We start from the raw sequence: 72,089 nt of genomic DNA on the forward strand, positions 1-72,089 counted from the left end.
GCCAGCTTCAACGACACTGCATTACAACCCTACCACGTCCAAGAGAGAGACACTCAAGGGGCGCACTTGGTGAACACCAAAGCCCCACGGAAGTAAATCCTGCTTCATAGGGGTGTCTCTAGCACAGCAGCTCTTTGGCTGTAGTTGCAGCTGGTCCTCACAGCCAATTAGCCTCGGGGTCAATTCCTCCCAGTGATACCAGTTGCAACCAAGGCTCAACTACAACAGGCAGTGCATACAGCACACACAGGGGAGCGCCTAGAAGGCCCAGCTCAGGTGACTGGGGAAACAGCCACTGGGCCCTACAGAATACCTACTACACAAAGCCACTCTACAAAAATCCAGGAGACATAGTAGCTCTACCTAATATATAGAAACAAACACCAGGAAGCAGGCAAAATGTGGAGGCAAAGAAATATGTCACAAATGAAAGAACAGAAGAAATCTCTAAAAGTAGAACTAAATGAAATGGAACCAAGCAAACTACTAGATACAGAGTTCAAAACAATGGTTATAAGGATGCTCAAGGAACTTAATGAAAATGTCAAAGATTTTAGTAAGAATTTTAAGGAGACTAGTGAGATCATCAATGACATAAAAAAGAACCAGTCAAAAATGAAGGCTACAGTAACTGGAATGAAGAATAATTTACAGGGAATCAAAAGTAGATAGAGAATACCGAGAATCAAATCAGCAATTTGGAACACGAGGAAGCAAAAAACACCCAATCAGAAAAGAAAAAATAATCCAGAAATATGAAGATAGTGTAAGGAATCTCTGGGACAACTTCAAATGGCCCGACATTCATATTATGGGGGTGCCAGAAGGAGAAGAAAGACAGCAAGAAATTGAAAACCTATTTGAAAAAAATAATGTCAGAAAAATTCCCCTACATGGGGAAAGAAATAGACTTACAAGTCCAGGAAGCAGAGAATCCCAAACAAGAGGAACCCAAAGAGGCCCACAGCAAGACACATCATAATTAAAATGCCAAAGGTTAAAGACAAAGAATCTTAAAAGCAGCAAGAGAAAAGTAGTTAAGTTACTTACAAGGGAGCTCCCACATGACTGTCAGCTGATTTCTGAACAGAAACTTTGCAGGCCAGAAGGGAGTGGGAAGAAATATTCGAAGTGATGAAACACATGGAACTGCAATCAAGATTACTCTACCCAGCAAAGCTATCATTAAGAATTGAAGGTCAGATAAAGAGCTTCACAGATAAGAAAAAGCTAAAGGAGTTCATCACCACCAAACCAGTATTACATGAAATGTTGAAAGGTCTTCAACATTTGAAGAAGCCAATAAACAACAGAAACTGACAAAAAAAAAGTAGACCCAGAGACACTGAAGCATGCAACAGACTGTTGTATCTCTGAAGGAGGAGGAAAGGGGTGGGGGTGGGAAGAGATTAACCAAAGAACTTATACACATATATGCATAACCCATACACACAGACAATAATGGGGTGAAGTCCTGGGGAAGGGGTGGGAGATGGGTGGAGGGAGTTGATGGGGGAAAAATAGGACACTTATATTTTCAACAATAAAGATAAATTTTTTAAAAAATGGTGTAGATCAACGCATACAGTGGACTTTCCACATCCCTGGGCTCCCAACCATGGATCGGCAACAGGAGGGGTAATTGCTGACAAAAACCCATGTATAAGTGGACCTGCACAGTTCACACCAATGTTGTTCAAGTCAACTGTATACTGATGTTGCTTCTGAACATTTCACCCTATGCTTTTGATTTTTACATAGTTGTAATTATAAGTGCAATTTAGTATTAAGCTTTTTATTATTCAAATTTAGGTATATTTAGGTACATACTTTTTTCCTGTTGCTAGAATCTTCAAGCCATAGTATATAATAAACTTTTAAAATATATATATATCTTTATTGATTTCAGAGAGAGGAAGGGAGAGGGAGAGAGACAGGTAGAAACATCAATGATGAGAGTCATTGATCAGCTGCCTCCTGCACACCGCCAACTGGGGATCAAGCCTGCAACCTGGGCATGTGCCCTGACTGGGAATCAAATCGCGATCTCCTGGATTCTAGGCCGAGGCTCAACTGCTGAGCCACGCCCAGCCCGGCTAAACTGCATACTTTACTTTTAGATTAATTAAATTTAAATTAGTTAAATTTATTATTTCCCTATTATAGGATATTTAGGTTGAATCCAGATCCAGAGTGTTCACTCTAACACTGTCATAAGTGGCTTTAACCAGGGGAAGCAGTGGGGATGATGAGAAATGGTAGGATTCTGATATATTTAAAGGGAGAGTCAATAGGACTTGCTGATGAACTGGGTGCAAGATATAAGAGGAAGTGGAGTCAAAGATGCCATGAAGGTTTTTGGCCTGAGCAGCTGGTAAGATGTAGTTATCAACTGAGAAGGGGAAGAATATGGAGAGGTCTGGGAGTAAGATTGGGAGTTCAGCTTTGGACATCTTAAGTGTGAGTTATCTCTCTGACAGTCACAGTTGGGTGAGTCTGGAGTTAATGAAAGATCTAATGAGAGCTGTAAGTTTGGGAGTCATCAAGAATACAGGTGATATTTAAAGTCATGAGAGGTGAGATCACCAAGGAAATGAGTACAGATACATAACAGGAATAAGAATGGAGCCCTGGGGCTCTCTAATGGTAAAGAGAGAAAAAGGAACAAAAGAAACTGAGGGGCAGCCAATGAGGTAAAAAAAAAAAATGTCCCTTCAAATTTCAATTAGAAATTATTCTTCTCTGACAGCCAAAAAAGATAGTGGTCACCAAAAATTAAGTTCTGGACTTATCATATTCCATTCATCACTGAGGCAGTTTAGAAGTACAAAATTTGGGAAGTCACCTTGTTATTAAACATTAAAGAATATCAATTTGATCAGAAAACATTTTATCTTTGAGGTTGTATATAATTGGTTTTTTAGAGGTGCATTCCCTACATAAGATAAAAAAAAAATGCAGTGGGTAGATGATAGATGTATTTGTTTCCTAGGGCTGCTGTAATTATCATAGGCTGGGTAGCTTAACAAACATTCTCTCACAGGTCTGAAAATCAAGGCCAGAAGTCTGGAATCAATCAGCCTCCCTTCTGGAGGCTCTGAGGGGGAATTCACCCCATGCCTCTCTCCTAGCTTCTGGTGGCACCTCATAATCCCTAGAGTTCCTTGGCTTACCTAACTCTCTGCATGTCTTCACATGGCTTTCTCCTTGTGTCCCTCTCTGTGTTTCAAATCTCCTCTCTTATAAGGACATCAGTCATTGTATTTAAGGCCCATCCTAAACCCAGGATGATCTAATCCTGAGATCCTTAAATTTGCAAAGACTATTTGCGAATATGGTTACATTTATAGCTACAGTAGGTTAGAACCTCGATATACCTTGGGGGTGGAGGGACACTCTTAAACCCACTACAGAAGATACAAAGGTTTGCAGGATCAACAATAACGTGCTCGCCAATTCCTAAAATATATAGATATATGTTGTTGCTAAGTACTAGTTTTGTGGTAAGAAGAGATAAAAAGCCCTAAAAATAGATATAAGTAAGAATTATTTTCAAGTTAACTTGGAGAGCACACCAATTTTAATCACTCATCTTTATTGATAAAATAGGTTCCTATGCACTACATACCTTCTGACATAGAGTTAAGGTTCTGCTTAACAAATAAGTATGGGATGGAAAACTGTTTTTATATAACAAAGTAAATGTTTTTAAACACCAATATCTTAAAATTATATCCAAGTAAGAAGACTAAGAATAAATTAACTCAACGTATTTGTTTACAAAAATAATTATTTATCAAATAATGTTTTATGATAGAGCTGCCTCAATGAACTGCCTCAGTCTTAATTTCAACTGTGTAGCTTATTTTCTTTAATTCTAACTTGGGATAAAAACTGTATGAATGAATGACTGTGCCATCAAATTAAGGGATACTTTCCCAAAAATGAATAGAAAAGTTAAAAAAAACGGTCACTTATTATAAAACATTAAGGCCACTGAATGAGAACAAAAATCAATTTAATGTCTGGGTCAATAGCCCTTTTCTATTCAATCAGCCCCATCGACCCTACTTACCCCAAACTTAATAGAAAAATTCTGAAAAGTAGTTTTTAATTTTACCAATATATGAAATTATACATAAAAATTACCATGTAAATATTTAACAAATTTATACTCAAAAGTAAATTTTCTATTGTGCTAATGTTAATATTTAATATAAATGAGCATAATATATTTAATCATATCTGACACTCTTCTTTTATCCTTTTATTCTATAATCACCACAAAATAAGAAAAATTTAGATTTCAATTGATGTTAAAGCATATTTCTATTTCTGGTGGCTTTTAAAAACTTACATAACTGGATATATATTTTATAAAAAAATAAAACAAATACTTCTAACTCCATTGATATTTTTTGTCCCTGTTTAACTGAAAGGTTATAAGAAAAATCTTATCGGTTATGAGGACCACATGGTACTTAAGAACAGATCCAAAAAATACTTTTTTAATTTTAATTTACTTTCTCTCTCTCTCTTAATACTTTTAAAAAAGGGCTCTATGAGGCAGAGGATTTCCCAGTTTACTTTGAAATAACCATACCTGGCTTCCTTTATCAAACATTTAACTTTGTTAGCTAAATGAGCTACAAAATATCCTTAAAAATCAACGAGAGAAGAGAAAAAATCTCATCTTTATTACTGATTTAAAACCAAAACTTATTCTTTCAAGGGAGTAGTTTAACCTACTAAATATGTGTCTTATAAGATCTTTCTTAGAAAGTAGTATTCCTTCTTTTTCATTCCTGAAACGCTATTTCATATGCTTAGAATTATTAACAATTGTTTGCTGAGTAGTAATTATGGTAAGTTAGCTAAAATTAAATTACCTCTTTTGTTTATGGTTTATCTAAAACATTCCTACAGCCTTTCAGACTGAATTTTCTTTGACAAAAATTTAAATTAATGGGAAGGTAGATAGGCAATCATTAAAGCTGAAGTCTCATGGTACACAAGCTATTTGTTAACTCTGACACCAAACAGGGAAGATAAAATATAGTATGATGATCTTCCATTCACCAAACTGGCAAAATCTGCATTTTAAAATTGGGATAACTTCATGAATTCCCAAACATTAAATGGGAATATTCCTGTTTATCCAAGTATCACCCAGAAAGCCAACGGCATGACTGAAAGCTCTTGATATGTTCAGCAGTCATTGGGAAAATCTTCAATTTGTTCAGCAATTAACAAAGTCTTAGTTTCTACTTTTCAATTATTTTTTGGAATAAAGTCTCTGACCATGAACTATGCATTTTTCTTTCGTTCTCTCTTAAAAATGTCATTGCCAGTGCACTGTACATATCATAGAGGAAAAAAAAATGTAGCTTGAGATTGATTTTCCTGTTAATTCATTTACTTCAGTAGGCCAGTCCCAGGGATCATTTGGAGCCTTATAAGAAGCTCAGACTCTTCAGCTCTTCCTCAGACTCAGGTCACTATTGGTCACTAATGCTGACAAAGATGTGCTTTCTGATAAGTCATCTTTTCTAAGGTTCAAAAATGATTCTCGGGTTATTTGAAGGATCTCTCTCAATCCTTTGTTTTCTTGCTAAAAGGAGACAAACAAAAAGAAAGATGCAGTCACCAAATTAGCTAGCCACAAGAGCATAAACATATGGCAAATAAGAACCAAGTTCTGTAGATTACAGAAATGCACTAAATGATATGTGCAGTTGAAGATGACAACTTGAATCCAGAACACTTTTTTAAGAGGTCGGAATCATGTGGTAAACGTCTTCGACCCCTGAAAAGTCTTCTTATTTATGCAGCTGTAATTGTAGATGGAACCTTAGAAATAGCCTTATTTACAATCACAGTATAGATGAAGAAAGTAACATCTAGATTTATATTTGTGTACACTCAGAAAGTTTGTGACTAACACCCTGCGACTAGAACCACTTAGTACTTTAGTACTTCTATTACCTCCCCCAATAGCATGGAATACAAGACAAGCCATCTGCTTTGCTTTCCTTACTGGAATTTGACAGAGTCAATTGTGATGTTTTTCAAGAAGGAAAGTGACCAAATCTAACACTGGTAAACAACTTTGCCTTTTTGTCTGGTTACTGTAAGAAATGTGCAGGCATTTAAAAATAACTTTCACAATTTATTCTCTACCACTTTGTCTTTGGTTTTACTTTCTAAGTTCAATGGTATAAGGCAGGGATCAGCAAACTATAGCCTGGCTTGAGGCCTGAATTGTACATTAATTTTTTTGTAAATTTTGCATCACAATGGCAGAGCTAAGTGGCTCCAACAGAGACTGGTTTGTAAAACCTACAGATTTACTATCTGGCCCTTGACAGAAAAAGTTTGCTTACCTCTGTTATGAAGAATGAGAGAAACTTGTATGCTTAGGGAGAGGAGAAACTGTGGCCCTCTAGAACCAATTCTCCACCATGACTTCAAAATGAAGCTTTTAAAATATGAAATCCCATTCTACTGATTTTAATTGTTCAACAATGATTTATGCTCTCACGACATAAAATAAAGGACAGTAACTCATGGGGTATATTTTCTAGCATAAATGTTTGAATGAGCAATTTCACCCACATTTACAATTTAAAACTTACTTCAAGCTGAAATATTCTTTCCTGCTCCTTACATCCCTGTTGCTCATCAATTTCAATGGCTCTCCTCATTACTGCTGCCATTTCAGTTATCTGGTCAACATGTGCTTGTAATTCCTGAAAAAAGAGATGGGCGTTGCAAATTAGTGAAATACTGTATTATTTTTATTTTTGGATCCTCTCCTTTTTATAAAATCAGCATTGCCATTTAATATGAATATAATATTCATACACTGCCATTTAACATGAATGTAATATATCAGACAGATATTTACAAGACAGCTGACTGACCATGATCGTGCTTAAAAAGGGACATCTGTAATACTTTAAACAAAAATAAAAATTATTAAAAAAATAATAATAATAAAAGTAAATAAATAAAGAGAATTTCAACTTTACTACTAATCAAAGAAATATGAAGTATAGTAAAATGTCATTGATTACCAGAAAAAAATAAAATAAAATAAAATCAGATTTCTTTTATGACTAAAATTAAGAATAAGCGGCATAATTTAACTAAACCCACTCGTAAGAAGGGGACTCATATTCTGCATTCCTCTCACTACAAATGATCAGCAATTTTTCCTTTTTTGCACCTACCTATACTATAGATCAAAGTAATAGAAAACATAAAAATTTCTGACACATTCAATCTCTTTTCCCCAGTTTTCATGATTTATAAATCTTTTCTGTATTACCCATGCCTAAAAATTGATCTCAATCTAATATAGAACCTTTCTAGATTACAATCTTTGACAGCAGACATTGTATCTTGTTTATATTTGCCAATTAGTGTTCAGTATATAATAGAGAATAAATACTAAGAAGAATATAGTTCTGCTCCTAAGTATTAAAATATCAAATGGCCTTCTTTGCAAACTGTTCAAAATAAAATTTCAGTATGAAATAGACATCTACATATTTTTGGTGCAACAAGTAAAAGTTTCTTCCAATTGCTTTTTTTCTTTTTTGCATACCTACAATGTGCCAGGCACTATACTGGGTAACAGAAATACAAGTTCTGTTAAGACATGTTCCCTTATTTCAAGGAGCTTACAGTCAAGTGAAAGATACAGACAAAACATTTAAAATCAGCATAAACTTGAGAAATGAAAAGCTTTTACCATTGTTCACTGGCAATGGAGGGTTATTTTACTATATTAATGCCAAAAGTTAAATATAAAAGTTAATAACTCCCCAAATAAACATTAAGTCTCTTAAATAGTTGTGTATTTCCTATTTGTAGAAAGGATTTGAACAGGACCCCCCCAAACCTACAGAACTACTAAACTATGGAAAAAATAAGATGGACAATAGGTATATCTTTAGCAACATACAGTTAATACATTCTTAACCAACAAAAATGCAGGTCCTTAGGTTACTTTAATGGGGAAACCTATACAATGCTAGTACACAGAAAAGGCAAAATAAAGATTTGACACAGTCCAATATGGTGCTATTTAAATTTACATTAATTAAAATCAAATACATTTTAAAAAATTAGCAATTCAGTCCCTCAGTTGCACTAGTGACACTTAAGTGCTCAAAAGCCACAAGTGGCAGGAAGCTCCCATATTGAACAGTGCAGATAAAGAACATTTCCATCATTTCAGAAAGTTCTGTTGGACAACCCTGAATTAGATTATGGTAGCAAGTACGATATCAAGACAAACATCAGTCATATTCTGAAAAATGACTAAAATCCTTCCTAATATAAAGGGAGCAAATGTTTACAACTAAGTTAGGTACAGATATCTGCAGCAGCAAGTTGAAGAAGGGTAATGAGTAAAAATTTTGAATACGAACAGCTTTCTCAGTTTATAACTTGGTATCCTATGGGACTGACCTAGGTTAAAAAGCTACAAGTGAAACAAATAATTCTTTGCCTTTAAAGTGGAAGAAAACAAGATACCACCATTTTTTTCAGGACAGGGTCTATTCTAGTAAAATCATGAGGAAAAAAACCCCAATTTTTCAATCAGAACAGTATTTTTATAGGCCCAGTTCATGGATGATTCACTTATTTCAATAAAATCTTTGGAGAAGTACCATAGATCTTTTACTGGGCACAAGAGGCTAAGACTTGTGCTTTCAAAACTGTCTTAAAGCCCTGGCCGGGTGCCTTGGGTCACTGGAGCGCCGTCCCATACACCAAAAGATTGCGGGTTCGATTCCTAGTCAGGGCACATACCTAGGTTGTGGGTTTGACCCCCAGTTGGAGTGAGTATGGAGACAACCAATCAATGTTTCCCTCTCATATCCATGTTTCCCTCCCCCACCCCCGCTCTCTAAAATCAATAAAAACATATCCCCAGGTGAGGATTTAAAAATAAATAAATAAATAAACTGTCTAAAAAGGCAAGAAGTGTCAGCAAAGTGATCCTTGAACTGTCTTGACATGCCTTTCACTTGTAATTTTTGTTTAGGTTTATTTCAACTTTGCTCAATAAAGACCAGCCACAAGTAAGGTTAAAAAAAAAAAAAGAAAATTAAGACACAATGGAGAGTATACTACTACACTTAAGAATACCTAAACAGAGGCATTTTAATTTTATTATAAACTCAAACTAAAGGGCTACAAACTGTCAAAAATCTGAATTAAAACAGTTCATTTAATAACTTGACTGAACAAAATTTTTATGAAATCAGTTTCAAATTACTGCCAAGAACACACCTTTGATGTCCAGAAAGAGAATAACTGTTAAGTTTACTAAATCTGCAGCAACAGCTAAGAAGAACCACAAAGTGAAAAGCAGGCCTGAACAACCTTTAAGGCCTGCCATTATCTAACAGGGTGTGTATGACACAATATACAGAGAATGAATGACAGATTTAAAGTTTCTACACTGAATATTTTTGCATGGCTATCAAAAGCACAGGATTTTAAAACTTAATTTATTTGCTGATTTAATCTGGCAGGAAAATTCAATGTAAAGGAACTCTTTAAATGGACCCCCCTTCCACCCGCACCCCCAAAATTGACTGCTTTATTTAGTGTACATTGTGATTTGCTTCCAAGTGCCTCCTCTCCAGTCCATGTTGAGGTGCTTCAAGGATGTGACGAGATGCATCAAGGAAGAATCCTTCGGAGTTGTTACGATGTACCATGTCAATCTGTAGTACAGAGTCATTATAATGTTAATACGGATATTATCCGTAATTTAAAAACTGAATGAGTGTTAGTTCATGCGTGTTAGCCAACTGTTTGAAATGTTTGCTTTTTTAAGATTTCCAAAAAGGCATCTGTTCAAAAATGATGAAAAAAAAATGAGTATGTGGATGAAAATGAGTTCTCATTTTGATTTTTAAGTGTGTGCTCAAAAACTTTTAGGTTAAGGGCAAAATTCTATATTACAGTAGTCCCCAAAGGGTCTCTTACTCCACAATGCTGTTATGTGTAACTGTTTGTTACCCCTAAATGTGTTATAAAGTTATTTTTGTGTTTAGGCATGTCAGAGCACTAGTACCTAAACACATCCTAGAATCTCCTATTTCTGCACCTTTATCACACCAGTTTCTCTGCTCACCCACTTACTTCTGCTTGCTGACACCCAACCCCCACTAATTAATTCAAAACTGAATTTAGGTATATTTCTTCCTTTCCTTATACCTTCCCAGATGTTCTTCATGAGAACTTAATCTTGCTTCCTCTAGTATTCCAGCAATAATTCATATCTCTGTTTTAGGATTCATCACATCCTATCTTAGATCAGGCAATTATGTTTGTATCTGTACCTCCCACTACACTGTAAGCTCCTATGATAGAATAATGTAACTTGTTTATTCATTCATCTTATCATTAATAATAACTAAACGAGTACAAGTGTTAATAGATGTATGTTTAATTGAGTCAAAGTGTCTCCTTTTTGGGAAAAATCAAAATCACAAACATTAATGTATATTAGTTAGAATTAATAACAAGTAACCGAATAGTCATTTTATGGAAGGCAAGGATTGGTACATATGATGATAAATTTAATTTACATAATGAAAAAAGATAGCTTACAGCTATCTTAAGAAATGTTTCACTTTGCTAATTAATAAAACAGCTCTGGTGAATGGTAAAATCTGTGTTTTAGAAAACATTCGCTTCTGTCATAGCTACTACCAGACGGGACTAGCAAGCTGCAGTATCTTATTTTAAACTCTTTTTTGGTCAGAGGATTCTTCTCGTTAGATCTTAAAAAATTTATTTCTGGAATTTCTCAAGATTAAATTTTTTTTACCAATAAATTTACATCAATTCATTTTTGTACCTTTAAAAAAACTCTCAAGTTACACATTTAAATATAAACATTTTTATAATAATCTCAACAATAGATACATTTTATATTCAAAAAATTGCTACTTAAATAACCAATGTTTTCCTTTTGGTTAGGAGATGAATATAGCATAATTAGCTAACATTAAACCCAAATTAATTAATTTACTACTTTACTATTTGACACAAGAGGTATCTATTACTAAGTTCCTCAATATGTAAAGTCACACAAAGATCTATTTGCCAGGTATTTAATTTTAATAGAATTAATAATTAATAACTTAAAAATACTTACAAGCCCCAAGATGGAAGAAACATTTTAAAGAATCTAAAATGTGTTTCAATAATTGAGAAAGATAAAAATATCTTATAACAATATTTCTTAAATAATATTAGTTATAACTACTGAGAGTTAGCTCACCATTATCCATTATAGATAATGGTCTCATAATCACAATCTATTCTAATATTTTTATTTCATATCTGCAGTTAAAATTCAGTTTACAATAAGAGGTAAGTAGTAAAGATTATTCTACTTGTTTTCATAGCAGTTGTTAGCAAACACAGCAACATACACAAAGGGAACAGACACAGGGATGACAAATACAATGAACAGAAGGAAAAACACTAATTTTTACCAACTGAGCAGTCTGTAAAAATGATATTCCTGATATGTGATTTGGGGGGAGGGGAGCAAAATTTTAGTATGTTGGTTCTTTTCCTCTCCCTGACCCCATGTATTTTTTCGCATTATAATCAAGATTAGAGTTTGGATGAATCAGCCTTATTCAGAAAATAGTTTTAAGAAAAAGAAATCAACCTTTATCAGTATTCAAAGTTTTAAAAAAGTTTTCAGCATTTCAATTTTTGTTCTGCAACAGATATCAATACAAATCTATTAAAAGGCATATTTCTTAAAAGCAGATAACCTTATAAAAATAAATTTGAATTGAATACTTACCTTTATTTCCCAAATAAAGTTTACTTTTTAATATATATTAAAGCTACTAGGAACAATGGGAGAAGAGTAAATCAAACAAAATGATATATAACAAGAAATGAAAAAAATAAGGAAAAGTACAAAATGTCAAAAAGATGAAGTATTCAACAGCATGTTCCATATTTATCAAGTGATTAAAAAAAAATTCTGATCACAAGTTAACCAACTGTCCTTCTTTTCTATTTCCAATTATATTTCTAGAATGGATTACCTTGGAGTGCTGCTCTTTTAACTTCATTATTATACCCGGATCATCTTTTTTGCTAGCCATTAGCAATCTAAACATTTGCTCACGATACTTGCTCATTATAAGTTCCAAGGCAGACTGATGCTCTTCCAGGGATGTACGTAATTCTATCAAGAATAATAGGATATTTATTTGAACTTGAGTTAAAGATGTACAAAATATTCTCTTCCATATTACATTTATTTAAAAAACAACTTAACCACTATGGAAAGCAGTCTGGCGATTCCTCAAAAAATTAAGAATAGAGCTACCATATGACTCACCCAGCGATCCCTCTCCTGGGTATATACTCGGAAAACCTGAAAACGTGTATTCACAAAGATATATGCACCCCTATGTTCACTGCAGCATTATTCACGGTAGCCAAGACATGGAGACAACCAAAGTGTCCTGTGATAGAGGACTGGATAAGGAAGATGTGATACATGTACACTATGGAATACTCCTCAGCCATAAGAAAAGATGAAATACTGACATTTGCGACAACATGGATGGACCTTGAGAATATTATGCTAAGTGAAATAAATCAGGCAGAAAAAGCCAAGAACCATATGATTTCACTCATGTGTAGGATATAAAACTGAAACTCGTGGACACAAACAGCAGTTTGGTGGTTGCCAGAGGGAAGGGGGTGGGAGGTGAAGGGGGCCTAATATATGGTGACAGGAGAAGATATGACTTTGGGTGGTGGGCACACAGAGCAATATACAGATCTTGTAACACAGAAACCCACACCTGAAACCTATATGTTTGTATTAACCACTGTCACCCCAATAAATTTAATAAAAAATATATATATATAAAACAACTTATAAAGAGGGTATTAAAAAAACAAAAAACCATGATGGATAAAAATCTAGCTGTATACAAATAAAAAATACCAAATGGAGTCCTTCATCAGTTCTTTAAATCACCACTTAAAACTCATTTTTTGAGAATCATTTCAACAAACATTTACTGAGTAACAATTAGGTATCAGAATGATGCTCTATATTATTAATACCAAAGGCCATGGAGCCCAGAGTGTAGTGGAGAAAACAAATACATAAATAATTATAATACAATGTGGTAAGTGCAGAGAGAAGCTCTATTCAAATATACAGGAGAAGTCTGTGAGGAGAAACTGGGGAAAGCTTCACAGAAGTATAGTACTGATATGAACTTGCACACCTTGAACTGAAAAATAAAGGAAAGGACATTATAAGTAGGGAGGCATGAAAGTTTGGGATGGCAAAAGCAAAGGTTTTGTGGAGAAGAGAGGTACAGGAAGAAGACAGAAAAGACGGCTTGGAGTTGACTTTGAAGGTCACTGGATAAGGGAATAAGTACCCCGGACCCTGGGACCCTGATAGGTTCTGTGGCTTTAAGCAGAACAATGTATAACAAAATCACTTTGACCAAAGTCTAATTGATATAAACAAGAGTTAAGTTCCTATGACATCTCATCAACATTATAATGAAACAACACTGGACAAAATGACATTGAGGACCTGCTGTACAACGAGGGTTCTTAAGCAAAAGAATAATATGATAAGATATATATATCTATATATATCTATATATCTATATATCTATATCTATATATATATTAATCCTCACCCGAGGATATTTTTTTCCATTGCTTTTTCAGAGGGAGTGGAAGGGAGGAAGGGAGGCAGGGAGGGAGGGAGGGAGGAAAAGGGAGAGAGAGAGACAGAGAGAGAGAAACATCAACGTGAGAGAGACACATTGAGTGGTTGCCTCCTACTCGCACCCTGACAGGGGCTGAGCCTGCAGCTGAGGTGCGTGCCCTTGGCCAGAATCTAAACCGGGGACCCTTCAGTCGTGGGCCGCTGCCCTAACCACTGAGCCAAACTGGCTAGGGCGACAGATACATTTTTGAAAAACCAGTCTGATGTCTGTTTTGAAGTCGTATTGCTGGGGAAAAGAGAATGTAATCAGGGAGACTGATTAGGACAGTTCAGGAAGAGACTATAAGCACCTAAGCTGGGGAACAAAGCGTGAGACTGCAAAGAATGAAAATGAGCTATTTCATAGGTAACAACAATGGCACAACTGGGTATTAACGGTGAGAATCTAAGGTAGACATTCAAATGTAGGACAGGATAAACGGCAACAAATATGATTTAGACATACGAAGTAGAGATGAGATTAATGTCAAAAAGTAAATTTAGTTGACTGTTTTCACATTTTTGACAATATTAATTGATCCCAAGTTGATAGTACAACTGCAGATTAAAGTTCTCTTGATTTGCTATATATAGTAATAATGCATCTTGCCTTTGTTCTCTTGCTGCAGTTCTCTGATCTGCCTGTTTTCTTGCTGGATTCCCATAACTAATGTGGACCGTGGCCGATGTCTTGCAACTTCATTAAGTTCTTGAATTTCTTCCTGATACTAATGAAAATATTAAAAAAGAATATGTGGGAAGAAAATATTTGAAAATATAAATCTGAGTCATATATCTGATAAGGGCCTGGTATCCAGAATATATAAAGAACTCTCACAGCTGAGTGATAAGAAAAATAACCAAGTTAGAAAATGGGCAAGTAAGACGAATAAGTTCTGGGGGTGTGATGTACAGCACGGTGACTACAGTTAACAATACTGTACTGTAAACTTGAAATTGCTAAGAGAGTACATCTTAAATGTTCTCATCACACACATACAAAAGGTAATTATGTGAGGTGAGGGAAATGTTAACTAATCTTATTGTGGTAATCACTTCACAATATATGTGTATCAAATCATCACAACATACATCTTGAACTTACACAATGTTTTATGTCAATTATATCTCAATAAAGCTCGAGGAAAAACTGGCGAAGGATTTGAAGAGACATTGCTCTAAAGAAAATATACAAGTGGTCAATAGCACATGAAAAGATGTTTAACATCCATCATTAGTCATTAGGGAAATGCAATTCAATACACAATACCACTTCACAACTGCTAGGATGAGTTCAATAAAAAAGGCAAATAACAACAAGTGTTGGAGAGAATAAGGAGAAATTATAATCCTCATGTAAGATTAACCCCTCAAAAAGTTATACACAGAGCTATTATATGACCCATCCACTCCACTCAGTTATATACCCAAAATAAATGACAGCATATCCACACAAAAACTTGTACCTAAGTATTCACAGCAGTACAGAAATAATCCAAATGTCCATCTACTGATGAGTGATAGACACAATGTGACCTATTCTTACAATGGAATATTATTTGGTAATAAAAAGGAATGAAATACTGATACCTGCTACAGTATAGATGAACCTTGAAAACGTTATTTAAATCAGTCACAAAAAGCCCCACATTGCAAGATTCTGTTAATATGAAATGTCCAAAATAGGCAAATCCATCAAGAGAGAAAAATTAGTGATTGTCAGGGCTGGGGGAAGGGAGAAAGGGGCTTTGGGGTATTGACAATATTCTGGAATTAGTGATTGTGGCTGACAACCTGTGAATATCCTAAAATCCAATAAACCGTACCCTTCAAAAGGGTGAATTTTATGGTATATAAATTATTCTCAATAACATGTGCAAAAGAAATGCAAAACTATTACTTCTTTTTTTAATAAGGAGGAATGTAACTTTATTTTCAAGGCATTTTGATAAGCCACTTAGTAACACAGTCATTATAACATTCCTGGTTCTAAATTTGGTTGTCAAACTCCTTTTTTTTTTTAACAACTCAATACCAAATATATGTTCACTGGAATGCATGAGACAAGCTACACAGTTAGAAAGGTAAGCAATCTTTTTAGGGCAAGAGTTGCAAAACAAACTAAGTAAACTTGTTCCATTATTTCCAGTAGCTTTGATAAAAACAGTATCCCAGGGTTGCTTCCTTTTACAAAATGAGTTTCATGAGAGTAGGCTATGAATATACATTTCCCCCCACTGATATCCATCATAATATCAGAGATTTTACAATCCTCTTAGAGTTAAATATTTTTATCAGAAGAGGGCTTAAAATAGTAGCTAAACTCGATGGCCCACTGGAAAGTCCTCATAGACGACACTAAGGATAACAAGAAGTGAAGCCCCTGTCATTTCTTCTTTAACTGGCAGCACTAAGGAAAAATAAGGGAGCAAGTAAAAATGCAGTAACTGCACAAGGTGTCAAAAAGATATTGCCCTGCATCATTTAAAAAAAAAAAAAATCATTGTTAAATAACATCACCTATACTTTTATAAAGAAAAATGTAAACATTTCCACATTATGAAAATCAGAGCTAGCAAAACGTTAGTACATGACATTATCTGGTTTTTGTCAGATGTATCTAGACTGAATAAATTCATATATTTTCTACACTTAAATGTGTGTCTGTCAGAAAAAAGTGACCAAGTCTACAGGTTTTAGAATATATATAACATATATACCACCTAAATCTAACAAAAAATTATAAAGTAAAACTGAAACATACATACAAGTCAAGCTACTTTAAAATTTTAGAGAACATTAAAAAAAAACTAAATACTAATTAAGCAGAAGTTAGTGATTCAAGCAATATATAAATGTCAATGACTGCTTTTTATAAAATGCAACCAAGAAAGAAAAAAAAGCAAACCTGCTTCATCGCCTCTACTCGCTTGTTGAGCGCCGTGGTCTGCTCAATCAGAGACTCTGCTGCGTCGTCATGATCTCTCAGTCTTTCAACGAGGGCTTTAGCGTCAGCAAGTGCCTTTTCAATTGTGCAACTCATTTCTAAAGGAATATCTAGAATTAAAATTAAAGTCAAGACTCAAAACAAAGCTAGCATATCATCTTTAGTTTCATGTTAACACAGATATATGGTTCTGGAGCTACATCTGTTACAGGAATGTTCATTGTATGGGGAGAAAAAATATTTAAGAACACCCGTGGTTTTGCTTCTGCTAGGATGGCACAAGACTGAAAGTGAACTTATAATATTTGAAAAATTTAGAATATATACAAATAATTTGCAGATATAATCAGAATGTATATAAACTACCCTGAGTATACGATAGGGAGGAAAAAGTACAAATCCAATGAATACATTTTATATTGTACAGAACTTGTGTTCTTCATGAAGGCACTCCTATTTTGTCATCTGTGAAAAATGTCACTTTATTAGTCTGTATTCTACAGTCAATCTGACTATAAGATCCTTCCTAGCTTCTGCTTGGTCAGGTGAACTGAGACAATGTTCACAAATGCACAATACTAACCACCCAAAGTGGCCTCTATGTGTAATGCTACATCAGTGTCAGCCTTCTTCTGGAGGAACTTCTGCTTCTTATGTGAAGTTGCATTATAATTCTCACTCTTACTTTCCTAAGTAAACAGAGCAACTTGCTAAAATAAAAGAGTAAATTTATACATTAATAGCTGGATATTTTGAGAATAAATCACTTCTTTGAAATGCTGCAAAGAAAAGACATTCCTCAGATATCCCTTAAAAACAACAAATATATTACTTGATGGCTTGATGCTACCTAAAATAATAAAGGTAGTGACATACAGTAAAAAAGATACTATACAAGGTAGTTTACTATACTATAGGTACTATGTAATTATTTTAAAGTACTCTATAAACACACTGCTTTGATTAAAAGTCCTTATGCAATGGCCTCATATAAAACAATAAAATCATAACAAATCCATGGAGAAGTTAAAAAATTACATCACAGACACACAATATCTGGTCTCACAAATTCCAAAAAGAAACATGGGGTAACAAATTCCAAAAAAAATGGGGTGACCAAGTAGGAAAACCCATGAGATAAGAGCTACCACTATTAGAATAGCACCAGATAAAACCTCAAATGGACTTTAGATATTCCAAGAAACAGCTCATACCAACAGAAAAAAAATTGGCCACAGTATTAAACATTGATGGGAAAATGTCTTGGATAGCAAAGGATGTGGCCCAGCGCATACCTTATTTATAAATAAATTAATCTGAAAAGATTATAAAGTGGAAGCAAGGATTAAAACCATTCTTAAAAGATTTTTTGAACATAGCCTACTGGATTTAATAGGGTAACCTCTCTCTATGGTTTAAGAATATGTAACATTTCTGCCCAGGCCAGTGTGGCTCAGTTGGTTGTATGTCATCCCATGCACTGAAGGGCTGTCAGTTTGATCCTTGGTAGGGGGGATGTAGGAAGCAGCTGATTGATGTTTCACTCTCACATGGATATTTAAATCAATTTTTAAAATCTTAAAAAAAAAAAAAAAGTAACATTCTTAAATATACTAGCAAAATATTAGTATGTTTGTGTTATGGATGGCTTGAAAATGTCTCCTGTTGAAAAGCTGTAATACTCACAATGGTTAAAATATTATACTTTTTGTCTCCTACCAAGTAAATTCTAACTTATTAATCAAGTAATATGAAAACATATTTAACTGGAACAAATTATTTATGAATTTAAATTACGCAACATTTTGCCTCTTTCTCAGGAACCTTCCTGTTTTCATCATTCCTAGTCCTCAGCAAACCCCCAAAAGGATAAATCCAAGAAGGTAAAAGTTCAGACACATCATAATCAAATTTTTGAAAACGGAAGACAAAGAAAAAGCCTTGAAAGGTGGGTAGACAGTGGAACACTTAAAAGTGCTGAAAGAACAAAACTGTCAATCAGGAATCCTTTATCCAATAAAAATAGCCTTCATCTATGAAGGTGAAATAAGAATCAATCTCAAATGAAGAAAAAAGCAATTCATTTCTAGATTTGTTCTAAAAGAAATTCTTCAGAAACAAGCAAAATGATATCAGAAGGAAACTTAGAACATTCAAAATAAGTAAAAGAGTAACAGAAATCGTAAATATCTAGGCAAATATAGCAAACTACTTTCTTCGTGAGAGCTTTAAAATGTCTGATGTTTGAAAACAAGAACTATATCTTTTGTCTGTAGATATAACTACAACATAAAGGCAGGAGGTTAAGTAGACCTATATAGTGATAAAGTTTCAACATTTCACTTGAAATAGTAAAATGTCAATTGTAAGTAGAACGTAAAAATGTTACATACCTATATATAATAATTCCTAGAAAAACATGTAAAGAAGACTGTACAGAGAAAACAGTCAAAACCACAATAGATGAATTAAAATCAATTAAAAATAGTCAATAACCCAAAAGAAAGTGAAAAAGGGAAACAAAGGAACAAAACATTAAAGGAACAAATAGAAAACAAATGATAACACTGTGGACCTAAATCCAAATATATTAATAATTACACTAAATGTAAATGTTCTAAACACACTTATTATCAGGCCCAGACCACATGGCTCAGTAGTTGAGTGTGGACCTATGAACTAGGAAGTCATGGTTCAATTTCCGGTCAGGGCACATGTCTGGGTTTCCAGCTGGATCCTCAGTAGTGGGTGTGCAGGAGGACACCAATCAATGATTTTCTCATCACTGATGTTTCTCTCTCTCTCTCTCCCTTCCTCTCTCTGAAATTAATAAAAACATATTTTTTTAAAAAAAGATAGATTATCAGGACAAATTTAAAAAACAGGACCCAACTAAATGTTACCTATACGAAACTCACTTCAAATATGATATAGGCAGGCTAAAAGTAAAAGGATAGAAAAACATACACTACATAAAAACTAATCAAAAGAAAGCCCAAGTGCTAATGAGCACATGAAAAGATACTCAACATGATTAGCCATCAGGGAAATGCAAATCCAAACCACAATGAGATGCTTCACACCTACTAGGATGGCTATAGTTAAGAAAGGCAGGTAGGTGTTGGCTAGGATGCAGAGAATTTGGGACTTTCATAAATTGCTGGGTGGAAAGTGCAGGCACTTTGGAAAACAGTCGGGTAGTTCCTCAAAAGGATAAGTGTATGACCCAGCAATTCTGCTCCTAGGTATATACCAAAAATGTACATGTGTACATGCCAAAAACCATACATGAATGTTCATAGCCACATTATTCATAGGAGCCAACAAGTAGAACTCATATATCCATCAACTCATAAATGAATGAATAAAATGTGGTATATCCATAAAGTTCAATATTTTTTGCAAAAAAAAAGGGGGGATGATGTCCTGGCACATGCTCCAAATGGATAAAATTGAAAAATTACGCTAAATGAAAGAAGCCAGTCGCAACCCCCCCCCTCCACATAATTTATGACTCCATTTATATGATATCTAGAAGAGACAAGGTAGATTAGTGGTTGTCTAGCACAGGGGGAGAGTGGGTGATTGGGGCAAAATAAGGAGAATGGGGAGTGAATATTAATAGGCACAGGATTTCTTTCTGGAGTGATGAAAATATTCTAAAATTGTGGTGATGGGTCGCACATCTCTGTAAATATACCAAAAACCCCACCAAATTGTATGCTTTAAATAGGTATTCAGCTATTTAAGTGGTATATGAATTATAGCTCAATTAAGGTGTATGAACTGTGAATTATATCTCAATAAAAGTATTAAAAAAAGAAAAGAATAGAAGTAGCTATATTAATATTTGATGAAGAAACTTCAGAAAAAAGATATATGAATGGCAAATAAGTATATGAAAATATGTTCATCACCACTAGCTATTAAAAGAATGCAATTAAAACCATGATGAGATCCACTACAGTCCAACTAAAATGACTAAAATAAAAAGTACTGACATTTCAAGTGCTGGAAAAGATGTAGAGCAATTGGAACTCCCATATAATACTGGAGAAAATGCAAAATGATATGGTTATTTCAGAAAACGGTTTGGCAGTTTCTTACAAAGTTAAACACACAGCTACCATATAACCCAGCAATACCACTTCTGGATATTTACTGTAGTGAAATGAGTGGATAAATAAACTGTAGTACATACAATCCATAAAATGGAATACTAGTCAGCAATAATATAGAGTGAAGTACTGATACAGGCAACAATTTAAATAAATCTCAAAGGCATTATGTTTATTGAAAGGAAATAGTCTCAAAAGGTTACATCCTGTTTCCATTTACCTGGCACTGCCAAAAGGACAAAATTATAATGATGGACAAGAAGATCAGTAGCTATCAGGAGTTAGGGGTGGGAAGAGAGTGGGGCACAAGGGACTATGCTGGGCTGATGGATAGTGGTGGTTACATGACCCTGTATACATGTTAAAAAGATAGAGCTGCAATCCAAAAAAAAGACTATTTTATGTTAATTTTTAAACTTTAAAAAATAAAATCACTCCATCCCCAAGGTTTTGCCTTTTTCTTTATTTCATCTGGTATGTATCCGCATGTATAGCATAAGGCACGCAACTACTCATATTTTCTTTTTTCCTCTGGGGGAAAAAGTTGCCCCAGTCCCATTTATTGGATAGTACATTCCTCCCTCGCTGAATTTTTTAAAATTTGAAATACATTTGACATATAACATTATGTAAGATTAGGGTGTACAACATGTTGATTTGATACATTTATACATTGTAATATGATTGCTATTGTAGCAATAATTAGCACCTCTACCATGTCACTTAATTATCATTTCTTTTTTGAGGTTGGAATACCCCCAAGTAAATATTAATGCCATACCTGTTATATGTTTTTTCAATAAATGTTTGGGTATGTTTCTGAGCTCTCTATTCTATATCTGGGTCTATTTATCTGTCAATCCCTATATCAAAACCAAGCTGCCTCAACTGTCAGCTGTAAAATGAACTCTGACTATCTGATACAGCAAGCCATCTTTCTTCTTCAAAGTCACTTTACTTATTCTTAGCCTTCTCTCCAATCTAATTCAACCCAAATGGACCTCTAGAGCACTCCAGAATAAAATCACACTACTAGATAATCATTTCCATTAATTCAAACTCTTGGTAGCTTTCTGAACCTGGGGACCACTACCTAATAATGTCTTTTAATCAACAAAAGACAAGTGTTATTCCCATTTTATCAATGAGGAAATAGACTCAGGGATTCCAAATGAGGAGCTGAATGACAGCACCATGCAGCAAGGAAGGAGCCAAGCTAGTCCCAGAAATAGAACTTCTGATCTCCAGTCTACTGCTGTACTCAAGAGCCAAGGTGGATCCCCAGGACCCTTTTACCTATATAAAAACCATCTCAGTACCCCTGGCTGGAAAAACAAAGCAAATTCCCTGACCCTAAGTCCCCAATGGGACTTCCAAAATGTTATAAAAATTGCATTTCAAGCCAGCAATAGAAAATAGATGGGACTGTAAATGAAGAAAGGATGAAAAAATAACAAAATTTCAAATATTTTTCTTATAACTAATAAAAGCCTAGCATCCATTTTAATTAGGCATTATAGTTATAAGACTAATGAATGTTTACTGATAGTTTTTTTGAAATTACAATTAACATTCACTTTAAAAAACATTCTCTAGACTGCATAAAAAAATACTATCAAAATAAACCACATTTAAATTGTTTTGCAATTTAAAAATATTGCTATTCAGAGAAATGAAGTTTAAACATCAGGTAATTCAAAGCATAATTTTACTAGCATTTCAGAAAAACAATGATGCAAAGTTTCTAAGAATTTGCAAGTTCATTTCCTGTATGTGAAACCACAGAAAAGTTTAAAATATTTAATAATATGTATTTACTCTGCCACCTTTTTTGAAAAACATTGTGTTTTGCCACTCTTTTTTGGTCAGTAAGTGGAGTGGGAGGAAGATTTTTTCCTAACTCTCTAACAAGTTTTAAAAATAGACTCCAGTAAAAAAAAAAAAAAAAAGAGTATTCTCAATTTATCTGCCTATTTTTATAGTGCTTATCTTAATTATTACTTACATTATCTTGGATAGGCAGGCTCAAACATCAGGTGAAATTTTTCTAAAGCAGGTGTTTTCCTCCCTGCATTAGCTATATACTCGCCCACTTTACCACCCAAAGACATTGACAGGCTCCTGGCAGAGGGTTCAGAACATTCTGCTGCTGATAAAAGAAACCACCACCCACCCATGACAGCAACTGACAGCTGTTTAGTTTTAGATTTTGGTTAACAAAATTTTAAAGAAATCCAAGTCACTCTTCTTTCTTTTACCCATAAATCCAGCATCCTATAGCTGGATGTATAGAAATATTGTGATATGCCATTGTCTTCAAATGTCAACAATCTATTTAACAAATTCTTACTGGGTTGTTCAGGCAGGTACATCTATGTCAATTAGTACATAATATTAACAGACACAGGACAGAAAAATAAAAAGGCATAGTAGGGCTTTCTGATAACCTTATAATCTAAAAAGATCAAGAAAGAATGCATGTAAATTACATGTAAAAATAATCACTATATAGAGACACATCAGTGTATTTGAAAGCATAGAAAAATTTTCAGTTCTTGAAAATGATGGAATGAACATGTCCAAGGCTTTATGAAGCAGCTTTATGAGAAGAAGGTGAATTTTTAAAGTTGTAAGGAACAGAATTTGAAAGTAGGGACACAGGAGAATTTTAAAAAATTACATACTACCTTAGAATTGTGGCTAAATATAAGTTACATATGCCTATATGTTCAAACAGATATGACAATTCAAGAAGGAAATAACCTAACCTAAACCAGTTATTTCTAACCTATAGGCCAAGGAGTCACTGGAAGAGTTGCATGGATGTACATAGCAAACATAGTCTGTAGTCTAAAATATTTCTCTCACACATATAGTCCATTATTTTTCAAATACTGTATAGACACATACTAGTATAATAAAACACAAAAGCCATTTAAAAGCATAGTTCTTTGCCATTAGGCACAATCTCAATCAACAAACACTAAAAGTACAACTACTTGTGTGTTAGGGGTCCACAGTTCCTCACATTCAAAACAGGTCTGTGGCCATTTAGCTAATATACAATGTTCCTTCTGGCTCTAAAAATGCTATGATTTTAAGGGCATGAAGGACTCCTATGGTGAATCTTTAGAACTATTATATTATATTTATATATGTATACATAAATAATGCCTGCTATGTGCCACAAGCATAGACTAGCGTTTGCTACAAAGATGAATTAGACATGATTCCAGACTCAAGCTCAAATTGGCACAAGACAGATATATGAGCAAATAACAAAACCTAATAAATACTGCAGAACTGTTTCAAGTGCGCTGGGAGCACAGTGGTATTATTATCAATGTCACCTGCGGGAGTGTGAGGTGACAATGATATATGAATTGGGTTTTGATAGGTGGTAAAATAATAATAATAATAAAAAAAAGAGTAAGCATTCTTGACAGATGGTAGAGCACATACAAAGGCACAGAGCTGTGAAAGTGCAAGACACGTTTGGGGAAACAGCCCATTGCCTGGTATGGTTGGATAGTGAGGTATTTAGAGAAGCAAGATGAGATTAAAGAGGTAAAATGGATCGGTACAGATAGGAAAAGGTCCTGAACGATACTGCTTATCCATTAAGAAATAGTTCGGTCAGCAATACGGTTACTGAATAAGTTTAAGGAATGATATAAACAGATTTGCATTTCAGAATGATAGCTCATTGCGAAGGACGACGGTGGGGAAACTTAGCTGGGGGAGGGCAACTGCAACAGTTCTGGGGAAGGCAGAAAATAACACAGCGCAGCGCGAGTGGAAATGCAGAACACGGATGAGGGTTTCTAGTCTGGACAGCAGGATGGACACTGGTACCATTATCAAAGGCGGGATGCAGAAGAAAGGCAGGCAGGAAACCAGGAAGAGTAGTCCTTCTCAGAGGGCAGTCCCAGGGAGGGAGAGCTGTCCACGTCCTCTGCGGCAGAGGCACACTGCGCACCGACAGGCTCCCTCTGCCCGGCCCTCGACGGTGAGCGCCCAGGGGGGCTTGGCAGGAAGGAAGCAGGTACGGAAGGTGTGTCCGGGGGGCCAGGGCTTCTCCTTCAACTTTCCGCACCTCAGTCCCGGAAAGGGGAGCTCAGAGCTGAGGCCGGGGACGGGAAGTGCCGCTCCCAGGAGGGGAAACTGGCGGGGGGAACGAGAGGAGCGAGGCGGCCCAGGGCAGGGACGCTAACGGCTCCCCACGCCTGCTCTGGTCCCTGGATTTACTCCACTTACTCTGGTCTCGGTCCCTCGCAGCCGTCAGCCGTGGCGATCAGGACTCAAGCCTCTGCCAAGGGGGATCCACGCACTCAAAGGAAGGGAGAGTCCTCGCGCCCGTCCAGCTTCTTCAGCGAGCAGATGCAGAGCGCGGCAGACGCAGGCGGCGGGCAGCTTGGGGGTCTGCAGGGACCGGCCCCATCACTGGACGGGGAACCGCGTCCGACTAGCGCTGCCACAGCGCTCCAACCTCGCGAGATTTCCTTCCTTGCGTCACCGCGGGAGGCAGAGTCAAGAGATTTATTTGCAGCTTCTCGTTGCCCTGCGCTGGGGGGTAAGGGGGCGGGTCCATTCTAAGTCCCGCCCCATCCATATCAGGTTTTTTTCGCTTGGTTTCTCGCAAAGTCTCGCGAGTTTTGCCAGGGAACCCGGCCTAAGCGAAGAGACCGAGAAGGGGAGACCGGGTGGGAGGGCCTTACGCTCAGGGCCCTTGGCTGGTTTAGCCATTGCTGTGGTTGGTACTTCGCTGATGGGGACGCTCTCAGGTTGCCCGGAACAAACTCCCCAATGGGTGACTGGGAAAACTAGCGGGTAGAAAAATCTTGAGGGTCGGAGGCATTTTTTTTTCCCCCTTGGCTCCGCCCTCTTCCTGTTCAGCGACCTGGGCGTCTGGCCCTTCGAGGGGGAAGGGCGGCTTGGCGGGGCCGTCGAAGAGTGCTCTGCGCACGCGCGAACCCCAGTGTGAGTGTTTGTGTGCACGCGCACGCGCGCGCGCTCCCGCGTTTAGGAAGCTGGGGAAGAACCGGTGTGCAAAGAGATGAGCGGGGAAAGCAGAGTCCCCTGCCTTTGGTACCAGACACTCCTGACTGTGCGCTGACCCTCCCCACCCAACCAGCAGCCTTTGCCAGAGAGGCTGCGGTCCGTAGCCTCTGTTCGTTTTCACTTCAGGACCAGGCACGAAAGTAAGCTAACCTCAATCCTGAGGTCTTCCTTATCCACTCACCTTGTACTTTCCACCCCGCACCCTCCCGCGGAGTGTGTCTAGGTTTCTCAAAGAAGAGTTTTGCATGAAGGGGAAATGCGATTGAAAGCAGAAGAAAATAGCTGGATCGTAAAAAGTCAGTTCGTTTTGAACACTTCTGTTCTGCTTACCGTGTGCGTTTTGAATATGGATTGTCTATTAAGCATAAGATTTTATTAACGAAGCAAGGGACTTTTTGTAAGAAAAAGTTTTAAAAGTTTCTCCTCCCCACCCATGTGATGGTAGCAACTAAGTTTTTCTGTCCCACCTGATAAATTACTGGGATGTTTCCAAAGCTCAGGGGGACAGTGTGAATTTGGGGTCCTTATCCTGATGCGAAGACCCGATATGCAGTTGTTAGATGCCTATTTATTATGTTTTGGTCTTTCCTATTGCTGTCACTTTTGTTTCCTGTTAATTCTCCTCCCTCCCCTTTTCAGAAGCCTTGAGACTTTTTTGGAGGGAAGCTCAAAACTGCTGACTTGGGTTAGTTTGGGGGTTTATATGTGATTGCTGTCAGCAAGAATCATCAGAAGTGTGTTTGAAAAGTATTTGTTGTTTATTATGTTTGGTATTATGTAAGGGAATCAAGTACAATTATTTGTAAAAGTATTTTTCTTTTGCCTATTTTAAGTTCATTCAAAAAGAAAAAAAAAATATGTATGGACTGTAATTTTGCCTGTGACTGATAGAGTGACAATATGGTACTGAAGCTCATCCCTCGAATCGGTAGTTACTTTCTGGTCATGACCTCGTTAAATCTTGTCCTTCATTGGATAAATTTCTTTGGATACTGATTATTCATGTTTCCTACCAAATCTTCTTGAAGAAAAAACACATTAATTAGAAATAATTTAAGATTTAAATGTTATGCATAAGACATTTGGCTAATATATTTTATCCCTTACAGGTTAAAACAAAATGAAGATTTTTTCTGAATCCCATAAAACAGTATTTGTTGTGGATCACTGCCCTTACATGGCAGAATCATGCCGACAGCATGTTGAGTTTGATATGCTGGTGAAGAACAGGACCCAGGGAATCATCCCATTAGCCCCCATATCTAAGTCATTGTGGACTTGCTCAGTAGAATCTTCCATGGAATATTGTAGAATAATGTATGATATATTTCCTTTCAAAAAGCTGGTGAGTGTGAAATACAAGCAAAATAATAATTTTGGGGATGTACTTAACTGCCTATTACATTTTTTCATATATGAATTTTCTGTAAATTTGACTTAGAACTATTTGTTTACTACTTTAAAAATGTGATATGTAGAACTCCCCTTTGGGATTAAATGTCATGTGTATTTAATTGGGACCAACAGTAATAGCTAACAGTTATAGAGCACTTGTGGGTGCCAGACCTATTCCCGAGTGCTTCATATATGTTAACTCCTCCAATTCTCAAAACAGTCCTATAAGGTAGGTACTGTAATTGCTGGGATAATATTCAAGGTACATAATAATGAAAATGGAACAGGCACTGACCATTAATTGTTGCTAGCCTATGCAGCAGGGATGTTGGCTGTAAGCAGTTTGCGAGACTGTGCTGGTATGTAGCATTTGAATATCAGCCTTTTTTATTACTGCCATGTTCGAGCTGCAGAATCTGAGGTAAGGATATATTAGAAAATATATAAAATGATAAGTGACTTCGCTTTTGGGAGAAGGGTAAGATCATTTCATACTTTTCATATTTTTTTGGTTTGCATTTTACTTTAAAATTTAGAATAAAGTACAGATCCATATTTTGGCTTTCAGTGCCCTATGTCATTTGGCTACTGCCTATTTTTTGAGCTTATCTCCGGCCCTTCTGTCTGCTCTGACTTTTACCCTTTTGAGGGTACTCACTTAGAAGCCTTTGCATTTGCTGTTCACTGTACTTGGAATTCTCTATCCCCAGCTCTTTCTATGGCTGGTTTCTTTTGGTCATTTTGGATTTCCTTCAGTTGTCACTTCTATAGAGAGCCCTTCTCTGTCCAACCAACCTAAAGTAGCTAATGACCTTTTTCTTTACATTTATCACTCTCTGAAATGATCTTGTTCATTTGTTTTTTCCCTGCGCTGCTGCTCTCTTATCTTACCACACCTACCAAACCCCTGGCTTTCCCCACATTGTGACAGAACTGTTTATTCCTCACTATATTGCCATATCTCCAATGCTAAGAATAGCACCTGACAGCACTAGGCATTCTATACTGATAAAATGGCTAGGTGGCTCAATCAACCAATCAGTGCTAGAGACTTCATATTATTTTATTTTTAACTTCTTACTATTAACTAGTAGCACACTTTACATTTTAAATATGATGTGATCAAATGGAATTGGAGTTGAATACTAATTATTTCTTTGAAATCTATTAGGTGAATTTCATTGTGAGTGACTCTGGAGCACATGTTTTAAATTCTTGGACTCAAGAAGACCAAAATTTGCAAGAGGTATGATTAGGTTTTGAGCTGTGGCCTTTTTGAAAATTATCTGCATGTGGTAATACTTTATTTAAAAATGATTAAAAATTTTTTGATCAATATAGTATATGCACATAGTTTTAAAATACCAACTAATACTAAAAGAAAAACAGCTATCTCCATTTCAGTCTTTCCACACTTCCTAGAAGCAAACTTTCAACTCTTGCTCATTTAGTATATACTTCCATATTTCTAAATAAAATTTTTTTACTCCCATTTATAAAGTTCTCAGGTTAAACTTTATCATCATTGTTGAGGAGGATTTACTTTTTATATTTCCTCTCACCCATGCCACTATGCCTGTCCCCTTCCCTTCGTATACATCTTAAATTTTATTACAAAAATATTGTCATACTTCAGGTGTTTTGGTTTTGCTTTTGTTGGCTAACTTAAATAAAGTTTGAAAGTGTCACACTATGTGGTACAGTTTCTGTTATTACTTTCCCTTTCAGATTAGGAAAAGGGTTCACAGTATTAAAAAACAGAGCCAGAATTTCACTTCATCTTTATCTGACTCTAACTGTTAAGCTTGCTTTCTGCTACATTTCCCAGCACCACAACACCCTTCCCCTAAAACAGTACTTTTTATTGAGTTTCTCTTATAGCAGGGCCTTTATATAGTCGTTTATATGCAGTATTTTCCCTTTCTATTTTGATTACTTTTTATGAATAGGTAATACATATGTAGTTCTAAGATAAAATATGCATATATACATACATAGTACATATGTATATATATACATAGGGGCGTGTGTGTGTAGTAAAAGTAAACCTTGACAAGTTTCCCACTCATCCCCTGTTCCACTTAGTAGTGTGCTAGAGCCTGCTCATACCAACTTGGAAGAGCTGACTGTGCATCACCCACCAACTTCATATTCAGTGAAACTTAAAATCAGCTATGGTGGGAATATTTAACCATAGATACTGGCAAACACTACAGGACAGGGCTTTCTCCCTCCCCCCTTTTTTGGAAAGCTGGTTTACCAGCGCATCACTGTTTAGTTTTATGGGTCTTTCCAGAGTATCTTTATGCATATACAAAGCAAAGTCCTCCTCCTTTATTCTTTTCAAGGTTGTTTTGGCTATTCTGGGTCCTTTGCAATTCATATGAATTGTAGAATCTGCTTGTCAATTTCTATAAAGAGGTCTACTGGGATTCTGACAGAGATTAATGTGTAGTTCAGCTTGGGTAATATTGCCATTTTAACAATATTAAGTCTTCCAACTTATGAACATGGGATGTTTTCCACTCATTTAGATCTTTAATTTCTTTCAACAGTATGTTGTAATTCTCAGAGTTAGATTTGCATTTCTTTTGTTAAATTTATTCCTAAGTATTTTATTCTTTTTGTTGCTTTTATAGATGGCATTGTTTTCTTAACTTCACTTTTGGATTGTTCATTGCAAGTATATGGCAGTACAGCTGATTTTTGTATATTAATCACGTATCTTGCAATCTTGGTGAAGTTGCTTATTATTTCTAATAATTTTTTAGTGGATTTCTAGGATTTTCTACATATCAGATCATGTCATCTGCAAACATAGAGGTAGTTTTACTTCTTCCTTTCCAATCAGATTCCTTTTATTTCTTTTTCTTTCCTTATTGCCCTGTGGTGAGACTGGACATCATTCTTCTGTTTCTGATCTTAGAGGGAACATGTCCAGTCTTCACCATTAGTATGATGTTATCTGTAAGTTTTTCGTAGGTACCACTTATCTACTTAAGGAAGTTTCCTTCTATTTCTAGTTTGTTGAAAAGGTCTTAGATTTTGTTATATGCTTTTTCTTGGATTTTTGGAGATCATGTGATTTTAAAAAGTTTCTGTTGATATGATATTCACATTAATTTTCAAATTTTAAATCAACTTTGCATTCTTGGGATAGTCCCCTTGGTCGTGATGTCTAATCTTTTTATATGTTTCTCAATCTGGTTTGCTAGTAATTTGTTGAGGATATTTGTGTCCATATTTATAATATATACTGGTATATAGTTTACCTTTCTTGTGATGTCTTTGTCTGACTTGTGCATGCTCTTGTCAACATAATTGTTTTCTTGTTTATTTAGCTAATGGCAGCATTAGCTGCTGTTGGGCCCCCTAATCCACGGGCAGATCCAGAATGCTGCAGTATTCTACATGGTCTCGTTGCAGCAGTGGAAACCCTTTGTAAAATTACAGAGTACCAACACGAGGCCCGTACTCTACTAATGGAGAATGCAGAACGTGTTGGAAATAGAGGGCGAATAATTTGCATTACTAATGCAAAAAGGTGAGACATTAATCACAATAATTCTTTCACAGAGGGAATTTTAATGTCCTGTTGCAAGCTTTTATTTTAAAAGGCAGGGGCAACATGATAGCATTTAAGCATATCACAAATGACCTTTCTAATATTGAAGCTTTGTTTATCCAATTCTAAATAAAGACTCATCTCAGTGAAAACTTTAGATTGTCATTATGTAGGTTAATTTGAGTTTTCACTAGTTTTTAATTGGTTATTTGGTGTTGCGAATGAGCATGCTAAAGACAGTCCTTACTGAAGTAATATTAAATGCCTGTAACTGAACCTTACTGTTTATTCCTTTAAGTTTGTTACATCTTTTTTATGCCACTAGTGATAGTCATGTGCGAATGCTTGAGGACTGTGTTCAGGAAACGATTCATGAGCATAACAAGCTTGCTGCAAATTCAGATCAGTGAGTATAATCCATAAATGAAATAAATATTCCATTTTATAGTCCTATATATTTCATTGTAATTCTTTCAGTAATTTTAATAGTAACTGGTAGAATTCTCTTCTGACTCTACAAATTAGTCAAAAGATGTGTTTGATCAGAAACTTTTTTGCCCATTTTCCCTTTCACTTTAAAATTTTACTTTTTCCAAAAGTAGATCACCATAAGAAAGGTAATCAGAACTGTAACATAATGTATAAATTTAGAATGCTTACTTGTTTTGATGGCTTGCTCTCATACTCTTTTAAATTTGTAAATGAGTAAATTTTTGGTGGCATTATTCGCTACGGACCAATCAAAACATAGCAAATTGCATTATATGAATTTTTTTAAAAGAAAAAAAGCTATAAAAGAGGATGTTTTGGCCTGTCTGGGCATGGCTCAGTGGTTGAGCATTGACCTAGGATCCAGGAGATCACTGTTCGATTCCTAGTCAGGGCCCATGCCTGGTTGTGGGCTCGATGCCCAGTCAGGGATGTGCAGGAGGCAGCCGGTCATTGACAACTCTCTCATCATTGATGTTTCTATCTCTCTCCCTCTCCTTTCTCTCTGAAATCAATAAAAATATATTGAGGGGAGAGGAAAAAAAAGATGTTTTGGACAGGTGTAATGTGGAGTCTAAATTAGATTCAGCTATTAGTAATCTCCTTACGTGGACTACTGGTATTGTTAATAAGGAGGATTATTCTCACTAGGAGAAGCATGCTGAGGTATTTAGGAATGAAGTATCATTTCCTTTGCAATTTACTCTCTAATGGCTTATTAAAAAAAACCAGTGTATGTCTATTTAGGTATATATAGAGAACAAATATAGCTATCACTTAGTGAATCTAGTTTAAGGATATATCAGTATTCATTGAATAGTACTTTTCTTTCAACCTTTTTGTAGGTTTGGAAATTTTAAGATAAAAAGTTGGGGTAAACATTTTAGTATTACAAGCTCTGTATTCTTGGAATAACCAGTTATAGATCATGGTTAGTATTGCCTGATTTTGTGCTTAAAAAAATTAGTAAAAAGGAAACATACACAATATATTCATTTTCTCTGTGACAGTTATCTATTGAAGATTACACAAATTTTTATTTTATTCTTCAAACACAAAAATTATTTTTGCAATTGAATTTAATATAAATTATTCATTTAATGTTTATACAAGTACAATAATTACACAGTTTTTCTAAATATTTAGCTTTTGTGTTAACAATAGCATCTCGTTATAGGAATACAGTGTTTTGGTGTATTAAACTTTTCATAGTTTACTTGCCTAGAATCTTCACATAGTATATATTCTTACATTCTAAGTGTAAATTTCTTTTTAAGTCTCATGCAGATTCAGAAGTGTGAGCTGGTCTTGATCCATACCTACCCAGTTGGTGAAGACAGCCTTGTGTCTGATCGTCCTAAAAAAGAGGTAAGTGCAGAAGTAATGGAAAGAAAGATCATTGTTAGTTTATTAATAATAAATGCTGACAAGGGTTAGCATTATAATGATCACATTGCCAACATTTTCTGCCAAGAAAATACAAGGTGGGGCAGAGTAGGTTTACAGTCGTGAGTACACAAAACAGACTTTATTCTTGTATTATTATTGATTATTGTATTATTTTCCATACCAACTGCTGTAAACCTACTTTTGCCCCACCTTGTATTTACAGTTTTCAAAGCAACCTGCATAGCAAAACACTCAGGTTGGTTCTTTATGTTATCATTGTACATTTTAAAGTGTTTTCTGTTTTGCCCTGTCCAGGTGGCTCAGTTGATTGGAGTGTTGTCCTGTGCACCAAAAGGTTGCAGGTTCGATTCCCAGTCAGGACACATACCTAGGTTTCTGGTTTAATCCCCAGTCGGGGTACATACAGGAGGCAACCTGTATAGCAAAACAGGTTGATATTTCTCTCTCTCCCCCCCCTCTAAAATTAATAAAAACATATCCTCGGGTGAGGATTAAAAAAAAAGTGTTTTCTGTTTTGCTTGCCTGTTGATGTTTAATTAAGTGTGTTGTAAAACCATACATAGTTTGTAATAGTTTGTATTATTCCTAAAATTTCAATGATTGCAATGGGTTTCAGTTGCTTTAATGATGCTTTATTCAGTAAAAATCTTTTTTTTTCTTTATTAGAAAAGCAATATACTCTTGACATGTTCCAATAATATAGATATTAATTTTGCCTGTTCAGATGGGGGAAAACTAATTTCCAGCCTTGGTTTTACTTTTTAAATAAATTTGAACATTTTTAAAGGAAAAGATAAGTCTGTTGATTGTTAAAAGGATTTGTATCACATAATATTCTCTGTCAGTGGTCTATCGTCAGTATAAATATATGTATTTATATAATTATATTAAATGTGTATGTTCTTACATTCAGGTTTTTCATTTAGCCTTATTTAATATGAATGTGAAGTATTACCTAGTCTATGAATATTTTGTAGTTAAATGTTACTTTTAGGTCATTAGCTTTATTGTGTTTTTAGGTGGTTTCCAGTATATACCTCTTTTTATTAACTTTTTTCTGCCTCTTGATAGTGTGGCAATATGTTGGCCTTACTTTGTGATAGCTAAAAAACTTATTTACAGTAAATATTGTTACCCTGGAATGAGTAAAGTTTTGTCTTACCTTGTTATATGAAACTTTTGGCCGCCCTATCACATTTATTGGTGATAAAATATGATGTTTGTAGTGATTTCCACATTCCTTATAAGTAGTTCTATCTTCAGACGTTGGTCCTCTCGACAAAATGAATTATTTTTTCCACAGTATTTCTGTGGTCCACTTCAAATCCATTTTGCATATAGATGAAATAGAAGTAAAATTATAAATGAAAATATGTATTTGAATCAACAACTCTTTTGCCTGCTCACTGCTGTATCCTCCAATAGCTCACATAGTTTCTGATATATAATGTAGTAGGTTCTGCTTGGTACCTATTTGTTGAATGAAAGAATGAATGTGTGAACATTTATTGCTAAAATAATGATCTTGGTTAATTTCTGGACCTTTTTACTTTTCCAAATTCTATAAAGTAAAAACACTCAATTTTTATGGGTTGAAGTAAACTATTTAGCGTCAGTTACAATGTATTAATATTTTGTGGATTTGTTCTTCCCCCCCATACTTTTCTGTAGTTGTCCCCTGTTTTAACCAGCGAAGTTCATAGTGTTCGTGCAGGAAGGCATCTTGCTACCAAATTAAATATTTTAGTACAGCAACATTTTGACCTGGCTTCCACTACTATTACAAATATTCCAATGAAGGTAGGCAGTTCTTTTTCCTGCTATTTTGAAAGCTCTGTTTTGCTTTTTAAACATTTGTTTGAAATGTATTATTTATTTTAATTGAACCTTAATTTTTTTCTCCCCATATCCATGTTTTCTGTTTTGCTAGCCCACATTCAGTGTCTTTGACCAGGTCAGTAAATACTGAAAAGCAACAGGAAAGGATCACAGAACAAAATGCTGTATTTTTCTCTCTAATAAGAACACCCTATATCAGCTTTTTTGTTTTTAATTATGTTCTCATTATTTTTGTCAAAATATCTCTATCTTTAATGATTACTTTTTCTGTGATTCTTTTTCTGACAATTGTGTTATTAGATTTTACTTATATTGTACATTCTAGTGGGTCTTTTATTTTCTATATTCTCATTTTTGCCCACCAAGTATAAAAGTGTTTGTAACTAATAAGTTTGACTAGGTAAAAATAGCTCATAGTTTTAAATAAGTGTATTACCCTACCTGAAAACCAAAGATGTAAGTCTTATGATTTTATTAATGGATATTCTTAGGCATCTGTTGCCACCTGTTCCTTTTCATCATATTATTAAGTTTCTAGAACTAGCATAATGCTTGACCCATGGTAAGCTTTAAATGAATTTTTACTAAGTGGAGTTGATTTTAACTTTATTGATTACATTTACAAATAAAGTAACCACCATATCTAAAAAATGCAAATAGACTTTCTTTCTTGTAAGTCCCAATTTCATTGTTTTGCCACCATATGATGAACACTAAATTGTGTGAGAAATATTTTTCATTATTAACTTCCTCCTTATACCATTGGCTGACTCTTTAATAGAGATTGTAGCTTTCTCCCATAGAATGGTTTGGATACAGAGCAATTAACAAGTAAAATAGCATAATAGGTGTACTTTATTATATATAATTTCATGACTTATAAGAAAAATACCCTGAGGGTAACAGATACCTTGCTCTTAGAATTTGGTTATATTTGTGTGCTATTGGTGTGATTCTTTCTTCAATTTCTGTTTTTTTTCTTGTAAATAGATAATATTGAAGTTCTTATTTACTATTTAGTAAAAACAAGTTACTAAATTTTTTTATTAGTATTTGCTATTTTATATAGTTGATGTTTGCTAATTTACTGTAGATATTTAAAGATGCTATTTTCTCCTTTAAACAATGGTTTCACTTTCAATTTATATAAACTATTTCAATTACATTATGATATAATAAAAGAAAAATAATTAGATACTGTATTACTATATAACCAGTAGTTTTTTAATAGACTTCATATTTCAGTGGAAAACTATTGCATCTTTAAATAGATTAATTACTGAACAAACTATACCATTATTATAGCTAATTTTTGTTGGATGTATTTTATCTCATTTTAAGCAAAAAACAAAATTAATAGTTAACAAATAATAACTTCATTGTTTGGGAAACAAAACCAAGTTATTTTAAATTTTGCTTTAAGGAAGAACAACATGCCAACACATCTGCCAATTATGATGTGGAGCTACTTCATCACAAAGATGCACATGTAGATTTCCTGAAAAGTGGTAAGAGATGTGGAAAGTCTTAATTTGTGAGATCTAACATGAAAGTATTTGAATAGCTTTGAGATGTCCTTTAGTACACAAACCCAATTGACTTTAGTTCATCCCTTTCAAAACATATCTGACAATGTCACCTATTAGTGGCCATGGACCTAGTGTTCTTTCTGTAGAATTTACTTTGGGAAAGACTAAGCTATTGTGAAAGAGAGCCATTCAAGTCATGCCATAGTTTTTCTTTTCTGGGCAAACCACCTTGGGACAGGGGAAAGCACAGGAACCGACTAGAAAGAAGGATGGACTTTCATTTCATAAGCATGGATACAGATCAGTTGTTCTGAAATTTAGTGTTATTTTTTTCCTCTGAAAAGTACTTGAACCAGTAGGTCTTTTCTCCGTAACTGTGATTTCTGCAGCTATATCAGCATGGTTTAGGGGAGAAGATTCTGGAGTTAGGAGGTAACAGTTTTAGCTAAAGTTTTGCCACCAGATATCAAGTCCCATGTGTTTCAAGATTTAAGTTTATGTACTTACAAATTAAAGATGCAAAATTAAATGAACTATAATAGTTCAGCCATTTCCAAAATGCTCTGGTAGCAGTAGGAACAGAGTTCTGTGGGATTGCAAGGGGTTGCACGTGATTATACCTCTGAGTTGGGCAAGCTTTACAGAGGAGGTGACATCAGAGCTGGATTTTGATGAGTAGGCCTATACTTTAGCCCAAATATCTTCTCTAAGCTTCAGATCTATGTAGACATCCCTAGCTTACAATGGTTTGACTTATGATTTTTTTGAGTTTTCAACTTTATGATGGTGTGAAAGTGATACTCATTCAGTAAAAAACAAACGTTGAATTTTGACCTTCTCCCAGTCTGGAGCTGTGCGGTACAACACACTCGTGATGCTGGGCAGCGGCAACGCGTTGCGGCTCCCAGTCGGCCTGTGATCACGAGGATAAACAACCCATACTCTATAATGTACTGTGTTGCCAGTGTTTTTTGGATATTGTGTTCTGAGCACATTTAAGGTAGGCTAGACTAAACTGTGATGTTGGGTAGGTTAGGTGTATTAAATGCATTTTCAACTTAAACAATAGGTTTATCAGGATGTAACCCTATCATAAGTTGAGGAGCATCTGTATAGTCTACTGCCTAATTGCAGTAAGTCCTTATTAATGTCAGTAGGCTCTGAAATTTTAAACGAAACAACATATAATGAAACCAGTTTTACCTTAGGCTAATTGATATAAATAAGACTTAAGTTCGTGTGGCATCTTATCAACATTAAAACGAAATGATGTTGAATGAACCAGCGTTATTCAAGGGACTGCTGTACATCTATTATATGTCTCTTAGGCACCTAACACTCAACATATCCAAAACAGCTTATGAGCTTTGCCCTCTGAACTGGTTTTCTAATGTTCCCTCTTTCAGTGAATACCATGTTGTCTATCCAATTATATAAGGCAGAAACCTCAGCATCATTTTTATGACATCTCTCCTATCATTCTTCATATCTAATGTATCATCACATTTTTTTTCTTTTTTATATTTTTTGGCTTAAGCAACAGAAATTTTATTTTCTGTTCTGGAGGCTAGAAATCCAAGATCAAGGTGACTATCGTTGATTTCTTTGGTTTGTAGATGAGTATTTTTGTCTTCACGTGGTTCTCTGTATTAGCATATCATCACATTTTCTTGATTTTTATCTACCAAGTATCTCTTACACATTTACATCTGCATTTCCACTACTATTACCATCTCCCTATTAATAACCCAGCCTAGTATCCCATAGTTATTTTCTTACCTAGTATCCCATAGTAGCCTCCTTAATGGTATGTCTATCTACACTTGACCTGCTAACTAGAATCACAGTGTTAATCATGGCATATTGCCCTTATCTTAAAACCCTCTGATGCTTTTCTGTTGCCCTTAAGATAAAGACAAAACTGTTTAAATATCTTACAAAGCCCTGAAACTCTTCATGTTCTCACTTACCACAGTATCTTGGCATCTGTTGTTTTCTTTGCCCAATACTCTGTCTTTCATTTCTTTGGTTCATTTCTGTTCATCCTATTAGAACTCAAACTGGTTTTCACTTCTCAAAGAAACCTTCCCTGCTGTCTCAGCACAGGTCAAATCTCTTTGCAAAGACCCTCATAGCACTGAATGTATCTCCTTCAGAGCTTTGTCAACATTATAGTTTTGCATTTATTCCTTATTATTTTATTAATATCTGTTTACTGTAGACTGCATTCAGGCAAAAGCTGCTTACTGTTATATGTTATATATTTACTTTCTAGATCCCTCATTTTATGTTTCTTCTCAGAAATTCATTAGGATTCAATATAATTAGTTGTGCATTTTAGTTTCCTGAAGCTTTCTTTAAGTACTTAGCCATGTTATTTTATTATTTAATGGTGTCTGAGGGGAGCAATTGTAGATTCTTGAAATTTAAAAAAATTTTGCTATTGACTTTCAGTCCAGTGACTGAGATGATTAAATTAATGAGAAATTTGGAGGAAAATTAAATACTTATTTTTATCATTGCTAATATCCAAATTCTATTTGGTATTTTTCTAGGAGACTTCATAAAAAAGATGAGGTTCTCCCAGAGATATTTTATAAAATTTAAACTCTTTTAGAAATCTTGGGTAAACAATTTGAAGTTTGTGGTCTTAAATGTAACGTTACTGTTTCTCTGACTTATTTTTAAAGGTGATACCCATTTAGGTGGTAGCAGTAGAGAAGGCTCATTTAAAGAAACAATAACATTAAAATGGTGCACACCAAGGACAAATAACATTGGTAGGTATTGTAAAAGCTTCTTAAAGTGTTATAAAGGGCACATTAATTTGCTTCATTTTGAATTTTTGTTTTTCATTATTTTATGGCTTCAAGTAAAGTTTTTTTCTCTTTTGTGGAAATATTTCTTTATATTCTTTCAAATCAGTGTTTTCTTCTATTTCAGAATTACACTATTGCACTGGCGCTTATCGAATTTCACCTGTAGATGTAAATAGTAGACCTTCCTCCTGCCTTACTAATTTTCTTCTAAATGGTAACTTTCATCATTTAATTGTTTTGACTGAGATTATTACAAGTGAAATCGTGAACTTTGGAAAAGCCATTTTTTCAACATAGTTTAACTGTTTTATTTCCCAAAACTGTTTTAAAGTTATATAATGGTAAATACCCTTCACTAGTTTTACTAATGTTTAAAAATTAGATGACTTTATGTCTTTTAGGCTATTGTATCTAAGTTTTATTTAATACATTTTTTATTATTTTTAATTTAAAAATTTGAACATTAGAGTCTACATGGGTTTTTGTTTTGTTTTGTTTTTTAAGATAGTATAAGATAGGCCATTTATCTTGGCCTGTTGAATTTTAAATTACAAAGTATATATGGACTTATTTCTCTTTGAACACTATATTATACCTTTGTCATAAACATATTTTTAATATTATACTATATTATTCTTACACACATGACCTTAAATCTGTGGTTTCCTGTGTGAAAATATTTAGTTAGTTTTATTTTTTAAATTTTTATTTACTGATTTTAGAGTGAGAGGAATGGGGAGAGAGCGTGAGAAAGAGAAACATCAATTTGTTGTTCCACTTACTTACGCATTCACTGGTTGATTCTTGTATGTGCCTGACCAGGGATTGAACCTGCAACCTTGGTGTATCAGGACAATGCTCTAACCAACTGAGCTACCTGGCCAGGGCCTGAAAGAATTTTTTAGAAAACCAAATTCTAATAGTTTCTCTGGTAATTCTTCTGATCAACTAGGTTTTTGAACCACTGATAAGATGAGTTATCCAGCCTTTATCATAAGATTAATTTCATAGTTACATTAAGCACAATTTGATTATCAGACTGTAAAGTCCAGATTAAATAACATTTGGTCATGTGAAATAGGAAGTAGTTAAATGATAATAGTGCTGATAAGTAGGTATTGTGGAAGTGGATTGAGGCTTTTCTTCCCCAAATGTTTTATAGCTTTGATAACTTGAGAGTTATCCAACTGTTGTCTCATTTTTCTTCCTGATTTCCAAGAGAAAAATTTTATATGAACTTGTAATTGAATGAAGACTATAACCAAACATTATACTAAAGACCACTATATTTATTTTGGAAAACCACCTGTATAACTATGTAAGCTTGGAGTGACAAAGAGAAAGCTAAGGCTAGAATTCAGACTTTCTGGACTTGAAACAGAGATATACTAAATTAGCAATGCTGGTTAAAATATGAGGGTTAATAAAATGAAAAATCTAGACATAAACCTTAGAGGGAAAAAATAAGAGCCCATTTGAATTTCATTACTTTTGACAGGTCGTTCTGTTTTATTGGAACAACCACGAAAATCAGGTTCCAAAGTTATCAGTCATATGCTTAGTAGCCATGGAGGAGAGATATTTTTGCACGTCCTTAGCAGTTCTCGATCCATTCTAGAAGATCCACCTTCAATTAGTGAAGGGTGTGGAGGAAGAGTTACAGACTACCGGATTACAGTAAGACTCTAATATCTATAAATTTTATTATTTGAGTCTGTCATCATTCAGCAAGTAGTTATTAGTACCTATTATATGCTAAGATCTGTGACAGAAAGGGGTTTGGGTAGTTGATTATTTTAATTAGGTGAATTTCCTTCAGTACTTGCTCAAAAGAGCTATTTATCACTATGTAGTCTTTCCTGTGTATTCATTGTATACTTAGAAGTATCTGAATAGCATTGACATACTGGAATTATAGAAATTGATTTGAACTAATATTTTAGGTGGAACTTTATTTCTAGTCATTTAAATGGCAAGCACAAACATTTCAGTAGTTAGATTGCTGCTACTTTGAAGTAACACTAAATCTTTGTGTTTTTTAAAGGTGCATACAAGAAAATTTGTGTCTGTTTTTAGTAGAAATTATATTCTTCTGATTTTAATTTTTCACTCCTCCTCCCTTAATTTGTACTTCATATTTCATCACTGTCTTCTTTTTGAGGTGGTTGTGAAATTAAATGTGATTGATGTATATAAGTGTACTTTGTAAACCAAAGTGTTATATACTGTAAGTAATTGTTTTTGATTGGGCTTTTCTGTATTATTTTTACATTTTTTTAATAAGGAGAAAACTAATATTTATGTAGAAAATTTAGAGATGTAGATATCTTTTTTAAAAAGAAAAAGAAAGACTATAAATCATCTATAATTCCATCATTCAGAGGTAACCACTGTTGACATTTTAATGTTATGTCAAGGTAGCTTTCTAGTAAGCAAATTGGTATTCTAATGTAATTCACTAATTGTTTTTTCTGTATGTGATATAAAAGAGTTAAATTATAGAAGTGAAGAAAAATCAGTGGGTGGGAGAGGGGGAGCTGTTAGAGAAAATGCTTTGTTATATATCACAGGACAGAAGACATCAGGGAAACAGACTGTTGCATGTAATCCATACTGAAACATTAGAAAATAGTTTCTAATTTTATCTTATTTGGTTATCATTAGGATTTTGGTGAATTTATGAGGGAAAACAGATTAACTCCTTTTCTAGACCCCAGATATAAAATCGATGGAAGTCTTGAGATCCCTTTGGAACGAGCAAAAGATCAGTTAGAAAAACACACCCGTTACTGGCCTATGATTATTTCACAAACCACCATTTTTAACATGCAAGCGGTAAGTGTTAATTTCAACTTTTCTTCTAGATTAGTTATAAATTCTTTTTAGATACCATTTCTCAAGCAAAGAATGAAATATATGAGTTTGCTACAGTTAAATAATTAGTAACAGAGAATTGAAGTGAAGGTTATACATTGTCTCACCACAGTGATGTTTAAAATCAATTCAAGTTCTGCCTAGATGCTTTGATATTTGTTTTTCAAGACAGATTTTCTTTTTCTTTTTTAAAAAAATGTAACAGGTAGTTCCATTAGCCAGTGTTATTGTGAAAGAATCTTTGACAGAAGAAGATGTGTTAAACTGTCAAAAAACAATATACAACTTAGTTGATATGGAAAGAAAAAATGATCCTCTACCTATCTCCACAGTTGGTACAAGAGGAAAAGGCCCTAAAAGGTAGTTTTTTCTCTTGGTATATCACATTGACTTGATACATACTGTTTTTTAAGCTAATTTATTCCATGTGTAAATTATATGTTCACAGGTGTGTATATATACATACATTTGATTGAGATGAAATGATATAGAATAGCAGAACTGGATACATTGTAACTTAAAATTGTACTATTAACTATAGGAAAAGAAGTGTGTGTTTAATTATTTCCTTTTACTTTACCAGTAGCACATGACATTTTAATGTTATTTAAAGAGTATTTCTAAGATTGTTATTTTAAATCTTTGCTTCAGAGATGAGCAATACCGTATCATGTGGAATGAATTAGAAACCCTTGTGAGAGCCCATATCAATAACTCGGAGAAACATCAAAGGGTGCTGGAATGTCTGATGGCCTGTAGGAGCAAACCCCCCGAAGAAGAAGAACGGAAGAAACGAGGAAGAAAGAGGGAGGACAAGGAGGACAAGTCAGAGAAAGCAGTGAGGGATTATGAACAGGAGAAGTCTTGGCAAGATTCAGAGAGGTGACTTGTCGATATGAATGTAGCGCCGTGGTGCTTTTTGGCATACCCCATTCTGCATATAGGACATTCAAACTTTATTTAATAGAAGTTCATTTAATGTGTATTTATTCAAGTTATAACTGAGATTATCATTCTTAAAATCTAAAAGATCTTAGGCGTAAAGAGGTATGATTTTTTTTTTTTACTGTTAGGGGCAAAGATAGTGTTTAATTTTTATCCTAGTTAACTTCTGGAAATTATAACTCAGGACATTTGGTGTCAGTATTTCCTTTATGTGTTATGAATATCAAAGACATAGTTTTATTTCTTTGTTCAGTAAATATTATTGAATACCTGTAATGTGCCAGGCATTTAGCATAAGATCCCTGCCTTGGAAGAACATACAGTGTTGTGGTAGAGATAGGCAAGTGAGTCAGTGATTACAGCATAATGTGGAAGATGCTGCTACAAAATAGGCACAGATGCCCTTGGGAGTACAGCAGAAAAGCATAGTCCTAACTCTGAAAACCTTCCACAATAGTTCATCTTTTTCCTTAGTTTGCGATTTATAAATGAAAGAATCATACTGTATTAGCATATTAGCTGACTTCATCTTCTGCCTTCTTGACAGAAATCAGGCAAAGAACCAGGTAAATATTATAATGACAGTGTAGTAAGTCCCTTAAAAATAAATCAGAACTTATTATGAACAGTTTCAAACATCTATTTTACTGTAGAATCCACCCTTACCCATCATCTACTTTGAACAATTATCAATTCATAGCACATTTCGCTTCACATATATTCACATCCACTTTCCTCACCACCACCATCCAACTTCTGCATGGAATATTTTGAAGCTGATTCTAGAAATCATATTTCATCCAAAAATAAGTAGAATATAGAACATTTTTTTTCTCTTTGACTTTAGAAGTTCACTTCTTCCTTAGGGCCACCAAACTTCTGAAACAGAATTGGCTCACTTTAAGAAGTGGGGAGTGGGGGGAAAAGAAGAATTAGAGTGGGGGAAAGTTCTCATTCAGAGCCCACTGTTATTCAGGTACACGTCTGTATATTTTGAAAGTGTTTTTGTTCCCTTGGGAAATTCAAAATAAGCTTGGAGTTAAGTTTTTAACTTGTGGAATATAAATACATATCCACAGCACATAAACTAGGGAACAAATGATAGTAAATTACTTTATCTTTTTTTGTTATTTGAAATAGTATTTTGTCCATATCCTTAAAAATTAAAATTGTGACATTTCTTCCAGAGATCGCATCTTTTTAATATTAGCTTAAAATTTTCTCAGTTTTTTCATATTTTACAGCTAACTACATTACTGAATTATTACATTATTATGATGAAAAGGGGAAACTTGTGTTCTATTCATTAAGTTCTCTTACCTGATTTTAGATTGACATTTAGCTTCTAATTCGTTTCTAGGTTTACTTTGTGAGAGCAGCTGTCTTTTATTAAGACTGATCTGCAAAGTCTAGTTTAATTATTGAACCATTTAGATTTCTAAAAATTTAAACTTTAAATTTTATTACTTGTCCCCCTAAAAGATTAAAAGGCATCTTAGAACGTGGGAAAGAAGAGTTGGCTGAAGCTGAAATTATCAAAGATTCGCCTGATTCCCCAGAACCTCCAAACAAAAAGCCCCTTGTTGAGATGGATGAAACTCCACCAGTAGAAAAATCAAAAGGTATGGTAGAACTGTGGTAACTATTGTTGTAAAAAGCTTTTCAACTTAGTTCTGTTTTGTACAGTGTTATTTAATATTGTTGTGTATATCAGGAAAAGCTGCTAGCTGTTCTTGTTGTTGTTTAGGAGATTCTTTGTTTATAGCCTTGGAAAATATAGGCAGTAAATATATTTGTCGGTATTAAAGAAAAAGCAGTGTCATGCCTTCATTAATGAAGCCTTTGGAAAATAAGTACTTGTACTAAAAAGTCTATGTTTTAAGAAATTTTAATTATGTAGACTTGAATCTGTTTATGTTCCTGACACTATATTAACTGCTAGGTTATTGAAGACAAATGCATTTCCCTAAACCCTTACTGGATTTAGGGAAAGATCTAATATCACCCATATATTAATAAATTAAAATGTGTGAATGAGTATCAGTAAAGGTATTTTAAGTAATATTTTTTTATTATAAAGTCTTTTGGCTCTTATTTATAAGCTGAAATGATTAATTTCCTCTTGAAGGAATTGTAAGCATCAAAGATATAACTTGGGTTTGGGAGCTTCTGAAATCATTGCAGACCTTAGTTATCTTGAAGGAAACTGGATCTAGTTCTTTTGGGATAAATGGGATAGTATGACAAAGGACTGTCTGATTTCTTGCCATTATGCCCCTCCTAAGGTGATAAGACCTCAGGGCTGGCCACATTACAATTACTGGCAGCTTATCTTAGGGAAGAGGTAGGCTTGCTTATTTTTTATATACTTCTGCTGTAGCATACATAGTGCTCTACAGGCCAATATTCTCCAGAAATCAGAGCTAAGGATGATCTTATCATATTTGCCTCTCAGTCATTTGCCAGGAGGTTCAGAAAATAAATGTGTTGATAAATTATCCTACTTCTCACATGCCAAAATATGTCACTATTGATTAGGGTGAGAAATTTAGGTTTAAACAATGCTTCAATGTTGCTTGGAAAATAGAACTCAAAATTATTTATAGTGGCAAAAAGTTGTAAGCAACCAAAACACATATTAATAAGAAAATGACTAAATGATGGTGTGCCCATAGGGTAGAATTTATATAGCCCAAGGATAATTACTGCCACAAATGCCCACTCTTTTCTCTTGCTAATGTACAGGGTGGGGCAAAAGTAGGTTTACAGTTTGAGTACACGAAAGAATTTATTCTTGTATTGTTATTTATTAATTATTGTATTATTTTCCATACGGACAACTGTAAACCTATTTTTGCCCCACCCTGTATATTATTTAGACTTCAGGTTAAGCAAGTCCTTTTTCAGGAGAGATTTCCCTGACCTCCTTTCACAGATGTCTGGTGTTTCTCTGTGCTTCTGTTTCATCCCAGGGTTACTGGCGTGATAGCACTTTGTACTGCATTGACATTGCTTATTGATATCTTTTCTCTACTATGACTTTGAAATGAAAGGCAGGGGCTTTTAAAAATTTACTGCTCTATTACTACAACCCAATCATATATAAGTGGGGTGGGGGTTTTTTTGTTTTTTTTAATGCAGGGAATAAAACCATATATACCATGATCTCCATTTTGTTCTGTTTTTTAAAAAAAAGTTATCAGGCCTGGCCAGGTCGCTCAGTTGGTTAGAACATTATCCCCATACACCAAGGTTGCAGACTCCATCTCCATTTAGGGCACATACAAGCAGCAGCCAATGAATGCATGAATGAGTGGAACAACAAATCGATTCTGTCTCTCTCTCCTTCTCTCTTCCCCTCCCTCCCTCCTCCTCTCCCTCCCTTCCTCCTCTCTCTCTCAAAAAAATCAATCAATAAATTTTTTTAATTAAAAAAAAGTTTTTATACACATATATACTAGTTTATCACTTATAATTAAATAAGTCCCTGATGTCTTTCACCCTGAAAACATTGTATAGAGGGCCCCATATGAGAAGCAACTTGATTACGAATCACTGACCTAAAATCTTTCTATTCAAGGCTGGTACTTGAAACTTTTTTTCTTGCATTCTCTTTTACAACCTAAGTTGCGTGTCTCTTCTTATTGGCAACTTACATGGGCCTTTTATTAAACCTCAGTTTCATCTGCTTTGGAAAATGACCTCCTAGGACTCTCCAAATTGAATAGTGTGCCTACTGTATGCTCTTCATGTAAAGTTGGGCTATTCAAAACATGAACTCTGGATAGATTTGGAGAAAATCTATAAAGCTTTCTCTATATGATGCAGTAACAGAAAAACTAAAATGTAATCTTATTGATATAGATTGACATTGAAAAAAGACTAAAATGTTTATAGTTGTTAGGGCAGTGGTATTATGGATAATTGTATTTCCTCCTTTATGTTTCATTTTCTAAGTTTTATCTAATGAACTGCTTTTTGCTCTTCTAATAGGTATGTAGTAGTATTTCATTGTGGTTTTATTTTATATTTCTCTCCTGACTAATGATGGTAAGCCTCTTTTCATTTGCTTATTTACCATCTGTATGTCTTCTTTGATGAAGGATTCATTCAGATATTTTGATTATTTTTAATTGGGCTGTTTTTTTTATTGTTGAATTTTGAGAATTTTTAGAATTTATTCTGGATACAAAGCCTTTGTTGGATATATGATTTACAGATATTTTTTCCTACTCTATGGCTTTGCCTCCTAACAATAACCTTTACAGAACACTAGTTTCTAATTTTTTTTTAATTAATTTTTTTGTATATCTTTATTGATTTCAGAGAAAGGAAGGGAGAGGGAGAGAGAGATAGAAACATCAATGATGAGAGAGTCATTGATCGGCTACCTCCTGCACATCCCCAACTGGGGATCAAGCCCACAACCTGGGCATGTGCCCTGACCAGGAATTGAACCTCGACCTCCTGGATCCTAGGTTGATGCTCAACTGCTGAGCCACTCCTGGCTGGGCGTTTCTAATTTTGATGAAGTCTAAGATATCATTTTTTTATGATTATGCTTTTTGTGTTATATGTAAGAAATCTGTGCATTACCCATCACAAAGGTTTTTTTAATGTATTAGGAGTTCTATAATTTTAGATTTTACAGTTAGGCTATGATCCATTTTGAGTTTTATTTTAAATAAGTTGCAAAGTATGGGTCAGTGTTCATATTTTTGCACTAACATCCTAATTGCTCCAGCAGCATTTGTTGAAAAGACTATCTCCTCTTCATTGAATTGCCTTTGTACCTTTATCTCTAAGTCAATTGATTTTATATGTGGGTATCTCTTTCTGGGTTTTCTTTTATGTTCCATTGGTCTATGTGCCTGTCCTTTGCCACTACAATACTATTCCTTATCACTACAAGTAGTCTTAAAATCAGATAGTGAGTTGTCTTTTTTCTACTTTTCAAAGTAGTTTTGGCTATTCTAGCCCTTTTGCCTTTTCATGTTGTGCAGAAAAGAGTTATCATAGCATGCCTGCCACTATTAACATTAGAAGAGCCTGCTTGCAAATTTGGCCTTTAGCTGGCATCTGGGGACTTGGCTTTTATTTTTATCTTTTTGCAGAGGGACGGGGGCAGGACTTGGCTTTTAAAACATTCCCTAAGTGATGAAGTTATTTTGTCTTTCATCTCAACTGAACCACCTGCTTTCCTTCTGGGACTCTGGAATTTTAGTAGTTGTAGTTGGGCAGAGAAGGCCTTTGGGACCAGCAGCCAATAAAAACCTTCAACTCTAAGTCTCCAATGGGCTTTCCTGGCAGAAATATTATACATACGTGGCTGCATTTTTGCTGCTGTTGGGAGAAGTCACTCTGTGTGGACCCTCACTGGAGGAAGAGAGCGTAGAAAGCGAGCAAATAGATTCCTCTAGTCTTGCCTTACTGATCTGGCTGTACATCCTTACTGTGTTGCCATAATGACTCTTTGCTGTGACTTTAACTTTGTATATAGTCATTTGGGTTCTTCCAGCAAATCACCAAAGTAGTAGGTGGCTTGAGGACCCCCAATTAGGGGAAGCTGATATCGCTTTAGTTATATAAAACAATAGAATTAAAGGTGCATTTTTAAAATTTGTATATTTCTCTTCTTTCAACTATAACACCAGGGCCAGTGTCCTTGTTAACCTTGTGGAGTAATAGAATCAATACTGCCAACTCTAGAAAACATCAGGAGTTTGCGGGACGTTTGAACTCTGTTAATAATAGAGCTGAGTTATATCAACATCTTAAAGAAGAAAATGGGTTTGTATTATTTATTGTAGAAATTAGTTTTGCTAATTGCCTTATAATAAGTTAAAATATAATGAACACTGCTTATGTTCAGCAATTTTTATTACTAATGTGAATTGATACGTATTACCTATAAAGAAAAAAAAGCTACTTTCTTTGATTCTTAGTACTTGTAAAGGACATGATTATAGTGATTGTAACTCTGAAAGTATTTACTTCTGAGAGCAGTTGTTTTCATTGCTCAGTAAACATTATAGTGGGAAAAATCATAGAGAAAACTTAGTATGTAGCACTGACTCTATAAAATAATGGAGGAAAACTATTTTCTGATCAAGTAATACAATATTAGGAATATTTACTTCAGTTGAATAAATCTCAGGTTTGATTACTTTAATCTCTCTTTTTAGAAGACCTATCAATGTGTTGGTAAAAGAACTTCTTTAGTGAAAAAGAAAATAAATCTTTGACTGAATGTCAGAAGTTTTTCTTCTTAGTTTTGCTTGTGGAAGTATAGTGAAAAAAGTGGCCTTTGAAAGGAAACCTTGGGAAAGACAATCTCTCTGGGCCTCAATTTTCATTATTCTACAAGATGAGGAAGTTAGGCTTAAGTAGAGCAGATGGGGAGCGTCTGGCCCGAAATCGTTTGGTCTGGCTCTGCCAGGGCAGCTGAAGGCGGGACTCAAAATTCAATAAATCTAGGAACTTTTTTCATAGCTAATTTTTAAGTTGATAATTTGGTATAGCCCGCAAATGATATTATAAATATCTAAATGGCTCTTGGCAGGAGAAGGGCGCCCTCCCCTTGCAGTAGAGGAAGCCTAACCTTAGTTCTTTCCTAAAGTGCTGATATTCTTCTGCTTGATGAGTATATTAGAGTTTAATTTCATATGAAAATTACGTAAGGAGGAAAAATATCTGGATAGTTAATGCTTTGTTTTACCTACTCATTTTTTTCCTCCTGTTTTTCAGAATGGAGACAACAGAAAATGGAAAAGCCAGCCGGCAGTGAAGGGTGACGAGGAACTAAATTTACTATATTGCATAAATATTTTGGGCAGAATTTGATATAAGTACTTTTACAGCAAGATTGTATAGTTATGTTGCCTGCAATGGTTTTTACATTTTTAAAATATTTCAACTAACTTTATCTTTTTTGTATTAATTGTAAGATTGGCACATATGTCAAAAAGTATACATCTGAGATTTGTCTTCCCAAATCACACAAATTTATTTTATGGTAAAGGGTTTTCCCTCTGGAAATGTTTTTTAAAGAATTCTTAGGCTTCTCTTTGCCAAATAAAACTATTAAAATATTTGAAATGCAAAATACTGGAGTATTCCTTTAGAAAAATATATTTAATGAATGACAACTTTTAAAAATTAAAAAAAAACACATCAGAATATAGGAGACCTTTACAATATTTAATACAAAATTGTGGTGGTTAGTCTGTAGCATATATAGTGTTTTTCCAAAAAAAAAAAAAAAAAAAGAATGTTGTTTTTGTTTATTTTGTCTTTTATTTTAAATTATTTTTGCTTATGTATTGCCTATTTAAAAGCAAAATTTTCAGGTAGTTGCTGTAAATTTATATTTACCTGTATTGGATAATATTACTTTTTTTTTCTGCTAAAAATTTACCTTCCATTGACTTTCATATTGAAAGAGAAGCATAAAGGAGATTACAGACGTAGAAGAGAGGAAAGTCGCTAGGTTACTTACTTTCCTCCTCGAATAAATCTTGGCTTCCGCATCATTTAGAAGTGATGCGGCTGTGTGCTGTATGTCTGGTGACTCTTCTTGTGCTTCTTCATCTGGGAGCTCATAACATATTGCAAAGACACATGTTATTTAAATGTTGAATGCTAATCCTAGGCTTGTCATTTTTCCTTGAGTGTTTAGTAGAGGACGGAAAAAGCTCTTTGTTTATAATAGAGATTCAATATTTTCTGTTTAAAAAAACCTGGTGTTTATTTTTTAAAATTTTTATTGAATTTCTGGGGTGACATTGGTTAAAAACATAATATAGGTTTCAAGTGTACAATTCTATAATATATCACCTGTATCTTGTGTGTTCACCATCCAAAGTCAGGTCTCCTTCTGTCCCCATTTACCCCCCCTTTCGCCCTCTCCTCCTTCCCTCCATCCCCCTTTCCCTCTTGTAATCACCATCCTGTTGTCTGTGCCCATGGGCTTTGTTTTTGTTTTCGTTTTTTGGGGGTTTTTTGCTTCATCCCTTCACCTTTTTCACCTAACCCTCCAACCCCCTCCCTCTGATAGCTGTTGGTCAGTTCTCTGTTTCTGAATCTGTTTCTATTTCTGTTCTGTTAGTGTATTTTGTTCATTAGATTCCACATAATAAGTGAAACAATATGGTATTTGTCTTTCTATGACTAGCTTATTTCACTTAGCGTAATACTGTCCAGGTCCATCCATGCTGTCACAAACGGTAAAATTTCCTTTATTACAGCCGAGCATTATTCCATTGTGTAAATGTACCAGGCTTTTTTATCTACTCATCTACTGATGGGCACTTGGGCTGCTTCTGAATCTTGGCTGTTGTAAATAAAACCACAGTGAACATAGGGGTGCATATGTTCTTTTGAATTAGTGTTTTGGATTTCTTCGGATATATTCCCAGAAGTGGAATTGTTGGGTTGTAAGGCAGTTTCATTTTAATTTTTTGAGGAAACTCTGTAATGTTTCCACAGTGGCTGTACCAATTTACATTCCCACCAACAGTGCATGAGGTTCCCTTTCTCCACACCCTCGCCAGCACTTGTTTGTTCATTCATTGATGGTAGCCATTCTGAATCAGGCAGGTGTGAGGTGATATCCATTGTGGTTTTAATTTGCGTTTCTCTGATGATTAGTGAGGTTGAGCATCTTTTCATGTCTCTTGGCCATCTGTATGTCCTCTTTGGAGAAGTGGCTATTCAGGTCCTTTGCCTATTTTTTAATTGGATTTTTTTTTTGGTGGTTTTTTGGTGTTGAGTTGTATGAGTTCTTTGTAAATTTTGGATATTAACCCCTTATCAGATGTATCATTGGTGAATATGTTCTCCCATTCAGTGGGTTGCCTTTTCGTTTGTTGATGGTTTCCTTTGCTGTGCAAAAACTTTAGTTTGATGTAGTCCATTTGTTTATTTTTCCTTTTTTTCCCCCTCGCCCAAGGAGATATATCAGAAAAAATATTGCTATGGGAAATGTCTGAGATTTTATTGGCTATGTTTTCTTCTAGAATTTTTATGTTTTGGGACTTAAATTTAAGTCTTTAATCCATTTTCAGTTTATTCTTGTGTATGGTGTAAGAAGATGGTTTAATTTCATTTTTTTACACAAATTCTTCTAACACCATTTATTGAATACACTCTTGGAGAGTATTAAAGGGACATGATCCTACTAACATTGCGGAGTCTGTCAAGGAGCCCGTCCACAGCTGCTGGGAATGCATCACCCATGGATCCTCCCCGCAGCTGGCTCATGGGCAACCCCCAGCACTCCAGGTTCCTCACTCACACACCCCTGACCTGTGGCCAGCTTGCATTGCATATTTCCGATGGCAGCAGTGAATGAGCTTTCCTAGATAGCTAGCAAGCACATGCAGAAAGCTGGCTGAATCTGTAGGCCAGGGAAAGTCCACAAACTTGCTTTAGTGCCACCTTTGGAAAAACAGAAGAGAGGCTTTTATCACTCCACCTGGTGCATTGCAGTACCAGAGAAGGCATACAAGCTTAAAAGTTTTGCTACATGAGGTAGCAAGAAGTGTGGAGTAGGTGTGTGTATACCTGTGGAATGTCTGAAATAACCTCAGTCTCTAGCAGGACCGACGGAAGTTATCACTCCTCCATAGACAGCTAGTAAAGACTGGAGGAGATGACTGCTACTTCAAATGCAATGACAGCAAGGCCAAACTTAAAGGAACATGAAAAACAAGGTAACATAGGCTCTGGTGACAATCATTTTGCAGTATATAAGTGCATCAAGTGTGCACCTTAAACTTACAATGTTATATGTCAATTATGTTTCATTGAAGATGGGGAAAAAAGATTCCAGACACTAAAATCTTTTTTTTGTAATCATAGTATGAGAAAATTTTCACAGTCCTCTTATTATCCCATGGTATGTTTGACAAACAATTACAGTCATGAATGCTGTGAAATTTGAATCCAAAAAGTTCCAGTTTATTTGACTATTGTTCCAAATCACTATGGTGGGCATGATCAAACATCATTACAACTTATGTGCAGACTTATTAATATATGGATTGACATTGATGCTTCACATAAATATTAAGAATTAGCCTGAATCATACCCAGCGTAGTTTTGGAGGAAGGCTACCAAGTGTTTGAATACTGCAGTTGTACACCTGATTGTACAGTACACTTAGGTGCCTTAGTTGAGGGCAAAATAGTCTACAGTACTTTGTTCAAGATTGTTTTATGAAGCATTGAGTTCTTTGGTTTATTATTTCTGGACATTTTAAAGTCACCAGTACAATTGCACACATGTAGAGAACAAAAGTGTCCAGATGCTAATTTTGTTATGGAGTTGCTGCTAATGTGACCAAATCTAGGAATTTGCATATTGTTGTAAAGAGTTGAAGCATTAAACTTCATTTAGGAAACCCCAGGAACTGAATTCATAGTTATCAAATTTGATTTCATTGAGATCTCTATTTCCATGATTAAAATGAACATATTTGATTGAAATGTGAAATTACCATTTTTATTTTATATTGGCAATTTCATAATGTTCCATCTCTATGTAATCTTTATATCCTGCCTGAATATTCAATATAAAATGTAATTTTGCAGGGTGTGTATATTGAAACAAGTTCCTCCTAGTGAAAGGTGCAAACTTAATTTAGTGTCTGATTAGAATTGTTCCTATTTGTAACATTTTAAATTCTCTGGTTGCTTTGAATCAATTAAAATGAAAAGTTCCATAGGAGAAGGCATGATATTGAATTAAAATGGCCCTATAATTTCTTTCTTACCAAGGAATGTGATAATAAACTATTTAGATTAAAATATTAAAAGGAGAGATAGAATGTTGGCTTATGTAAAAACAGGCATCACATTATATTGATGTACTTACCAAGTTTAAAGATAGTTATGGGAGTCCTATTTAAAGGGGTAGAAGAGAAGCACAATTAAAAGTCAGAGAGGTAGGAAGGAATAAAGAAGTGTCACAGGACCTGCAGAGATACTCAGAAGACTGAAGACTAAGATAAGGCCACCCAAAGGATATGCCAACCGAGATGCTGATAATTGCTTTCAAAAACCCATTTCTGTGAGATGTTGGGTGTGAAACAAAATTGCAGCAATTAAAATGTTAGTTGAATGAAATTAGAGTAGAGGATGTAAGTGTAATCAGTTGTTTCAGAAGTATGGTAACAAAAGTGTCTTTGCCAGTTAAGGTAGCTTGGTAAGTGAACAGAATTGAGGCAGGGTTTGTGGTTGTTTTTTGGTGGTCTTAAAATCAGTAAGATGAGCTGATTTATAATGTAAGATAAAAATACAATAGAGGTAAAGATTTAATAATTCTTTGCTCATGCATAGTAGGACTTTAACCTATTGCAGAATTTATTTATTGTTAAATTATTTGTGTCTTTCTGCTGAAGGTTGTAATGAGTAACAAATTGGCAGATTACAGAATTTTTCACATTTTAGATGCTGTTTCCAATGGTGCAATAACTTTCCATAATGGATGAGCCATTACTATGGTAGTGGTGACCTGGGTGACATAAATTTATATTTGACCATCCAGGCTTCCAAGGGGAAATAAGTGATTAGAATTAATTGGTAGTGTGTTAATACAGTTAACAGAGGATGAATTATTTATTGCTTATCTTTTGATAATTTTATTCAACAGTTGTTTATTTTACCTAATTTCTATATCAGCTTGCCCTGTTTCTTGTGAAGTTGTTGGTGCACTTGGATTTCTGATAGCATTACTTATTTTCGCCCGGCTAAGAAAAAGTGATGGCTAATGAGATCATGAGGCTAATGAGACCCATTTCATAATGCAGTGGGAGTTGATGTTTGGCAGTTGGGAGAATGGCAGCTCTTGTTCCTGTGGCAAGGGTCACATTTTTTTCTGCAAGGTTGATGTTGAGAAGACAGTGGAAGTACCCTTCTCCATAACTGAGATGAAGGCGGAGCTTCACATTCCAGGAGAGGTGGCGTTCAGGGCCTTAGCGCATACATTTCTATTATTAAGGGTCTCCCTTGAAACACCAGGGACTGAGGACTAAGGAAAGTCTCAGGGTTCTTAGAGAAATGATAAGCTGCCCTTCCCTTGCTGCTGCACCACAGTCGTACACGCATACTTACCAGCAACGCCAGAGAAGATTTCCAGCCTAAAGGCTATTTTCTATGCTAGAGGAGGCAAGAATGCTGTTTTCAATTAAAGACCCGTTGTCTGGCTCCAGAATCAGGCATATTCCTCTGTGTGTGATGTCCTCAATTGTGCCAATTTTGTGTCCTGATAACTGCTCATATGCCAAGTTTGGATGGACATTTCCATTAGGTATCCTTAGGCTAAACATCACTTCCTGAATTTTTCTGTTAGGACACATTTTAGAGAACTGCCTTTCACAAAGCGTAGAGCCCTGCTATTCTCGAATATAATAATTGACCTGGTCTCAGAATAGTTAATACAACTTATTTAGGGCTAGTGGAATTTTGATAGTGAGTTTAGCAAAAAAACAAACCAATCCCCTCTCTCTCCTTTGTAAATGAGTAGGAAACTATTTTTTGTGTGCAGAGTATACTTGTGGGCAGCTATAGCTCAATGGTCAAGAGCATCTGAGTAGCCAGGCCCCCAGAATCAATGGCACAACGAATAAATTCCTGAGGGGAGTATTGAAAATCCAGATCTAGGGCATGTTCATATAGTATTTGATGAGTCGCATTGAATTGCAGCCAGCTTTCTGGGCCTGAAGGATATTCGTTTACTGATATGTTGTAAGCATCAAGTGAGTTGACTTGCCGTCTTCCTTATAAAATGTGTCGGGAGGAACTGGGCAGTGAGGTCTGTGCCCGATAGTTGCTGTTATCAATCGGATTGGATCAACAACTTTTGGAAATGTGTTGACTTGACCTAGAAGGAGCAAACAAGAAACAAGTTTCAACAAATGTCACTATTTAAATGTTTAAGGTTGTCTTGATGGTTGACTAATTTCTCCCATATTCACGGTTTGATTGACATAGGAAAGTGGGAAAACCCTTATTGATACTCAATAGATCTATGTAGCAGGCCATCTTATATTTGGGTACCAGATAAGTAGCTACAGAGAAGAGTGAAAGGGACATTTCTTTCTGTTTTTAGCCTTTGATTTGGGGACAGACAGTACCTCCATCCACTCAAGGGTCAGCTTCGTCCATCTGCCCCGTCCGCTCTTCCTTGTCTGTTTTCTTCCTCCCACTTTCCTCTCTCACTCGCCCCTCCTCAGCTTCTCTCTCATCATCAGCTGATCGATAACACATTACAGCCCGGAGGCCGCTTCTGCATATTCTCGGAGTTTGTTTCCAAATGTCCTAACCCTTTCAGCTTTAAGTCAGAGTATGGGAGAACTGAAGTTAGCTCATTAGTAGTATCAAGTGACAAAGTCTGGGTTAGGGGGTTTTAGAAAAACAATAATTTGCTAATTTGCTAGTAGGCCCAAATTCCTAAACTGGCTCGTGTGTGTGTGTTTTAAAAGCTCAACCAGGAATTTTTAAGTTCAGGACATTAAAATTGTAAAATTGAACAGAGACCCAGTAATGAACTAGTGCTTTAATTTTAATTAACATTTAAATATCAAAGAAGCTAAAAAATGATTCAAGCTCTGCATAGATGTGGTTTATGTTTGAGAAGGAAGATGAAGCTGTCACAAAAAATAGGGATGTGCTGCCGAATAACAAAGGTGGCTTTCGATGCTGTGGGTAGCAGCAGTAAGTTGGAAAGAAGAGGAGTGTCATACTCCTGGGAAGCACCAGTGAATCTAGAAGACAGAATGGGGCAATCACTTGCTGAACAGAACAGATAAAGTGAGACCTGAGCCCTGCTGCCTGTTTCATGGGATTGATGAACAGTACACGTTCTAACTACTGGGGAGATACGTTTTAAACAGGCTCCAGTTTCATCAGCTTTATCATTCCTTGGTGATAGAATTACTTACCAGGGTGTGACAAGTCCTCAAGTTTCTGAGATTCAGAATAAAGAGCACCAGTATTCAGAATCTTTTCTGCTTGAAGCAATTCATATTTAGTGAAAGATAAACTGGTTGTACCATATCTAAGTAATGTTTCTAGAAACTCTGTCATGACTCCAGATAAGATGGTGAACACGTATTTAATTTAGATGTTTAACTCAAACATAGGAGGTCCCCCAGAATTAAAAATTACTTAGGAAAATTTCCACAGACGTTATCATACAAGTATGTTTCAGTATGAAACAAGCTCTACGAGAGTCAGTAATACAGGTTATCCAGTTCAGAGAAGAGAAGACGTGAGCAGTGGTAACAGCTTGCATTTAACGGACACCATACCCAGGCACTGTGCTAAGTGCATATTCCATTTTATCTTCACAGCAATATATTGTGATAATTATATCAATTTTTAGATGATAAAAATGAAATAATGAAATTAAGTAGCTACCCAAGGCCACACAAATAGTATATTATAGAGCTAGATTTTGAACCCGTCTGACTGGATACTGAGCTGTTAATTACCATACTGCCTGTGTTTGCAGTATATTGTGAGAGAAGGTAAAAGAAAGAAGATGGTCTTAACTTGACCAATAGAGATTGAGTTTGTTAGCAAGCACTCTTCTAACTATGTAGGGCCATAGGTTGCCACAGATGATTAGTTTCTTTCTGGAATTAATGTAATTTAGAAATAAATAACTAGACAGAGCATGGTCTAAGTGATGGCTTGAAGCTCCTTGCAGGTTTGTGAATGTTTGATAAATCTGAATATTGTATTTAATGTGTGTAGGGCACAAAATAGGTATTGTATTTTATTGTTGACTTGAAGTTCTTTGATAATATATTAAAATTTTTTCCTCCTGAAAAGTTACTATTTTCCCTTTAGAATTATTGGAAAAGACAGAAAATATATAGAGAAGAAAATCAAGCACTCATAATTTTACCACATTTAACATTAGGCACTCTGTTTTAATCTTTAACATTTTAATCTGAACACTATTTTAATCTTAATATTTTAAACAGTCATTTACTGCTTATTAGTATAAAGATTCATTGAAAATATAGCAAAAAGAAAACTAAACAATGATCACCATCTTACCTTGTATATTGTTAATGTAAGAAACAGTCCCGTATCTTGTCACTACGTTTTTGGAGGTATGTGGGTGACTTATCACTATTTCAGTAGAATCCAGGTTAAGCATTGTGTTGCCTGGCAAAGTTTTGCAAGTTCTTGAGAATCTGCTGAAATCTAAATGTTCTGTGCCTGAGTACCAGTCACTAAGAAAATGTGTTATAGTCTTTGAACCCATACTTTCAGGTAACACAAGTGCATTTGCAAATTTGGGCAGCTCAGAAAGGGACAAGTCAGATAAATCATGTGACTGAATAAATAATGAGGTCTCCTTAGAATAAGATTGAGTTTTCATAATCATATCACAGGATGAGCCTTCCTCTAAGAAGGTATTGGTGAAACAAGCAGTTTCCCAGGGAAAAAGAGTTGAGTTGGATATACTATCCCATACAGACCTTGTGCCAAGAGGCAAAATTGTTTCTGCAAGAATGGGGAATGAATGAATCTGTTGAGAAACTCTGAGTCTCACACATATGATTATGCTCATGAAGATGCTTTTGCTTCAGCTGCCTAGATGGGCAATTGGTGTAACTCAAGGGAAAAATGGGAGGCTGCCAATGTCTCCCTAGCTGACGCTGAGGGTATCAATAGACAGGTGACTGCAGATCTTTCCAGGTAGACTGGGACAGAGCCACTCCATTTGCTGAGAAATGTTGTCATTGAAGATAGTCCTGAAGGTGTATATCCTGTATTACTTCCTCAGAGATTGAGGACCCAAGAAAATGAGAGTACTTGCATAGGCAAGGAGGGCTTGTGAATACCAAGCTTGACTAGTGGAGTCTGAGACAAGGTCAGATAAAACAGGATACTTTTACATTTTTGTCCTGTGGATTACGGTGTGCCTCTTTATTTCCCACTCTGTAGAGTCCAGTTTTTTTTTAGTAACATTGGTACTGTAGAAGTTCTCTGAAAGAAGTCAAAATCTGTGAATGAAGTAGCTGTTAATAGCGTAGAAGGAATGACCTCAGGGAAAGCAAAAGAATATCCAAGGTTTATTGTCAAGGACATTTCCTTTGATGAATTCTGTGCACTCGCCTTGTAATTTAACCCTAACGCACCTTAGTGTGTTTGGAATAAAGTAGGAGCGATCTGTCTTAAGATAGCAAATAAGCTGGGGATTGATGATGTGAAGGTGGGTAACGAAACAGAGAATGGCTTGCTCAGTTTTTTTGTCATTTCAGTTGACTTCATTGTTTTCACTGGGATAGCTCTTAACTGAGTGTTCTTTTTTTGAGATTTTTGAAGTAATCTCCAACCTTCAATCTGATGTCCTAAAATTTGAGCAAGATACTTAGAGGAAGCATTTTGTTGAAAAACTTGAATTGGCTCTGGCAGTAATGTAGAAACCTCATATTCCATAGGCCAGTGGAATTGTACAGAGTGACCTTGTAAAGGAGTGACATGCCTAGGATCTTCGGCTAACAATGGAAGATTCCACAGTTGCTTGTTTATCTTGCTTCTGAATGGCTCATAGTCACCAAAGAAGGATCTAAGTGGAAATAGTCTACCAGTGTGTATAGCAAAAAGAGACGCTTTTGAACACCAAGAGCTTCAGCACGTGCTTTAAGAGTAATTTCAGCTATAATGGCGGAAAACCCCTTTGAGCCTCCTTGGGCGCTCACAGTGAAGATTTAAAAGAGTAACATGGCATGGATTATTGCGTTATTGGCCGTCCCTTATTTTTATGTAGCCCTTCATAGTGTATATAGTGTTCTCTCATACATCATCTCCCTGCCACCTCCAGTAATTAGGAGGGAAAGGAGGACAATTATTCCAGTCCCTAACTTACAGTTGCCAAAACAGATTCAAAGTGACTAAGTAAAACGCCCCAGGGCACGGTATAAGTATCTGATCCAAATCCAGGTGTTCTGACTCAAACTGGAAGGTAGAGATGTCAGTGGAGAAGTGAATTTTGGAGTTAGAAAGTTGAAATCCAGTTTGTCAGACTAGTTATGTGATTTTTAGTTATTTAGCTGATCCGAGCCTCAGTTTCTTAAAATAGAAAACAGGAATAACATTTACCTGACAGAGATATTTTGAATATTAATTGACATAAGGCATTTCGGGAGTTACCTGCACACGAATGAATCTTTCACTCCACTGCACTGTGTCTGTTTCTTTTCCTTCTCTTGTGACCTTTATTATCCTCCCGTTTCCTGTTCTTCCCTGTGTGCTTCTCTTCATCTTACCTTGTCTTTTCTCTGCTTGTGTCCTTCCTTTCCACTCATCCTCTCCTTTGCTCTGCTTTGTTATACTCCTCTATCTCACACCTTTTGCATCGAGACGAACAGCGGATTCCTGGTTAGTGGTCCCTGCAGTTACTAAAGTGCTCTTTTAAGTAACAGCCCATAGTTGGGCTTCAGTTTAGAGTTGGAGTCATGAGACCAGTGTCTAGAAGAGCATGACTGCTGAATGGAAACTCAAGTAATAACTCTCACAGATTTAGGAAGGCTCTGAGGGTGGGATAGCCCTAGTTTATTGTTGAAATGAGCAGACATGCTATACCAAAACATGAAAGTATACTGATAATTCTAGGTCTTTCAAGAAAAGGAAAACAGGATTTATTTTTAGGGTAAAATAGATTCTGCTTTTAATGCATTCGAAAGGCTTCCATTTCTTTCCTCCATCTCCAAGACTTGAAAAAGTAGTACCTGCCATGGAGTCTACAAGGCTGTTGAAGATCCAGGCTCTGCTAACCTCTGCAGCCTCATCTGCTGCTCCCCAAATTGCACTGTGTTCAGCAATACTAAACTCCATGTGGCTTCCCAGACATACCATGCAGCTTTGATGTTTTTATAACCATTAAACAGGTCCGTCTTTAATCCTGTAGGGCCTCTTCTCCTCTTCTGGCTGGCTGACTTCTTCAGCTTTAAAAATTCATCATGACATCACCTCATCCAGAAAGGTTTTGCCAACATCCTCCCCCAAATTGAGATACTGATTTTGCCTCTGTATCTTATATATGGTTCTGTTACTGCATTTATTTCACTATATTACAATATTTTTGAAATTTTTTACATCCATGCGTACCCTGCTGCACTATTAGACTGGGTTCCTTGGCAGCACTTTATTCATATTATCTCCAACTTCTAGCTCTGGAATCTGGAAAACAGTAGGCACTCAGCAAATCCTTGTTGAATGAATGGATGTATAAATGAATGAAAGAATGAAAAAGATTCAATATGTAAAAACACTTTCTAAATTGTGAATTGCCGTGTAGGAGTTAGTTATTGATCTTAGTATAATTTTCATAAATTTTTTTGAAAGTTAAAAGTAACTTTCTTAAGAAAAACCAAAATTTTAGATTAAGAGGGATAAACAACATGGTTGTTTCCATAATGGAAAATTATTTTAGGAAAATAAAAAATATTCAAAATGTGAATTGTGCTCGGCCAGGTGTGGCTCAGCGGTTGAGCATTGACCTAGGATCCAGGAGATTGCGGTTCGATTCCCAGTCAGGGCACATGCCCAGGTTATGGGCTCGATTCCCTAGTCGGGGGCATGCAGGAGGCAGCCGATCAATGACTCTCTCATCATTGATGTTTCTATCTCTCTCCCTCTCCCTTCCTCTCAAGTCAATAAAGATATACTTAAAAAAAAAAAAAAAAAAAAGTGAATCATTAAACTATGTAGAACTACCCTTTAATTTATTTTAATAGTGTATGAATTCAATATAAAATTCATAAGGTACAAAAAAATGAACTATAAAATACACAAAGTTCATTTTTCACTCCCTCACCCTTGTTCCCCAGTCTCCTAGTTTCTCTCTCTTATTGTTACCATAATATCCAGATGCAGTCTATGCTTATAAGCCATATATGTATAGGAATGCTGCCTTTTGAAAGAGAAAAAAAGGACTCTTATCCATTAGTGCATGGTAAAATAAAATGATATGAGAGATAAAAACTTAGTTTTCAAGGTTTTATGTACTTTGGGAGGTGGTTTTCCAATTCGAGCAAAGTACCATACTAAGCTTGTTTTCCGAGCCTGTTGGTTAGCAGCTCTGGGGAATGTCTCTACTTGTCCCCTTTGATTTAGCCTGCTCCTCACTCTCTCTAATACAAGGTTTTACTTCTGCAGATCCTGCCCTTGCTCCACACACAGCTGCCCTGGTGCTTTTTAATGAGGATACTTCCCCACTTGGGGAAGGAATCTAGCTTGCTCCCCTCACCACATTCCTAGCCAGCACCTGAAGGGTAGAGATGATGGAGGCTGTTTGTGTTTGCTGGAAACAATCCCCAGGTACTAGCACCAGATTTGGTAATTGTTTCCCTCATCTCCTGAGGGCACGCCTTGCAAAGTCTTCACAGGAGAATTATATTCCTGCCATCTTGGCGATTTGACATCATGAGCCAGTGTAACCTTTTCAATGACACATGAAATAAAGCCTGAACTTGCCTTTAGGAAGAGGTTTGAAATTTGTTTACTCTGTCCCTGTGGCAGACCATTGATACCAAGAGTTAAAGATCTCAATTTTAATCAAACCAGTTTGTTTAAACCCTAAAAACAGACATTCTTTCGTTTTGGGCTTATAAAGTCCTTATGGAAAACACAAACTTTGAGTAGAAATCACAAAGTAATCATTAAAGTAATTAAAATACTTGGTTAAGTATTTCACTGGGGGAAAAAAGTTCACCATAACCTAGCAACTACTTAATATGACTGACAACCCAGCCTATATTCGGTTAAATTCAAATATTGTTTGTCTTCTCAGACTGCAGTCCTTATGGTAGATTGTTATTTATGAGCTTTAAAAAAATGTTTTCATTTTCTTGGTTACTGCTCTGAGACACCTACGTTTGAATTATTATAGGACACAACTTGGAAAATTTGAGCCCTGTTTACTGTTAACATCTATAAGAACACAGTGCTGAACAGATACGTTAGAGATACTTAGATGCTTACCTGAAACAGACTTATTTTCCTTTGTAAGGTATGTAGTGAAAGTGGATAAGAGGATAGTTTTCCAATAACAGAACCTGTGCCTGCCATGCCACAAAGAACGTGGATCTCTGCACATGAACAATGAGTAGTCACAGCCAGCACATTCACTGAGACAGCTGTGAGCACCAGCAGGAGATCAGGTATTGCTGCAACTCTTCTGATCCAGTTCACGGGTAAGTGAGTGCCGGCGATGCCTGCTTCCCTGCGCGCCTTACTGGTGTCCATTGCCTCAGTATATTTAGTTCCACTCAGGTAACTGGATATCACTTTACTGGGTCGCAAATGGCTTAAAAACAAAACATTTGAGCTCAACCCATTAGTATTTCTTGGAAAGGGAAGTAGACTTTATCTACAGAGCTCTATGTAAGGTTTAGAATCCTTTTTTTCCCATATGTTATTCACATCAACTAATGGAGAATTAAAATAAAAATTTCTATCTCAAAACATCACTGCTCTGTAGTAATAAATTAAGTAAGCAAGGGAAACCACTGATAGATTTTGACATGTCTGCCTCGCATTGCTTCCTTCTTTGATCTCCATCCAGCTTTACCTAGAGATGAACATGGTACTTTTAAAAGAATGAATTAATGTAATACAGTGAAAATAAACACAAAACAACTAAGAGCCTTCCCCAGAGACAGCCTTAGTGTCATTTTCATCTGTGTCCCTGTATTAGATATCAAGGGTTCTGCCTTCTCGGTATCCCTGTTCCTCTTGGTTGTAGCAGTCTCCCTTTAGGAAAGTTTCCCTCTCTTACCTCATGATGATCTGCTGTAGTTGCCAATAACAGTCACTCATCTCTGTGGTCAAAGGGGTGAGCAAATGACTCAGACCTGGTCATTCATAATACTTGGTGCCTCTTGTTACAGGGAAAGACCAAGTTTGGGTAGGAGACTTACCAGAGTCTTTCTCTGTTTTCTGGGATTTTTATATGGAAATGCTGGGACATAAAATCCCTCACTTTCCTCTAAGCTTGTTATGTTAACCTGGTGCTACCTATCACTACTCTTCTCCCAGCACCCCCAGTCCACCTTCATCTGGTTTCCGTGACTTGCTATGGGACAGCCCAGTCATACACAGGCATTCTTGAAAATGTCTAACCAATGCATTGTCTTAGCCATTTATTCCTTTTCAGCTTCTGCATCTACACTGTGGTAATGGATTGGTCTTCATAGCATTTCTTTATCACAGTGAGCATGATGCCAGAAGAGGGCACAGGAGAGACACTGCAGGAAGAGGGCTTGTCCTGGTTTCAGTGTGCTATGTTTCACTTTCGCTAGCTCCTGCTGTGAGGCTCATCAGTGTTGTATGTGGAAAGGGATATCCAGGGGCACTTTGCACCAGCTGCACCCTGGCCCAGGCCCAGTTGGCCACTTCACCATGACCCTCTAGACATGGACACTGGCATGTGTTCCCGACCTTATGTCAGCAGTGGTACCTGGACTCTGCACCTGCCCACCAGCCTTGGCTTGTCTGTGCCCTGGAGGGTTGTCTCCTGTTGCCTGGTGACTGTGGATCAGCTCAAACTTCCCTGCCATTCCGGGGGTGGCAACCATTCTCTTTCTAATGAGATCTGAACCCCACCTTTGGGGAGTGGGCCCACCTCCAAGGTCTCCCTTCCTTGGGTACTCTCCAACATCTATAGGTATCCTGTAGAGATCTCTTACTGTCCTACTCTAGTTAAAATAATTATTTTTACACAACCTCCTCTGTTCAAATGACTGGGTGCTTTCTGTTTTCTGATTGGACCCAGACTAATTCACCCTTTATTCTTAACATTACTTTCAGCTTCTGTGTTTGGCTTGGCTCTTTTCTTACCTCTGTGTTGTCAGTGTTTTTATTATTATTCCACCTCTGAAGTCTATTTAAATTGGCAGGAGCAATCACTGTCTCACCCTTTTTCATGTGTCTATGAGAGTTTATAAGCTGCTGAGCAGTGTTTTGTGCTTGTTGTGTTTATTGTCTGACAGCGCAGCTTCGTGTCTTTGCTGGGTTTTCTCTATCCCCGTCTCCTCTCTGAGCATTTCCAGGCTGTTGGTTCTTGACTTTTGCCTTCTCACCCTCATGCCTTAGCTTCCCATGTCTTTAGCTTCATCGCGAGTTCTTTTGGAACTCTGGGCTCACGCCCGCCTCCATGGCTGTCTTTGGTTATCCTCTACCATCTAGATGCTGGAGGATAATGCCCTAAATTTTTAATTTGACCGTCAGGCCTTCATTAATCCAACATACACGAGGGCCTATAATATGCAAGGCACTGTTATAGGTGCTGGGCATGAGGAACTGAGCATATAGGCAGGGTCTTTGCTTTTATTTTTATATTCTACAATTTAACCCTAATTTACCCTTGCAGACCTATCTCCCTGCATTAGGAGGGAGAAATGGGAAATGAACTGCACTGTTCCTTTCCTGCCTCTCTACCAGTTACCGTACCTGAAATGAACTTCATCCTCGCCTGTCTAAACCCTATGCTTTCTCCAGGACTCAGTTTAAACCCACCCATGAATCCTCAGTAGACAAGTCCCAAACCACTCCTTGCGGCGGCGATTCACAACACTTTTCCGTAGCAACTTATCTGAGAGAGAAAATATGCCCTTTTGTAACAATGAGTCAATGTGCAACTATTTTCAATGGGTAAAGGGTGAGTTTTTACCAGAATCTTAACAGGTAGGTGTGGGGGCATGTAGAGCTTAAAAATATCTCCAGCCATTCTGATATGTCTCCAAGGAAGGTATGGCTCCTTCCCTGTTGAGAATCACACTGGTCTATCCCTTGTGTTTATTTTTCTTTTTTTAAAATTGATTTTAGAGAGAGAAGAAGGGAGTGAGGGGAGATATCAATTTGTTGTTCTACTTATTTATGCATTCATTGGTTGATTCTTGTATGTGCCTGGACCGGGGGTCAAACCTGCAACCTTGGCATATCGGGACTATGCTCTAACCAACTGAGCTACCTGGCCAGGGCCTATATCATGTTCCTTTCTTTTTAAAAAATAAAAAAATAAAAATATTTTTATTGATTTCAGAGACAGGAAGGGAGAGGAGAGAGAGACAGAAACATCAATGATGAGAGAATCACTGATCAGTTGCCTCCTGCATGACCCCTACTGGGGATCGAGCCAGGAATCCGGGCATGTACCCTGCCTGGGAATCGAACCATGACCTCCTGGTTCATGTTTCAATGCTCAACCAATGAGCACACTGGCCAGGGCTAGGCAAAGAATTCTTAGATAGGATATAAAAGGCACATAATTACTGTAATGGTTAATTTTTTAAAGTTGACAGTACCAAGTGCTGACAATGCTGTGAGAAAACTGGAACTCTCATACATTGCTAATGGAGTTACAAAATGGCACAGCCACTTTGAAAAACACATTGACAGTTTCTTGCAAAGTTTATCACATATTTATCATAGAATTTATCAAATACATAATTTATTCTTAGTTTTAGTGGCAATATAATTACAGAACCCAAAATTTGAAGTTACTTTAATAATTTTTTAATTTTTTAAATACAGTTGACATATTAATCAGTTTCAGATGCACAACCCAGTGAACAGACATTATATAACTTACTAAGTGATCATCCCAATAAATCTAATACCCACCTGGCACCATACATAGTTATTACAATATTATTGACTATATTCCCTATGCTGTTCTTTACATCCCCATGACTATTCTGAAACTACCCCAAAATTTGAAGCTGCTTTAGAGATTAGCATTTTGCTTTTCAATTAGTCAATCCCTCCTTAGAATATCTCTTAATGTATTTTTTTTCTGCACTCAAATCACCACTTGGCTGTCCTTTAGGTTAACATCCCCACCTCATTAGACTCCTATAGAGAAACAACTTCCCATCCTTTAGGCTTTCTAGTTGCTTAGCTTAGATCCTTTCAGATTTCTACAACATTGTTTCACATGAGGAGCTGTATAAGTAGATACTCTCTAAGAAAGGATTTCATCTTGTCTAAATATAAAATGACACTTCACGAAAATGATTACTGGGTGGTGGGTGTGGCAACATGTATGAAGCTGCCTTTGGGAAAATCAGTATTTTGTATCAGAATGACTGCCACCCTGCAGATTTCCCACATCTACAGAGGGTCAGTCTTTGAACTCCCTGTGAATGGAATGATGGAGCCAGGAAGGACTGCATGTGTGTCTCTGAATGGGAATGTGGACCTGAACAAGCTTCCATTCATTCCGCTCTAGTCTTGGAGTTAATGACCCAAGGAAGTTAGAGGCTATTGTTCTGATGAGTCCTGCAATGGGAAGCTCCCTTCAGTCAGCAGTTTGTACTCTTCTTTTTTTTTTTTTTTTAATATATCTTTATTTAGTTCAGAGAGAAGAAAGGAGAGGGAGAGAGAGAGAGAGAGAGAGAGACATCAATGATGAGAGAGTCATTGATCGAGCCCGCAACCCGGGCATGTGCCCTGACCGGGAATCGAGCCCCGATGGCCTGGATCCTAGATCGAGGCTCAGCCGCTGAGCCACACCCGACCGGGCTGTACTCTTCTTATTAGGCATTTAAGGCGTTAACAGAATGATCCACGGGAAGTGGTAGAATGAATAAGAAGCTTCCTAAGTTGCAAGGAGTTAGAGACCTGGCTTCTTGTCCATTTACACAGTTAAGTAGCTGGGGCACTTTGGGAGAATGACTTCCTTTCTCTGGGCCTCAGACTGTGCAGTCGGTAAAATAGAGAGGGTCAGGCTAGAAACTCCCTGTGGTCTTTTTGGTTCTGCATTTTATGATTTTGTAGATATAGGTGTCAGGAAAATTAGTGTGTGAATCATTCTCCCTTGTGGCAATCAAGACGGTTAACAGAAGTAACTTCCCTTGTTACCTGGCTCTCAAGAGGGAAGCACTTCAGTGACTCCAGAGGGTTGAAGAGACTGAATGTGTCACATTCCATTTTGTAAGGCACACTGCTAAGGGAATCCTAAAACAGATTTACTGGGTAGCCTGGGAATATGGGATTTAGCCATTTGGAAAGGTACTGTCCATTTCAACATGTAGGAACTTAGGGTTATTTCTATTCCCTGCAACAAATAATAGCAATTAGAATTTAATTAAGGCAGGCTTTGCCAGAGTATTAGATTCTGTGTCTCTTGGTGAACAGGATGTTAGAAGTAAACAATAGGGGATGATCCCATGGTTTCAAAATCTTGGTTTTTAGGGTACTTGTCCAAAAGAAAAGAACATTTCATATACAAAATCTAAAAGCCATGCCAATAAAAAAAAATCAATGGCTAGAAAATTCACTCAAGTTGTGAGCTTATAAGGATTAGAGGTTGCTGCTTTCCCTTCCCTCAGAACTCCCACAGCACATAGACACGGTGTGTGCAGCGGTTGCCTAGTAACTGCTTGTTTACACTGACTGCAGAGGCCACTTTTCTGTAGCCTAATTCCAAAACCAGAAAGTTCAGGGAAAATACAAACACTGAGTGGTTTATTTTATTGATTATCAGATTGGTTTTTGTTGATTTTCAATCTTTCTGTATTCTTATGTTTTAGGAGTACCAGCATTAAACATCTGGAGTTTTTAAAAACAACCAGTCTGACACTTGCTTTTTTTAAATGGGAAAATTTAATACATTTCCATTTATTATGCTTATTGGAACATTAGGACTGTAGAAATAAATTTTATCATGTGTTTTCTGCTTGTGCTACATTTCTGCATCCCTTCCTCACTTTTGCTGTCTTTCAAATTCATTGATTTTTCCCCCCCTCCTCCTCTTATTTTTTAACACGCACTAACCTGGAAGTAATATGTGCTGTGTCTTTTATTTCGGTGGTTATCCAGACTATTTTAATGGGAATACTTGTGAGAGTTTACAGTTATTCAACATTTTTTTGAGAGGGGGAGAGAAAGATCAATTTGTTGTTCCTCTTTACTCTGCATTCATTGGCTGATTCTCGTGTGTGCCCTGAGCAGGGATCAAACCCACAACTTGGCCTATCGGGAGGACACTGTAACCAACTGAGCTCCTCGGCCAGTTATTCAGTATGTTTACCTTCCCAAAAATGCAAAGACCTTACAATGTTTTAATTCTAACTACCCCCTCACTGTTTATAACTACTATAACCATTGTTTTTTTTATTACATTGCAATGAATGTAATCAATTAATACAAATAGTCAGTATTGTTTTGTTTTGCCCACATATTACTAACGTCTTTGTGAACCATTTCTTTTGCACCTGCCTTTTAAAATTCCTTTAGTGAGCTCTTTTGGTAGTAAAGTCTCTCAGTTTTTATTTGCCTGAAAATTATTTATCAATTTAAATTTTATTTATTCTTAAAGTATAGACTAATAGATTGTTAGTTGTTTTATCTCAGCCTATTGAAGATATTCTTTCACTACCTTGACTCCCATTATTGCTGTTATAAAGTCAGTTGTCTAATTGTTATCCTGTTGTGGGTAATGTATATTTTCCCTGCATGGTGGTGTAGTTTGTCTTTTGGTGTTTCACAGCTGTGACTAGGCTTTTTTCTCTTCATTTTACTCTTTTTGTTTGGTTTGGTTTCCCTGGATCTGTGTCTTTTAACACTTCTGGGAAATCCCCAGCCATTATCTTGACAAATATTATTTTTTCCCTATTCTGTCATGTCATTCTGGAATGATAATTAGACCTCAACTCTATATTCCATGTCTTTAACTTCTATTTAATATTTTTATCTCTCTCTGGGATATACTCTGAATTTCTTTGTATCTTCCAGTTCTCAAGTTTTTTTGTTAGACATAGCTAACCTGCTATTATTTCAATTTTTGACTTGTAGAAATTCTATTTGTTTTTTTTCAAAATCTTTTTATTCATTTTTAGAGTCTCTTGTTTTTTACTCATATTGGAGTTTTCACGTTTATTTCTTTAAACACATTAAATACAATTATTTTTTATTCTGTATCTAAGAATTCCAGCATCAGAAGCTCTTTGGGATCTTTCCCCTCTGTTGTTTCTGTCTCTCATTCACGGTGCCTTGTTTCCTGTGTGCTTTGAGACATTCAATTGTGAGCTACTTGTTTTCCTTGGATCTTTTTGGGAATTTTTGAGGTCTGGATTTTATTTTCTTCTGCCAAACATCTAGGGGACAATATTGAATAAAATTTTCCGCTTAAGTTTTTTTGGATCACAGTGGCAGTATAAATGCCGGCTGTAAATTTCTGGCAGAGTGCTGCTTTGACTTGGTTTGAAGATACGAATATTTCTTACACTTCTGCTATTTTTATCCAATGTTTTATTTGTTTCTATTGGGAGCGTCACGTAGGGCCTCTTACCTGCCATGTTGCCAGTAAGTTGGATGCAGTTTTTGTTTTGACACAGAGTTCAGTGACTATAAAGCCACATAATTTGGATGAAGCTTAGCAGAAAGGGGAAATGAGACTTTATTGCAAGTTAAGTGGAGCTGTAGCTCTGTTTCCTTTGTGAAATCCAGGGCACTGGAATCTGACACTTGCCAGCTTTCAGGATTTACTTCACTTAAGATCTGTATCATTGGCTTTGAAATGTGAAATGGGAGTTTTAAAAGAGAACTGAGCGAAATTCCTCCTAGTAAATGAATGTTAATAAACAAGTTGTACTGATTTAAGTGGGACTATTCTGGGGCCTGTTCATACTTGATGCTTAATAGGAAGGTGTAAACTCCTACTGATGGAGGCCGCCAGGTGTGTGGTGCTGTCCCCCAGAGAACACATTCCTCCTTGCCTTCCCTTTTTTCTTTTGACTTCCTCAGTTGCCCTGGGGTCAGAAACAGGTATCATTTCCCAAGAACATTTCTCTCTCTCTCTTTCTCTTTTATATATATATATCTTTATTGATTTCAGAGAGAGGAAGGGAGAGGTAGAGAGAGAGATAGAAACATCAATGATGAGTCATTGATCGGCTGCCTCCTGCATGCCCCCGACTGGGGATCGAGCCCACAGCCTGGGCATGTGCCCTGACCGGGAATCGAACCACAATCTCTGAGATCCTAGGTGGATACTCAACTGCTGAGCCACGCCCAGCCAGGCACCTAAGAACATTTCTGAAAAATAGTTTGCTTTGGAAATTCATGTGAACAAACAAGCTACTCAATGCAAAGGATGAGGTGGTAAATGCTGTGTTCTTAGGAAAAGGCAAATGATTATCTCCCTGTTTCTCCCTCTGTGGTGCAATAAAACCTGCTGAGATAAGACTACTTCAACCAAAGCAACAAAAAGAGGGAAACTCCACACTCAGCTGCTGCTTGCAGCCCACACAGACTCAAGATTTCTTGCAGCTTAAAAAGGCTTTCATTTCTTTGATGTACTTCAGGCTGCTAAAAGAAATTTCCATTATCTCTGGGAAAGTGGTTGTTCAATGTGGCTCCTCATTACAGGGACAGCAACTCGTGGCTAATGATGACACCATCTTTCTCCCAAGTTCTGTCCAAGCGGGCAGTCTAGAATGTTGGTCAAAAAGAGGCGGTTAATCAGTTTGGAATGTCTGAATAAAAGATCTCACAAACAACAGCTTATTCAATAATATTTTTAAAAATATTTGAGCCCTAGCAGGTTTGGCTCAGAGGTTAGAGTGTCCACCCACAGACTGAAGGGCCTCAGGTTCGATTCCAGTCAAGGGCACATAACCTCGGTTGCAGGCACAATCCCCGTGTGGGAGGCAACCAATCGATGTGTCCCTCTCACATCAGTTTCTCTCTTTTCCTCTCTCTCTCTCTTTCCCTTTTACTCTTTCTGAAAAGCAATGGAAAAAATATCCTCGGGTGAGGATTTAAAAAAATATTTGAGTGCCCGCTGTGGTCTGGCACTGCTCTAAGTGCTCGGAATATAATAGTGAGCGAAACCATCCCATCCCTACAGCGCACAGACCTCTGGTGGAGAACAGACGAGAATACAGACAATTCCATTACGGGCATACCTTTCTTCATTGCACTTTATTGCGTTTCAAAGATGTTTTGTTGTTTTCCAAATTCAAGAAAAAGATCGACCAGCGAAAAGATTATGACTCACTTTATTGCAATACTCATTTTATTGAGATGGTCTGGAACTGCACCTGAGTTATCTCCGAGGTATGCCTGTAGCAGAGTTTAACGAGGGCCTGGGTTGGAAATGGAAGAAGCTGCTGCATAAACCATCCCTCTGTCACTGTACTGGTTCCACACTGAGCTTTTAGTTAGAATTGCAATGCCTATAACCACACAACATATGAAACAGTGTACTAGTAATGACCTCCCCAGCACAAAGGAGATACGAGGGTAGAGGAGGGTGG

The 72,089-nt window shown here is 36.0% G+C and overlaps 2 protein-coding genes across 5 annotated transcripts; one reads left to right on the forward strand and one right to left on the reverse strand.

Moving 5' to 3' along the window:
• Positions 1–3,578: 3,578 nt before the first annotated feature.
• FGFR1OP2 (FGFR1 oncogene partner 2) lies at positions 3,579–25,415 on the reverse strand. Of its 3 annotated transcripts, none has more exons than XM_016197374.2 (7): positions 25,133–25,414; positions 16,719–16,855; positions 14,421–14,538; positions 12,105–12,247; positions 9,633–9,746; positions 6,636–6,749; positions 3,579–5,611 (listed from the first exon to the last, which is right to left on the reverse strand). In XM_016197374.2, the coding sequence occupies exons 2-7, from the start codon at positions 16,851–16,853 to the stop codon at positions 5,474–5,476; spliced, it is 762 nt and encodes a 253-aa protein (XP_016052860.1). In that variant the 5' UTR covers positions 16,854–16,855; positions 25,133–25,414; the 3' UTR covers positions 3,579–5,473. The 3 variants fall into 3 exon arrangements, with proteins under 3 accessions (XP_016052860.1, XP_016052859.1, XP_016052861.1); XM_016197373.2 differs by having other exon boundaries at positions 16,719–16,867; XM_016197375.2 differs by lacking the exon at positions 9,633–9,746 and having other exon boundaries at positions 16,719–16,867; positions 25,133–25,415.
• Positions 25,416–25,540: 125 nt separating this feature from the next.
• On the forward strand, positions 25,541–49,906 carry INTS13 (integrator complex subunit 13). 2 transcript variants are annotated; one of them, XM_016197376.2, is made up of 17 exons: positions 25,541–26,076; positions 27,046–27,281; positions 28,503–28,577; positions 30,673–30,875; positions 31,222–31,302; positions 32,663–32,753; positions 34,467–34,595; positions 36,058–36,142; positions 38,854–38,943; positions 39,089–39,196; positions 40,481–40,659; positions 41,647–41,817; positions 42,062–42,216; positions 42,508–42,738; positions 44,284–44,423; positions 48,456–48,591; positions 49,549–49,906. In XM_016197376.2, the coding sequence occupies exons 2-17, from the start codon at positions 27,057–27,059 to the stop codon at positions 49,586–49,588; spliced, it is 2,139 nt and encodes a 712-aa protein (XP_016052862.2). In that variant the 5' UTR covers positions 25,541–26,076; positions 27,046–27,056; the 3' UTR covers positions 49,589–49,906. The 2 variants fall into 2 exon arrangements, with proteins under 2 accessions (XP_016052862.2, XP_016052864.1); XM_016197378.2 differs by having other exon boundaries at positions 39,107–39,196.
• Positions 49,907–72,089: the final 22,183 nt, after the last annotated feature.

Source organism: Miniopterus natalensis, chromosome 2, assembly GCF_054644295.1.
Source record: "Miniopterus natalensis isolate mMinNat1 chromosome 2, mMinNat1.hap1, whole genome shotgun sequence".
NCBI lineage: Eukaryota > Metazoa > Chordata > Mammalia > Chiroptera > Miniopteridae > Miniopterus > Miniopterus natalensis.

Excerpts from the sequence above, each read along its gene's own strand:
- FGFR1OP2 (XM_016197374.2), bottom strand. The coding sequence starts at position 16,853 with ATGAGTTGCACAATTGAAAAGGCACTTGCTGACGCTAAAGCCCTCGTT. Across the intron at positions 6,750-9,632 it reads ACTTGGAAGCAAATCACAAT|GAATTACAAGCACATGTTGA; the intron begins GTACACTAAATA and ends CTCTTTTTTCAG. Across the intron at positions 5,612-6,635 it reads AAAGAATATTTCAGCTTGAA|CAAGAAAACAAAGGATTGAG; the intron begins GTAAGTTTTAAA and ends GTCTCCTTTTAG.
- INTS13 (XM_016197376.2), top strand. The coding sequence starts at position 27,057 with ATGAAGATTTTTTCTGAATCCCATAAAACAGTATTTGTTGTGGATCAC. Across the intron at positions 32,754-34,466 it reads CTGATCGTCCTAAAAAAGAG|TTGTCCCCTGTTTTAACCAG; the intron begins GTAAGTGCAGAA and ends ACTTTTCTGTAG. Across the intron at positions 38,944-39,088 it reads ACCAAGGACAAATAACATTG|TGTTTTCTTCTATTTCAGAA; the intron begins GTAGGTATTGTA and ends CTTTCAAATCAG.